The following is a 57967-nucleotide window of genomic DNA, read 5'->3' as shown; positions in this document are numbered from 1 at the left end:
TTACCTTGTAGTTCACTGAGCAGTGTGTTTCTCTTTAGAACTTCTTGAATGAGTGATAGACCTGGGTTCAAATCCCCCTCAGACTCAAGTGAACCTCTAACTCATTACACTGGCTTGCTGGCTAACTCAACATAAAACATTTAAACTATTGTGTTTGCATCTGTAAAATCATTGCAGGAAACTCATTTATATTTCTGAAATCCAAATAAAATACACTTTAGACAGTTCTGCTTTCAGGCATTTTTTCACTGAGTTTAGCGTTAGCTACCTTGCTAATGACAAGACAGACTGAGTGTATAACATTAGTACGCCTCCAAAATTAAGCTCCAACATCTACGTTGTGATTTGGTCTGGTAGATAACATTATACTGGTGATATAGAAACTGGCAGAAGATAATGACTTATTCACATCAGGTATATCAATTTTGTGTAAGTCAAAAATGGTTCACATTCACTGCTGCGCCTATATTGAGAAATACTTTTTAACTAGGCTACTGTAGCTACCCTGCAAAGCAACATTTCTAAATTGATGTTAGCTAGCCCTATAGATTCTCCATTTAAAAATATGTAATGCACTTTCATTTATTTCTTATTCATGGTAAAGGAAAAATGATTGAATCCATGCTTATGTGTTTCTTTCAGAATGTAGGCTATGTGTATTTGCATGCATTTATGTGTATACATGTTTGTCATAGCCTACATTTATGTATGAATTGCTATAATCACTAACCCATAACAAACACAATACAAAATCTGAAGAAAAACACAAAAAACGTTTTCGACGGGCAAAAATGCCAAGTTATTCTCACATGCAAAGCACTGTCTATAAGTCATTAATTCACATTGCCAAAATGTAGGCCTGCCATTAAAAATATTCATATAAAAATTACACCAAATTACAAGAAACAACATTGGCTATCTTACCTCACACAAATTAAACAAACTGTATTCCAAAGCAATGCTACTCATTGCTTCCTAAATTGTTACAAGTAAATTGGCCCTGTGTGTACAGCATACAGTACATTAATGGTGCGAACATATAACCCACCCTCCAATCCAGGAGGTGGCAGTAATGCAACTCAAGTTGGTTTCAAACCTCCATTAAACTGCAGAAGAAGAAGAAGATGTTTGTTGAATGCGAGTTTAGCCCTTAGTCAGATGAATTACTGACGCGATTCATTTCTTAAAATTTGATTTCATGGTCGTCATCGTGATTTGGCAGTGCCGGGTAATGGGACGAGTACAGAAACAATAGTTACTAGCTAAATATCAATTCCGAACGGAGGAATTAAGCTGTATAAAAAAGATTCGCTATTTAGCAGTTCTTGCGTGCTAGTGTATTGTAACTTGCACTGTGTTGTAGCAACACAAATAGGACAACTATCATACCTATTTCGAAGTTTTTGTTATTTAATATATATTTCGGTTACTGGCTGTCTGTAGTCAGCTGTAGCTAATCGGATTGAGTGCTAGGTATTACGCTGTATAGTTGCTAGCTGGTTGTGTGAATAACCTCGGGTAATTAGCCAAAAAGTTAGCCAAGTTAAAAAAACCGACAAGGTCTGTTTCCATCTAACTTTAGTCTAGTTGCTGACTGTCTGTCTGTGAAGAAAGAGGAAGCTGAGAAAGCTGAATAAGGAATGTGTCGTTGGTAAGTACTTGTCAAGTTACGACTGCCGACTAAAATCACGGCTTGCCTACCTATCAGACATGATATATTGAACATGTTTGTGTATGCTAATCTATTCGCTAGTTTGCAGTAGATCTCGCTAGATGCCCTCTGTAGTTATCTGTCTGTATTCCTCAAGAAAAGGGTCCTGTAGGCAATGTTTGCTGGCGAAGCCATGGTATACGTGACTGTCTTATTTCATATTAATTTACTGGATGCACGCAGGGGCACAAAGTTAACGATTCTCATTCGAGAGGAACTTCGATAAGGATATTGCCAAGATTACTAATAACTTTAACTGTAAGTGGCAAAATTGGAAATCATTGTTTGCCAATGCGTATACACAGCTAGGGAAATCCATGGAATTATGGGGTAAGGCCAGTGCAAGTGAACTTGTATATAACTACGCCAACAACGTTCACCATAGCCAGCTAACGTTAGCTGAAAGCACATACTTTTAAAAAACCTTTCGTGTGTTTTTGCTTTATTCAGACGGGTAGACAGCAGAGAGGGTCGTAGATTGAGAAGGGGCCACTGCTGAGCGTGTGATAGTGGTGGATCGCTCCCTGGGGGACTCGCATGTGACTCGAGTCGTCCACTGTGCACACACTGCGCATCACGTCTCTCCACTTCAGAATGTATGTAAGGAATTCTGACGCCATGACGTTTGTCCAAATGGCAAATTAGGTAATGTTAGCTTTGTGCCTTGATTCTTGTTCAAGAAAGTGTGGTTCAAGTGTATTTGCAGATATCTTGAATTGTCGTCCTTACTAGTCAGATTATAAAAGCAAATCTTGAGTTATCATTCTGACTAGTCACAATGTAATTATGACTTTTCAAAATGCATTTGTAGATATCTAAAATGTAATTACGGATAGTCTAGGGAAACTATAAAATATAAAAATGGTTTTCCACATAAAACGACATAACTGCTTCGTCATTGTATCACAGGGCCACCGGTTTGCTCACCATGTGACCTGCAGGAATTTGTATGTCAATGGTTGTCCTCCAGGGGTCCCTTTAGGCACTCCAATGCACAGTCAAGTGGCTAATTGGTAATACGTGTTTCTAATCGAGACATTTATATAAAAAATTTAAAAAAAAACAATTAGTTGATCTAATATGGGGAGAGTCAGGGTGGAAAGTGAACATGGATGGAACTTGAAATGCTACGAAGGCATGTGTTTGAGCTAGTAGACTTCACTCCGGGTCATGGTGAGTTGCCGGGTCTGCTGGCTTTCGTTGTTACTCAGAACTTGAAGCACAGCAATTGATCAATTAAAGCAGTTTATTACACAGTTCATGCCCTTGTACAACATTTAGTTCATAGAAGTCTGGCTCTTACCAGACCCCAAATGAAAACAGAATGTTTACTATGCTGACAGAGAGTCAGCAAGTGTGAATAAGAAATGGTGCTGAGTTACAAAACATTTGATTGGATCAACATTGTAGAAAACTTATGTTCTCTGTAATGCAGTGTAATCATGTTTGTATTGGTGGAAAGCTGCTGTCATGGGGAGCAAGTTGATGTCTCAGCTACAAAGGTTAACCCTGTGTGATAAGCTTACAGACATGCCGCAATCAGGATTCATTGTTGTACTGTTTAGTCAGAATTGCATCTTGTGGTTTTGTCTTGTATAAAGACAGAAGTGCAATGGTTTGGGGAGACATCCATTTAGTATGCTGTAGGGCAGTTCATAGACGTCTGCCTCTTATCAGACCCCAAAAAAGTGCAATGGTTCAGGGAGACTAGTCAATGCTATGTCCTACGCATATAAGCCATTTACGCAAATAGCCATTTCACCACTCACATTTTGACCATTGTGTATTGTCATTATTACTGAACAATAAACTGCATTAATTTTAACCTGGCATTCCTCTTTGTCTCTTACCACTGCACACCTAGCAGTTTTAAGGTCCTAACATACACAGAGAACTCAGGATATCTGCACCGTAGTGTCGTAGCCGGATACACAATTTTATGTAGGCTACACAAGCCAAAGACACTGGCGGGCAGTGTGGCTTTATACAAAGGAACGTGTGTAGTCTTACCCAGTGCTACTGGAACAGGATTAATTTGATGTTAACTTGATTATCTGACACCAAAATAGTGTTTTAACCTTTCCTTTGTGCTAACAGTTGTGCATAGACAGAGGTGTCTGCTCTTCACCACTAGTGTTTCTCTATATGGATCGCTATCTAACTTTGGCTTGTGTAGCCTACATAAAGAGTCAAAGAGGTATGCCTGGTTAAAATAATGTGGTTTATTGTTCAGTGTGTTCAGTAATCATGACAACATACAATGGTGCAAAATGTGAGTGGTGAAATGGCTATAAGCACAAATGGCTTATATGCACAGTTTTTGGCTGGACCGCAACAGTGGGGCCAGCCCTACAAACATGAATGTCTGTGTGTGACTGACTGACTGACTGACTGAGTGAGTGATAAAGTTACACCGCGCATGTCTGTGATGTCGGCCGGTTCGGTCCAGCCATATACTAGGTTTTAACCTGGTCTTGTTTGGGGTCTGATAAAAGGCAGACTTCAATGAACTGCCCTATGCCATACTAAATAAATGTCCAGTTAAATGAGTGTGTTTTAAACCAAGCTAGTGGTGGTCATTGGAAGTTTTTGAGTCACACAGGAAACAGACCACTTATTAAAGTGCAGTGCAGAAGAGGCTTAGAGGACAGAACAGACCCTTCGTTCAGCAGGACGCACCATTCTTAAAATTTCCACTCCTGTTTTGTAGACGTACAAGTACATTTCCTGGATTGTATTTCCAGAGTTTTGCGACTTTCAATGATGAATAATTATTACTTGTAGGATAAAAACAATATTTCTGAGTGATTTTTTTTTGGTTTCACGGTAGGTAAATAAGTTTTGTTTGCTTTTTTTTTATTATGAAAAAGCGGTTTTCATAAGACACTATTGAAATGCTTTTGGCAGAAGTGTATTGCCTGTATTATTAGAGTAAAAAAAAATGGGCTGGCATTCATTTGTATGAATAATGTTGATTTGCATTGGGGCATTAAGCAAAATGAAAACCTGAGCCTTTGTTTTGGGTGGAATCCCTTTTAGAGTGAAGATCTTTTAATCAACCTAAAGATACTTTGAAGTTTTGTATCGCACACTGAATTTAGCCTAGTTGTTATTCTATTTTGACAATCAAATTTGATTCACTGGTGGAGAAAAGATCTGAAAAATTACATTAGAATTTTTCTTGAACCTTTTGAATATTCTTGAGTTTTGATACGTGATGTGTGTGTGTGTGTGAGTGAGTTTTTATGCTATGATTGTAAGTGTGTGATATTTCATGACTTATTTCAAACTAGCCAACCAATTAACTTGAACTGGTTGGGCTGTTCACTCCTCTTTGTTGTCACGTATAATGGTAGATGCTGCTGTGTGCTTCTTTTATATCGAAATCCAGAGCTTGTAGGGTTCAGTACTTTTCTCTATTGTGTATGATCAGACTACGGGACTATGGATCTGAAAACCACAGTGAGCTCTGTGCTGGTGGGAGTGGAAGGCATGACTTGTGGATCATGTGCACAGAGTATAGAACAGAGGATCAGCGGGATGCCAGGAGTGTTCCACGTCCAGGTGAGTTTCAGTATGTTCTTTAGCAAATCGGTGTTCACACAGCATTGGGGAACTCTGTAACATTCAATTGACAATCTCTCTTAATAGAGCAACATCAATATCAATATTACCATTTTATAAGGACATGGTGAGGTATTAAATTCAGCAGAAATTGGTGTTTAAAGAAGTCGTTGAATGGTTGTGGGGTCACATCAAAGATTACATGATAGATTTTATACTGTTTTCCAGCTGAATGGGTCATAGAACAATGGTTGCTTTAATGCAGGATTCTGCTTTTTTATGTGAATAAAAGACCTAAAATGTCTTTTTAAAGATTACAACCACAACAAAACAAATACTCTCGTTAGACTACTTTGAGCCAGTCGTTGATGTCTGACATTTGTGTTGTTACACAGCCATTGGTAGCGTTGCACGATTAACAGAGAAAGCATTTCAATGAAATGTTGAAAAGCAGATCTTGCTCAGCATGAGTAAGTTAAAACAGGAATCGCTCCTTGATTAAAAAAAATATATATTTACCCGAGTGGCAAAAATTTGTTTTGATCAGAATGCCAGTACATAGCATAGATTTTATTTGTGTCTTATTTCATCCTACTAATCCTGCTGTTTCATCTGCCTTCTGTTATAGTTGTCATTATGAACAACATGCATTTATTGTGTTATCATTGTGAGTTGGCATGTTGGCAAAATCCGTTATTTTTATCAGAACGCAAGTGAATTAGTGTAAAAGCAGATTTTGAAATGTCCTGTGTTTGAAAGACGCTGCATTCCATGGGCTAGCGTACCCATGGCATAGGTAGATAAGTGTAAGGGTGTCAATTTCAGCAAACACCTTAAGACCTCTTTCAAGCAAATATTCAGCCTGGTGCATGGCAAGTTTTAAATTATATAGTGGAGTAAACAAGGTTTCCATGCCACAGTTGTCAAATAAAACAGGCAATGAGACATGGCAGAGGATTTTCAGATTTATGGGAAAGAACCTCAGGGCTTTCCAATTAAGGCTGATAATTTTATTTACTCCAGCCTTCCCCTCCTGTGTTTCTATAACATTTGAGGGAAAACAGTAGGTTGTATTGCTGCCAGATAGCCTGAAAGGGTTTTTAGTGTGGCCTGACCTATCCCCGATCAGTATGTTTGCCTGCAGGGGGAGCTGAATGAGAAGATAATGTAATAGTCTGTCTGATACACAGCTGCCCTTTTCAAAAGTCAAGCCTACAAATGTAATTGTTGACTGTCGGGTACATTTAACAGTAATGTGAACTGGAAAATATGGCACACGTGACCTCTAAGGCAAATGTTCAGAGTTGTTTGTTTACTTTTTGACAGTCTTTAATGCATTGTTTCCTGGGAACCCTGGAAACCCTGTTTTATTCCTTTAAGGTTCTATTAGCCTTTTTAAAAAGGCAAGAAGTGGCACAGTTTGTAGTGCGGCCGATTCTCATGCCATGCAAGTCCCCCAGTGCAGGTGGGGGTTCAAACACCTTTCATGACACCTTCTGAGCTGTGAACCCTATCAGCCACCTCTGCTTTCTTCCTGTTTGAATAAAGAAAAAATATGAAAGCAGAGAGGGCTGTCCGCTCTCCGTAAAAAAAAAAAAAGAATTAGTTTTTTTTAAAGTCTATCAGTGAACCGTATCAGTTGCCACCTCTGCTTTCTTCCTGTTTGAATAAAGCAAGAATATGAAAGCAGGGGAGGGCTGTCCACTCTCCGTAAAAAAAAAAAAAAAAAAAAATTAGTTTTTTTTTAGTCTCTATCTAATCAACCAGGATTTTCTACTTGATTTGAGTTTTTGTTGTCTCTGTTATTTGGAGTATACGTTGAGCAGCTATTCAAACTTTTAAAATTCTTACACAAGTTATTCCCTCTTAATTTTAGAGATTTAACCCTGTGAAGTGTGTGGTATTTTCACCGATTTTCAAATGCTTCCAGTTTCAATTTTATTAAGTCCGGAGTCTACTGACCTGGGGCTGTATTCACCAAACATCTTAAGGCTGAAAGTGGCCCCTAACTGACTGATTTAGGAGAGTCTTTTGAAAAATAATGGTCGTGTCAATTCTAACTTTAGGACTACTACGTTTTTGGACTATGAGTAATTCCACAAAGCATTTTAGTGCTAAAAACAGGTCAATCCGTGAAAAGTTAGGGTTAGTCAGCAGGACTCCTAAGTCACTAAGAACGTTCCTAAAAATGGCTGCTGCCGGTAATCTGCCTCGTATTAGTGTCAGTGTTGTAGAAACATTTAATAACATCAAGGTATTGTCTCAGCTGAGGTATTATGAATACAGTAGAGTGGACAGAAATGGTAATGGCACATTTATCTGGAAGCGTATATGTTCCCACACTTCTTTCTTGTCTTATGAAGTGATCCTGACTCTAAATTTCCCTTTAATAATGTCCTTCCTTTCATGACCCAATTGGGCAAGAAGTAAAAGCTGTTCTTGCATCCTGTTTGGTTTTCATTTTTGTTGCTGGGCAATATGGCATCACACTTGTTGCTTTTAGTCATGGTTATTCTAGCCTAATAATTTAAAGGCTATTTAAATGCATATTTGCTCATTATTTTGTGAGTGGGCGAGATATGCAAGAGGCAGACACTTGTATATGTGCTCGACCAGTTACTATTCAATTCTTGGTTTCATGTTAATTAAGTGACATTTAGCCTATATTTTTATTTAAAAAATCTTTATTTGAATATGGCAACATAATTGGTACCTCCTACCACAGTATTTCTGTGATGAATTCGCTGATGCAGACCTGTCACCTATCAACCAGTCACTGTGGGAATAGTACTGTAAGTAAGCTTGTTTGTGTAACGCAATGTCCATAGCAACAAGGTAAACCCTGCCCTTTCTCTTGACTTAAGTCTTCCCATTCCTTAGCAAAGGTTGGTCCCAGTGGCTTTGTGAAAAGGTTTTAAGAGGAAACTCTTAGCAAGAAACTTAGTGCTACTTAGGGGAACTTTTAGGAGTTAGATAAAATGTTTTGTGAATACAGCCCCAGATCATCTAAGAAAGTTTCACCTATTTATAATTGGTGCACCACTGGCCTTCAGGAAGAATCAAATTGTTTAAAATATTTTTCATAATTGCCCATAATATTCATGTGTGTTGGGAACATAACAAATATGGAACTCTAGACAAAAATATTGGAAGTAAACCAAAATATTCCTTACCCTTGATGATTAACCTCCTGAATACGTGTATCCAGAATAAATCAACCTATTTCTATCAACTTAACGTTCTCGCTGCGCTGTCCAATTTGCACTGTTCACAATACCCAATTTTGGTATCTCCTAGTGTGAATGATAAGCCAGCTGGCTCACAAATTTCTTAAAATTTGTAAATGTGGCAAGACAGCCTCCTAAGCTGTTTATTACAAAAGCTATTCTACCAGCTGTTGATAAGGTAGGCCTGTATTGTTAAATTGGAAAAGTTAACTGGTTCTCCACTTAGACTACATGGCCAAAAGTATGTGGACACCCAAACATCACACCTGCATGAGCTTCTTAGACATCTCATTCCAAAACCATGGGCATTAATATGGAGTTGGTCCCCCCCTTTACAGTTGGCACTATGCGTTCTGGTTTTTTCTGCCAGATAGTGAAGCATGATTCCACTATGCCAGAGTCTAATGGCGGTGTGCTTTACACCACTCCAGCTGGTGTTTGGCATTGTGTATGGTGATCTTCGGCTTGTGTGCGGCTTTTTGACCATGGAAACCAATTTCATGAATCTCCCGACAAACAGTTCTTGTGCTGACTTTGTTCCAGCAGCAGTCTGGAACACGGTAGTGAGTGTTGCAACCAAGGACAGATGATTTTTACATGCTGTGCGCTTCAGCATTCAATGGTCCTGTTCTGTGAGCTTGTGTGGCCTACTGCTCGACGGCTGAGCCGTTGTTGCTCCTAGATGTTTCCACTTACACAGCACTTACAATTAACTGGGGCAGCTCTAGCAGGGCAGTAATTTGATGGACTGACCTGTTAGAAAGGTGGGATTCTACAACAGTGTAATGTTGGAAGTACAACCCATTGTACTGCCAATGTTTGTCCATGGAGATTGTATGGCTGTATGCTTGATTTTATGCACCTGTTAGCAATGGGTGTGTCGGAAGTGGCTAAACTCATTAATTCAAAGGAGTATCAACGTACTTTTGGCCATGTAATGTATGTTTTTGATTTAATCTAGCTAAGTAACATTTAATTTAAATTTGATAAATTATGCCTACACACATCACGGCATATAGGCTACTAAGACTAAAATTATGTCAGAAAGCTCCAGAAAGCTAACTGTCTCTTTTAATGCTAACCATAATCTTCATGCCAAGAAAAGTGGTTCTGCTGCAGATGTGAACTGCTGCTGGGATGCCTGAGCTAATGTTAGCTCAGCGAGGCAGTTTCAATCTGCCCACTCGTGTTACTTCAGCACTATAGAAGGAGTAGAGGGGCATCATTGCAGAGGAGGGTACACAACGTATTGAAAGCAGGGGTTCCAGTAATTTTGACATTTACCTTTTGGGGGGGGGAGGAAATGACTTGTTGCAAGCAACATCTTCCTCTAAACAATTGAATTGGTATAAAAGATGATGATTTTGCCTGTGATTTGAGTACAGAATATAGTTAAATACCTGTGTTGTTTATTTTGGACAGCCTTTTTTGCATTATCTTTATCAAGCTTGCCAATACTTCTAGACTTGACTGTATACTCAAGTGTTAAAGGTTGGGAATTTATGAGCAATGGCTATATGAATTGATGCTGTATTTATTACCTTATACCATTAAATTGTTGGAACTGTTGTAACATCGTTAGCTAACTGAAACTTTACTAATAGAATCCCCCAATACTTCAGGTGAGCTTGAACCAGGTGTCGTATTGCAGGTGTCCCTGGAGAAGAAGCAGGCTGCCGTGGTATTTGATGCCAGTTTGCAGAGCCCAGATTCCCTTGCGGAAGCCATCGTGGACGTGGGCTTCGATTTCAACCAAGCCAATTCAACCGCAGCCACAGCTCTGCCCACAGAAACCAAGCTCATCGCCATGACAGATCTTCCTGCATTCCAGCCACAGGAACTCCACAGACTATCTGAGTTAAAGGGGGTCGTAGAGGTCCGGACAGCCCCAGATCAGAAAGGCTGCTCCATCACGTTCATTCCTTCTGTCTTAAACGCCGAGCAACTGAACGAGGCTCTGCACAACCTGGCTGTGGACACAACGCCCAGGTCCGTGGACCGGCCATTACAGGAACTGGTGAAAATGCATATCGAGGGAATGGTTTGTCATTCCTGCACCACAACCATCGAAGGGAAGATTGGGAAACTGCAAGGAATACATAAAATCAGAGGTGATTTCCTTCATTTCTTAAGTTAAACAAATTCACCCCAGAGTGGATACATATTTGGCTTCATTGGTTTGTATTCAAAGCTGAATTATTACCATCTGCTTCAACATTAGCATTGCTATGTAAATGTTTAAAATGCTATTTTAAAGTGAATTTGTTGGCTTCTCAGTAAGCTTTGTAATGTCGATTACATTGAATGCCGGTATAAAGGCCTTTGCATTGAGCTTGCTTACTTGTGTGTACACATTTTCATATGTGTGAATGTCTGATCCTATGTTACTCTTAATAGAACTCTATGGCAGAAGCAGCAATGTATTTACCAGGTTTCATGAGTTTTTAATAGACTATTTATAGATTTTTTTAATGTAACAATTTACATATATTTATGATGGCTCTCAGAAGGCCTGACTAAGTATCATAATAACAGGCAAGACTTAGCTATTTAATTCATTAAAAGTATGGGAGAATAAATCCAGTTATTATTCATTGTGCACCTGTGGTGTTTGGTCTCATCATAAAAATCAGTACACCTACAATAGGATTCCAGCCCTGTGTACTTGCACCCCTGATAATATTAATCTTCATTTCCATTGGTGCAGCACAAGTGACCTTACTCAAGGGTAGTATTTGAGTTAACCTCAGCAATGTTGATAATGTAGTTAATAATTTATTCTTTGAATTAAACTTTGATTACTAGAAAAAAGCCTAGCCTAGTTGAAATCAAGTGTGCAGTGATGTACCTTAGTTTGAGGTGGTTAAGTATTAGAAACAACTAGGCAAAAAAAGAAACAAACACAATAGGCCAGGCTATGAATAAATAAATATATATTCTTTGGTTATTTTTTTAATGTGTACATTCCCTCTTACTTTGAACCAATTTTTGACCCCACATTTTACTACTCTTTTAGACCAGTCTTTGGAAGTACTGTCTCTTTGTTGCAATGTCCTCTGTAAATTTAGGATAGAAATATACATTATCATTATGTGATTCTTTGTAATTAAAAAATAGTCTGTTTTTTTTTTGTTAAAAAATGTTTTTTAAAAAAGTTCATAAACATGATATAATTTAACAAACTATTCTTTATGCTACTGCACAGTGCACATCAGCTAAAGATTTTTGCTAGGTAGCATAAGCAGCATAGCATAAGGTAAGTAAAATATTTTCAGTGAGGATAATTTCAGGATTATTTAACACAAATTATTGTAATTTATCATCACTGAAAATGTGCTGCATATTAATATGTGCTACGGGTTAGAATGGCTCGCTCTACTAGTGGTAAAATAAACTACTGCGATATACATTTATTTGTACTACTGCGATATACATTTATTTGTATATTTGTATATTATTTGTATATATTATACATATATATGCTCAGCAGTGAGTATATATATGTATTAACAGTAGTTCATTTTACCGCTAGTAAAGCTAGACTTTGAATCCCCGTGTGGTCAGTTCTCTGGGTTGGTGAGGCTGAAGCTGTGCTCTTTACCTAAAAGTAAAGTACTTTCAAGGTACAAGTATGTTTGGCACGAACCAAACAACCCATCACCCTGAGGTGCGTTCAAATTCAATGAACAGAGGCAAACGTTCGTGGCGAACATGTTTTCTTTGAACGGTTAAATTCGAACAGCTTTTTAAGAACGTTCCAAATTGTTTGCATTAAACATAAACAGACATGGCCACGAGAGCATTTGTACTCATTAACGTTAGCTACATTAGGTGGAAATAGCTAATGTAATGTTAGCTAAACGTTATGCTACATAAAAATACTAACATTAACTGTTAGCAAGCTCACACTTACCAGCATCTTCAATCGAAATCCCCATCTGGGAACACTCCCTCAGTCTAGCATGCATTTTTGTTCACCGCAAACTACCTTTTCAGAATGTTCGTTTATGTTTGCAAACGTTTGCGGCGAACACAAAGCTAACGGAAAAAAGTTTGAAATAGTTTGCAAACGTTCGCCTTGTTCGCTGAATTTGAACGCACCTCAGGTAAGGCCAACCATATTATCAAGCATGGTGGGTTGTTGTTGCCATCATAGGCAAGAAAACACAGGAAAATCCTTAAGGAGAACAAAAATAGGTCCTCCTCCATATTACTGACCCCCAGTGGGAAAATTATGTTCCCCAAGTTAACATTATTCATGGGAATTAAATTTTCTTTCTTTCTGGCTTTGTAGTTTCTTAGTTTTTTCCCCCTTTCATTTTGCAGTTTCCTTGGAGTCCCAGGAAGCTACAGTGTTGTATCAAACTCACCTCATCACAGTGGATGACATCATCCTCCAGATTGGCCAAGCAGGCTTCAAGGCCAGCATCAAATCCAAACCTCGCCCACTGCAACTCTCCAGCAGTGAGCTGGATCGCCTGATGAGCACCTCTGGCCAGAGTGCCCTGTTGCCAGCCAAGACGGTCCCACAGGAGGCCACTGAAGACATAACCACAACTTTGCTAAATGGAAGTGGAATAGATGGTCACAGCAGTGTGCATTGCATGCAGGGCAGCTCCGCTCCCACACCTGAGGTGCAGGCCACAGAGAGAGAGCGCTCTTCTCCACATTCCAACCCCAGACCTGTCAATGTGAGCCCAATTCAGCAGGGAATGGAGACTTTAACACCTGGACAGTTTGTTGTCAAGAACAACAGCGGAAGCCCAACTTTGCTATCAGTACCACCTGCAACCTCGTCACCAGTCTCTCCTTTGTGCCAGCCTTTGGGGGCAGCAGTGGAAATCCGTATTGAAGGAATGACTTGCAACTCCTGTGTACAGTCCATTGAGGGAATGATTTCTGAACACAAGGGGGTAAAGTCTGCCCAGGTTTCCTTAGCCAACCACAGTGGAACCTTTGAATATGACCCTCTGATGACCTCTGAGGAGGAGCTGAGGGAAGCCATTGAAGATATGGGCTTTGATGCCTTTCTTCCTGGTAAGTTTTACCATTTCATACCTAGTTGTCTGAATGTTATTGAAGCAAGTGATGTGGCCTCCAAGGTGTGGATTTCAGTGCAGCGATTCACCCCACAATCCAGAATTGAATCTTGGCCTCAGTAATGCTGTCTGGTATGATGCATCATTGGCCATAGTTTCACCCAGGGAATGGACGGCTCAGATAGGCAGTGTAATATCCACCTATTCTCACTGAGTCAGCGTATAACACTATGTTAAATAGAGCTGCGCCATTTCATTTCGCACACAGCAGGTTCCATTTAGCACTTTAAATATAAATGACTGTTGACTGTCCTATGAACTGAAATGAGCAACGTGACATAGACCTACTATGAAATTAGTTGGAAAGGACTAATGGTGGAACAGTTAGAGTACATAATTTCCCCCTTGACATCAAAAACATTTATCTCATATTTGACTATTTTGATTGAAATGATCTCCTCTTTGTCAATTGCAGAAACCAATTCCCTAGTACCAGCCTCAAAGTGGCAATCATGTCCCAGCAAGCCGATTTCACCCTCCCCTACGGGTCCAGTGCCTGTGAAAGAGGTGGAAGGGCCTTTATTGGGGAGCAGAGAGGGAGGGGCACAGACCCTTTCCAAATGTTTCATCAAGATTGGGGGAATGACCTGTGCCTCATGTGTGGCAAACATAGAGAGGAACCTCAAAAATGAGGATGGTAAGGCCAGCATGCTTAACATTAATATCAGTTATGGGTGTGATAATGGCAGTAACCAGCATAAAGCAAGCAGTCACCTTGTTTTATTACATTTTGTGATCATGTTTGTATGGTTGAGTATATTAGCCAAGTATGCTCATACTAAAAATGTCACATTGTACTGCTGCGAATGGTTTATTGCCTTGAGAAAACTATCGTACTGCAACAGGAGTTTAACTATTGAGCTGATACTGATTCTTAACTGATTTTAGGGGGTGTAATCAGAAAGCAAAATGGTTATGTATTTAATTGGTGTGTTTTTTGTATTTTATGCAGGGGTTTATTCAGTCCTAGTTGCTCTTATGGCCGGCAAGGCAGAGATTCGCTTCAATCCTGGAGTCACTGACCCCTCCAACATAGCGGATTCCATTGCAGAGCTGGGCTTCAGTGCTTCCGTCATGGAGAATGTGGACAACTCAAATGGAAACCTGGAGCTTGTGGTGAAGTACTCATATCTTCTTTCAGTTTTGTGATTGTGGGGAAAAAACCAGAAGAACTTGTTTTAATTGCAGTGTTTTGTTTTTCCTGAAGGTCAGGGGAATGACATGTGCCTCATGTGTCCACAAAATTGAGTCGAATCTAATGAAAACCAAAGGTATTCTTTATGCTTCTGTTGCTTTGGCAACCAACAAAGCCCATATCAGTTATGACCCAGAAGTGACTGGACCACGTGACATCATCAAATTGGTTGAGGTGAGTTTTTGCTATTGAAAAGTTGCAGGGTCAGTTATGTAGGAGAGTGTGAAAGGCCTATTTGTGATAATTGATTGGAAAAACGTATCACTGATTGACAGAACTTGGGCTTTGAGGCATCGCTTGTTAAGAAAGACCGCTCTGCCAGTCATCTGGACCACAGCAAAGAAATACGACAGTAAGTACCCAGCGCAACTTAAACCGCTTTCACTCTGTTAATGAATGAATACTTTCATTAGTGTACCAAACAATGCATTAAAGCCTTATGTTATTGGACATACGTTGATACCATTGTTCTTGTTTTATTTATGCTATTCCCTTGGGAACTTGTTCACCTCAAAATCGTAGTAATTTCAGATGGATCCCAACACCAGCCATAGGGAGCACTAGGTTTATTTCCAGTGTTTAAATGAATTAAGTCTTCCTGTTTTACCGGTTTGATAGTGCATGTTTTGAAACCTTATAGTCATTGTCTTTGTACAGGCTTTCTGAATTAACGCGGTACTCACACTTTTTCCTAGCCCGCTGCAGGGGGTTTAGTGGGGAGGTTGCACAGGGCCTCACTCCTGTGCTGGCCTTGCACAAAACTGTTCTGTGGGGTCTTGTGCCAGACAGGGTTTTTTTTGCTTTAAAGGTAGACCCTGAAGTCACACACATGCAAATGGTGTATGCTGTAGCATTAAGATTTGCCTTTTCTGGAACTAAGAGGCCTAGCCCAAACCATGAAAAACAGCCCCCGATCAAGGGGTGTCCAGATACTTTTGCTCATGTAGTGTAGCTGATGAATGAAACTTATTGCCTCAGTGGGAGTTCACTCACAACGAGCACAACGTAAAACTGGATAGATGCTGCCATTCTATCCCAAAGCGTAAACCTGCTGTGTTCATGACAGGGGTTCCTGTTGGTGCAGCCTCTCATTTTTTTATTTTTAAATTTTTTTAATTGGCATTGGCCTGCTCATTTTGCTCCCACATCATATCCCAGGGTCTGTCTGTAATTCATTTTTAAATTCTCCGATATTAAATCTTTATATTTATTATGAGTAAATTCATATAGGCTTAGTAAATCTGGTATACTGATAGACTATGCGATGACATTGTGGTGTTTGCATGTTAAATCCTTTTCTCATTGGAAAGCTATTCTGCTGTGTTTATATCATTAGTCTTTTTTTATTAGCGATGACTCTAGATGTGCGTCAGTTGCTCTTGGTTCTGAGATGGACCATTCCTTGTTCCTCACAGGTGGAGATGGTCCTTCTTGGTCAGCCTCTTTTTCTGCGTCCCTGTGATGGGGATGATGATGTACATGATCGTTGTGGACCACTACGTCTACACGGAACACCAGCACAACGCCAGCTCAGAAGACGTTCAACATCATCACTCTTCCATGTTTCTGGAGAGACAGCTCCTCCCTGGGCTGTCTGTCATGAACCTAATTTTGTTTCTTTTCTGCCTACTGTGCAGGTACCACAGGCCCTTCATGCTTGTCTGAGTTAGGAACCACAGGGAAGGGGTGGAGTTTTGAGTAATTTTAACTTACAGAAATGTCCCTGCTGTCTCCTTGTACACTCTAAGACCTATATAACATATAACATTCAATAAAAGATGTGAATCATGTTCTTATCCTAGCTTTCCTGTTCAATTAAAATTAGGATTGAATGAGCTATTGTAATCTGTGATAAAATTTCTTGAAGTCTGTATCGCATTCTGATTCTTTCTTCAAATTGTTTTTTTCCCCTTCTCTTTTTACCTTTGTAGTTCATTGGAGGGCGTTACTTCTACATCCAGGCGTACAAAGCTGTGAAACACAAGACCGCTAACATGGATGTTCTCATTGTGCTGGCCACGTCCATAGCCTTCACTTACTCCCTGCTCATCCTGCTGGTGGCCATGATAGAGAAGGCGAAAACCAATCCTGTCACCTTTTTTGACACGCCCCCAATGCTGTTCGTCTTCATCTCATTGGGAAGGTGGCTTGAACAGATAGCAAAGGTATTCTTTCTTTCTCTTGACAAAGGCCTTGATATTTTCATAAAGTGGGCACTTGATTAGATATACAACTACTAGTTATTGCAAATAGCCTGCTCTTCCAAACAGCCACTAAGCCACTTTGACTGTGGTATGATTGTTGGTGCCAGTGTGGTTCCTGCATCTCAGACAGCTGCCCTCCTGGGATTTTCATGCAGTATAGTCTGTAGAGTTTACAGAGAAAAGTGCGATAAACAAAAAACATTCTTTGAGCAGCAGGTCTATGGGCAAAACCACCTTGTTAACTCCTTGAACCCGGATGACGCCAGTTGGCATCATAAAACACTCCCTCCGTTGAAACTCTTATTTCTGAACGCTGGATTGTTTTCTTTTATGCGTCTCTCGAACACGTCAGATTGACCAGATTTGCATTTGAAAACCATGACTACATTTTGGTTGTTTCGTCACCAACAGTACCAACATTACTGCTGAAAACACAAAGCACGGAGCATGGAGTACTAATACTTCAGAAACATGTTTCAGAAATAATAATCTGAATACGCTACATGTCAAACCCTGAAGCAGATAGCCTACTGCAGCAAAAGACCATGCCAGGTTCCACTCCTATTATCTAAGAACAAGCTGGTTCCAGGACCATGACAGAACTTCAGTTTACTCCAATGGCCTGCACAGTCCCCAGATCTCAATCCAATAGAGCACCTTTGGGATGAAGTGAAATGGGAGGTTCAAAGCATGAAAATGTGGCCGAAAAATCTGCAGGAACTGCACAATGCTATCGTTTCTGCATGGACCAAAATCCCTAAGGATTTTACAGCACCGTGTTGAATCCATGCCACAAAGAATTCCGGCTGTTCTGGAGGCAAAAGTGGTACCTACCCATTCCTAGATAGGTGTACTTAATAAAGTGGTCACTGAGTGTAAATAAGGCACCTTGCCACAAGCAAAAATAAGTTTTAAGGATTACTGCATTTGATTCTATTTTTCTTCTTTGTGTTAGTGAGCTGGTAATGCAAGTCCCTAACAGTGTGGATTCCCATGCCAGCGTGAAGTAGAATGATTGTAAACGTTCTAACCTGGTCTGTCTCTCTGATTATTTCTGAAGAGTAAAACCTCTGAAGCCTTGTCCAAGCTGATGTCCTTACAGGCGACAGAGGCGACTGTCGTCACCCTGGATGAGAATATGACTGTTCTGCGGTATTTGGTTTTTGCATTTTAATTTATGTGTTACTTAATGCAGTATTATTTTGACTTTCACCCAGCTTAGAATACTCATTTATATTCGTGAGACTGCCTTGCACTACAAAAATGATGCTATTTGCGAGAAACTTTATGAGAATGATGAAATTGGTAATTGGTTCTTGTTTTTCCCTGTCAGTGAGGAGCAGGTGGAGGTTGACCTGGTACAGAGAGGAGATGTAGTTAGAGTCTATCCCGGGGGGAAGTTCCCTGTGGATGGGCGTGTCATTGAAGGACATTCCATGGCAGATGAGTCTCTAATCACAGGTGGGGCTGATTTTGTGTGCGTGCATGTGTGCGCGCGCACACGTGCATGTGTGTGTATGTTCCTTGATCTTTGAAAGGTGGTATGTGCTCATATATGCTGCTGGTCTTACTTGCTCTCTTTGTGGGTTGAGTGTTGGTTCTCTCTTTGTGATGTGTGTGGTTCTTAGCCTGAGACCAAAACAATAAAATCTCCCTGTTTTGTGTGTCAGGGGAGGCCATGCCTGTGACCAAGAAACCCGGGAGTATTGTAATCGCTGGTTCCATAAATCAGAATGGCGCTCTGCTGATCACTGCCACACATGTTGGTGCTGACACTACCCTGTCTCAGATTGTCAGACTGGTGGAGGAGGCGCAGACATCAAAGGTGATTATGAAGTTCCATGGGCTTACTGATTTATTGGTCAGCCATCACACGCAGTGAATCCTGTTCTCTATAATTAGACTGATTGTCTTATTTCATAATAACTTTTTGTTAATTAAAAAAAATTAATTGCATGGCTTATGACCTGGTCTGTAGGTTTATCCACATCTAGACAATATGACGCGGGCATAAGATTGAGTCTCTTTTTTTTTGCCCTCCTCCAGGCTCCTATCCAGCAGTTTGCTGACAAGATTAGTGGATATTTTGTTCCCTTCATTGTCGGAGTCTCTGTCCTGACCCTAATTGCTTGGATTGCTATTGGATGTGTAGACTTTTCTCTGGTTGAGAAATATTTCCCGGTGAGTAAACAAAAAAAAAAAATTCATTAATTTCTGTTTATATCAATTGTTATTGCAGAGTCTATGATGTCTATAAGTGGTTATATTTATAACTATAACTATATATATTTGATTTCAACAATTAGGTCCTGCTCATATTGTCTATGCATTGTCTTACTATGGTGTGCTTGCTGGTTTCTCCTACAGGGCTACAATAAGAGTATCTCTCAGACGGAAGTGATAATCAGGTTCGCCTTCCAGGCCTCTATCACTGTGCTGTGCATTGCCTGCCCCTGCTCCCTGGGTTTGGCCACGCCCACCGCTGTCATGGTGGGCACCGGAGTTGGGGCACAGAACGGCATCCTCATAAAAGGTGGCCAGCCATTGGAAATGGCACACAAGGTTAGAAGTTCTGTCAGTTCTGTAGGGAAAGGAAGATTTCGTGAGATTAAAAATAAATATTTTGTTTTTATATCGTGCCGGTACTTTTTTCCCTGAGAGTCTCGGGCACATAGGAAATGGTTCTGGAGGGAACTCCAGCAACTGAACCTCCATGACTCATTATTTCAACTAAATAATTAAACTCTATTATCACATTTATATCAGTGATGTATATTCCAAATTCAAAATGACATTTGCTACAAGGGCTAAGCTACAGCCCCCTTAAGCAACAGTCTGTAAATGCACCTCTTCCAGGTGAATCACATTTTTTGCCGGAACCCATCCTTTAGCAATTCCGGTGCATTGCTTTCACTGACCAGGAATGATTGGTCTTCCCCTGCAGATTCAAACCGTAGTGTTTGACAAAACCGGGACCATCACATATGGCACGCCCAAAGTGATTCAGGTGAAGATGGTGGTTGAGGGAAACCACGTGCCCAGAACTCGACTGCTGGCCATCGTGGGGGCAGCGGAGAACAACAGCGAGCACCCGCTGGGAGTGGCTGTCGCTAAGTACTGTAAACAGGTCGGTGCAAGTCCGTCTCCCCCGGATGGGGCCTTTCCAATTCCACCGCTCCGGAAAGTTCTCCGACCTCGTCCCCTTTTATCTCTCCGTTTCCAGGAGCTGGGCACTGAGCTGCTGGGCACCTGCACGGACTTCCAGACTGTGCCTGGGTGTGGTATTCACTGCCAGGTCAGCAGCACGGAGCCGCGGCTGCAGCAGAATGATGGAGATAATGAGGACAAGAACATCTTGGTGCAGATCAGCGACAGCGTACACCCCCTCAGCACAGAACCAGAGTCATTCAGTAAGTTGGGATGCATTCCCCATTGATCAAAGAAATGTTGTTAATCAGTATATTTAAAATCTCAACTTGGAAATTGAGCATGATGTCATTGTCATGGGGCGAGGAGCACACAGCTCAAAGTACACGGTGCAGTTGGAAAATGCGCTGGATTAGCCTGAATGTACTATCAGTGGGTGTGTTGCAACTTGATCATAGCCAGTCAAATGGCCCCTTTAAGCTGTTCACTTTGTGCCAAGGATATTTCAACAAATGGTTGCCTCAGAGTATAATTATTATGGGCCAGTTTTAATTTCCCATTAAACCGGTAGTTAAATAACTTAAACACACTATTCTGTAATTAAAAAATAATGACAAGCATCGTGACATTTTATTAGACAAAATAAAACCAGGGAAGGTCATAACGATACCAATGATTGCTGTTCACAGCAATAAAATCAACTGTTGCTCAAACAAAAGAAAAAATTATAATTCACAAGTCCATCATAATTCACAACAATGGCATGGCGTACTTAAACTGAACTGACCGATGCCCTTTAGAGGGGAGGAGCCTTTGGGTGGTTGGTGGGCAGTTGCTGCTTGCAGGTGACTTTCTCCTTGGTCATTATTTTGTCTCCAATGGCATAGAACCTGTAATATTTCCAAATGGCACTGCTCAGGTGCAGTGGGGGAGTTACTTTTTTTTCTTTGGTTCCTCCGTTTGGAATGTGAAGCCTACAGGCTACGGGGAGAGCATGACCCACACATGAACTTTATTTTTAGGCCCTCCAGACAAAACAATAACATGACTTGTTGTTTATTGGTCTCTTTTATATTATTATATTACCCTATGATGTTAAATTATCTTGGGAGGAGATAACTCACCACAAGCCAAGTGTTGGCTGGAAAGTTGAGCCCAATATGTCAAATACTATGATAATAATACCACTGTCAGGTTGTAAATGGTCTTCTTGCGTACTTCACTTTACACTCTTAGAAGCCTAGAACATACAATGGTGAAATAAATGCTATATTACATTACATTCATTTAGCAGATTCTATTATCCAGAGGAATCTATCAGTTGTCAGAAGTGCAGACAGATCTGATTGGATGTCCTCTGGCTCAAATGTGCCTTCTGGGTGTCCAGCTCAGGTGCAGCTTCCCTCGTACGCAGTCCTTATTGGGAACAGGGAGTGGATGAGGAGGAACGGGCTTACGGTGCAGCAGAATGTGGATGAGGCTATGATTGAACACGAGCGGAAAGGCCGCACTGCAGTCCTGGTAGCCATCGATGGTAAGGATACGCACAAGAAACACACTGAAGAAGTGCCTCAGGTTTATAGAGGGGCTAAATTAAGGGTAGGGCTAAATAAACAGTTAACTGCTGTGTCCTTCTGTAGGTCTACTCTGTGCAATGATTGCCATTGCTGACACTGTGAAGCCCGAGGCAGAGTTGGCCATCCACACACTCAAATCCATGGGGCTAGAGGTGGTGTTGATGACAGGAGACAACAGCAAAACAGCACGGGCCATTGCTGCTCAGGTAGGGTGCCACTGCTTGTTTTGGTACGTAAAAATCTCTTTTCAATATGGAGAACAAATATGTATTCAAACAAATGAATTCTATTATGAGCAATGTAAACAATATGCAAGGATGTGGTATAGTAATCCAGTGTGTCTACCCGTGTGTGCCTTATATCATTTTAAAATTATGGCCAATATAGTTGGTGAATATCATATAAATTCCAAATTGTTTGTCACATATATGCGTACATGTACATGCACAATACAGCTGTTGCTGTATTAGCTCCTTTTGAGGTGTAAATCACAAACTTACAAGTGCCTCCATTCCTGCCGCCATAAAGCCAGCTTGTCAGAAGAAAGTTCTCTCAATATTTATAATATCCAAATATCCTTCATCAATTGAAGATATACACTAAACCAGAAATAACCCCAAAAAAGTTAACTTTCCCTTTAACAATCACTTGTTGCGTTACAAACATGGGCACCTAGTGAACTTTCTCTCTGCAAATTTAAATGGTCTTTCCATGGTAGAACCTGTGTCATGTGGATTTGCTCTTATTCCAGGTGGGCATTAAGACGGTGTTTGCAGAGGTGCTGCCCTCTCACAAGGTGGCCAAAGTGGAGCAGCTGCAACGGACAGGCAGGCGGGTGGCCATGGTGGGAGACGGTGTCAATGACTCCCCAGCCCTGGCCATGGCGGATGTGGGGATTGCCATTGGTACAGGGACTGATGTGGCTATTGAGGCAGCAGACATAGTGCTGATCAGGGTAAGGACTAAAGAGCACATTACATATGACACTACATTACATATGTACACATGACACTACATTACATATACACACTCGTAACCACATCTGTGGTCAGTTCATTGCGTCCTAATCCATAAAGGACCAGTCTGCTACTATATCTTCCCTATGATTACTATCGCTATGTAATTGTCACAAATGAGCAATGTTGTTCACTGTCTTTATATTTTCATATTTATGTACTCTGCCATCTAACGTTAGGCTATTATGAAGCTACAGTAGCTATGCACTAATATTAGCATTACGTCATTTAGCTAACGTTAGTCAATCAGATGAATGTAACCTAAGCTGTACCCGTGTATGGAGACATAGCGATATTAGGCTAACGTTACAGCGAAAGTAGATTAACTGTAGAGATCGTTCTATGCAAATGTGTATTTTTAATGTATAATGGACAAAAAGCGATAGTAATCATAGTTAGCTAGCGAACAACGTTTCACTTACTTCTGAAACGGGCAAGAACTTTCCTCTTCCACATGTGTAGGCAATAATAGTCCGCCGGCAATAATAGTCGGCCTGTTTCATTGTCAACATCTGTTGTTGCTCACTTCCGTTATGTTGTGGCTTTGCATTTGTGTTGTGATTTTTGCATTTGTGTTTTCTGTTAATGTGCTTGTGTTTTTCGAATTTGCAAAGAGTTTTGGATATGCAGTTCGTTCGACACGTCTCGGCCACTGTATGAACGGCATGTACTCACACACACATGCTTCAGAGACACATATTCATGCTTATCTGCACTCACAAAAACATGGCAAAGCTATAATTAAGATTGGACACTAATTTTGGGGAGAAATGGAGGGGGAAAGGGGAATACAACTGGAGGGGTAAAAATATTTTTATCCATTTTTTAATTCAGGTGAGGCTTGATGAATCACCAGTGTATTTACACATTTTTATTGAGTGATGTTTGTGAAGATCTACAAAATAACTTGCAGAAGGCCATCAGTAGTGTATTAGCTGGGATGCTAACTAGCAGGCAGACAAATGATTAATGTCCATTGCCTATCAGAAAGACTGTCACCTACTAGCTAGTTGGACATACCACTTAGCCAGGGCTTCCATCCTGAGGTACCAGGGCATCTATGTTATCTTGTGAGCCAATTAACTTGTGTACTGCTCAAATAAAGCAAGTTGCACCCTTCTTCTAAGCTTGTGCTGCCAGCCGCCTCTTCTCACACAGAATTCCACCTGCTGACTTGTGCAGTCATTGTTTTACACTCTGCAGGGCATCTAGCCACAGGCACACTTGCGTAGTCCAAATTTCATGCAGCCCCATTGGGTACATTCTCACGCAGTGGAACTCGGTGTTCTAGCAGGATGAGTCACTTTGCAGGCCAATAACTGTCCTGTTCATTTTTATGTTCTGTTGACTCATGTGGATGGATTATCCTTTACTGATGATGATGATGATAATAAATCAGAAGTTTTTGCTTATATTTATTATTTCTTGTTAACCATAATTTCATTACCACTGTTGTACTGAACCTGACCCATAAAATGGCAGGTAATACCATAAGTCGAGATAACAGTAGGTGTGGTCCATAGAATATATCACTCGGAATAAACTGCATTTAAAACTTATGTCATGTTTATTTTGTTCAAGAGGCACTGACCCATTTCATTTTTAAAGGTTTTCCTCCTTGCTTACAGAATGATCTTTTAGACGTGGTGGGAAGTATTGATTTGTCCAAGAAGACTGTGAAAAGGATTCGGATTAACTTTGTTTTTGCACTCATATATAATCTCATTGGAATTCCAATTGCGGCTGGTAGGTATCAAGACATAGCTATTTCATTCACCTGAACTTGACGTGAACGTGATTTTCTGTTTATTCTAAAAACTATAATATATTGTGACATATCTCAATGGATGTTCATAATTTGATATGGATGTAATAATATTGATATATGATAATAATTTGATATTTGAACATGAAATGTAACATGCATGGCACATTGGTCTGAGTTTTTATATAATGTAATCTTTTATAAAAAGTATCCCTATACTTAAAGTAATAATCTCGAAGATTTTCATTAAAATAAATGTCTTTTAAGTCACTATCAATCACTGCATTGGTGATTGAGCCTATTTTTATATTAATTTATACTATTATTATTATCATAATTCATGATTAAAAACTTGGTGTCTGTGGCGACATTCCCGGGAAAAAATCACAAGCGGCGCACAGTTAGTGATGCGTTTTTCATCACCCATCAGTGGTTGGTCCGCCAGAGAGGGTAGGCGGAACTAACGCAACAGGCTCGCTCTTCTACTCACTTGTGTGTGAGTGGCGTACTGTTTTTTCCGGTGTCTGCATGCGTTACAATAACAGAGAAAGGGGGGTTGGGGGAGTTATGGAACCCTAAAAAGTTTTTGTGTAACATGAGAGATCATATTATTTGTTGATGTAGATTTTGTATTACATTTAATGACAATGTAACTTCACTAAATTACATAGCTATTTGCACAGCTAACGCTAGCTACCGGACCATGTCAAGAAAGACAACATTAGTTTAGACAACGTTGCACACCGTATCCATCTCTCATATGAGGTAACGTTGCGTTAGCTAGCTAGCTAATGTAATTAACACAATCTAATGTCGGCTAACAATTAGAAAAAAATGCTAGCTAACGCTACCGACCGGTACCGACCTCGCAAACCGTCTCTCGAATGCAATGCTACCTTGTTGCAACGTTGCAGTGTAGTTAACTTAAGGCCAGCTCAGATCAATGATTCGCAACGAGACTGGGTGCAACTTGAAAAATTCCAAGACGTCTGATTGTAAACGTTCTAAAACTGCACTTGGTGATTTGACAAGGACGGTCTTTTAAAACCTCAGGGCAGGCAATGGCTCTGCTACTAGCCAGTTCACACCGCTGCAATTTTCTCTGCAACATTCTAAAACCGTTTCGCCTCGTTGCGAATCATTGATCTGAACTGGCCTTAACGTTACCGTTATTTGCATTGCCATCGAGTTCATCAATATATTAGCTATAATGATCGGAATAAAGCCGGGGTATGTGGAGCAGAGCCGGGTCTGATTTCTGAAGACGTCATGCAGGAGAAAACGAAATAAAAGAATACGGCAGTATGGATTAGCATTGTTATTATTTTATTACGCTTCCTCATATGTTCCTTCAGCCTTTATGCCCTTTTTGATGAAATCTCCTTTGTTTTTGTTTTATTCTTCTTGTTCTGATTGCTAATTTAACACCCAGCTCAGCTTTATTCTCGAACAGTTTAGCTAGCAAAACCAGAAACACCAGGGGTAACATTTTGCAAGGCAGTTGTTTCAAAAATACCACGAAAAAGACTGCTTATTGTGCACGAGATACATAATTGCACGAGCCACAGCGAATCCCGCAAATCCTTCTCTGCAGTGTAAAGATGTTCATACCGGGCAAATGGTGGCTAAAGAACGTTTGCAGAAATTGATCATCACTAATTCTACCCCAGGTTTGCTACGGCATTTTAACCCGGCTCAGCAGTGTAAGGACATCTTGAGTTAGCCTCATGTTAGACAACGAATGAGTATGTACATAACGTTACTTTTATAACAACCGTTTTTTATTCAGTAAATAGTAAGTGTTATAGTTGGCGTGCCAACTGACTGACGTCACACAGGCGACACTGGTTGGATCCGGTTGGATCTATGGGAAGTGAGGTCCAAAAACACACCTGCAATTACCGCTTCTCGCCATTGGCACCGCCATAGAGAACAAAACTGAAATCTTCGAGATTGTCACTTTAAGTATCTTTGTGTTGGCTTTTGTGATTGTGTGAATTTGATAAAATATAATCAATATGGCATGTTTTAAAAGGTTTACATTATCTTTAAATGTAAATCAGGAGTGTTCCTTCCTGTGGGCCTGATTCTTCAGCCTTGGATGGGCTCTGCAGCAATGGCAGCTTCTTCTGTCTCTGTGGTGCTTTCTTCTCTCCTGCTTAAATGGTGAGTGTACAGTAACTCAAACATCAAAAAGGGAAGTAGTAAAGCTCTTCAAAATATCAGAAAATACTGTTTGTTATTCATTTGAGAGGGAGGGTAGAAGACATGGGCAGTTACAAAATTTTAAACAACCACAAAAATGACCAGTGCCTCAATTTTCAAATGTGCAAAATGGTGATACATATTACACAGATACTGTTAAAATATTAAAGAAAATATAAATTAAGTGAAGATGCAGTAGAGTGGACTATTGGAGATTTGTCATTAAATGCTACCTTAATTTGTGAACCCCATTCACTTTTGAACAGAATTTAATTGGCATTTGAATTTTCAAATTCAAGAAGCCCAACAAATTACTAGCACGCCAAATTCTTTCTAGGAGACCAAAAATAGACTAGGCAGTGCAGTGGATCGCACTGTTGCCTCAGAGCAATAAAAGTAGCTGATCCACAAACAAATGCAGCTGATCCACAAATAAATGTAACTGGTTTACGAATAAATGTAGCCGATCCACAAATAAATGTAGCCAATCCACAAATGTAGCTGGTTCAAATTTGTTCATCACATGTCGCTTGCATTTATTTGTAAAAAAAAAAATCTGAGTGGCATAATTAACAAAAAATCCACAAATTGTTTTTTTTTCATGGAGTCTAGTCCAGCCAGTCAGATTTTAAGACATCCTTTCGTTAACAGCCACATTACTCTGACCTATCACAGCACGTATATAGTTCAGGATTGTGTTGTGGAGAGATCACACAACTGCTCGGTTGAGAAGATTGCTGTAATGGCTTTCTCTTTGATCAACGCATGAAGCCTTAAAACCTTGAACCAAAGTGAAACCATCTTATATTTGTACAGTCCCATTCATTTTTGAGAAGGGCTGATGAAAACAACTGTAACTTGTGGTTAACATGGCCGTCTGTAAAGACTTGCCACACACCTTATAATTAACTAATTAGCTTGCTTACTGTAGGCCCTGCACAAACATGCATTTTAAAACGTCTATTGACAGGGTTAATGTCATTATAGTGCTGAAGGCAATGATAGTTAGTGAACTTTGCAAACACTAACATTAGCTATCTCTAGCTACTGCTTCATTAGCCCTTGTGGAATATATAAAACCATTTGCAATGTCCATTCATTTCAGCGAATATTGTTCCTCTCTCATTGCAGCTACACCAAACCCAGTGCGGAGAAGCTGGAGTCTCAGTTGAAGCATCGTGGGCAGTTGAGAACGAGCAGCTTGTCTGAAATAAGCATACACATTGGCATTGACGAGTGCCATCAGCCCTCGCCCAAACTTAGTCTTCTTGACCGCATTGTCAATTATAGCCGGGCTTCGATAAGCTCACTCCGTTCAGACAAACATTCGCTCAACAGCTTGGCCCTCGGTGAGCCTGACAAACACTCTCTGCTGGTTGGGGAGGCTCTCTGTGAAGAGACCGTATAAGGCCGGTGTATCATCTCTAGACCTTTATTCCACAGCTGCCTTCGCATTGACAATTCGAGCAGAAGCTGGATTTTTAAAATGAAGTTGTATTTATTTATTATTTTTTCGCTCCCAATGTGTGTGTTCACACCGCAGTGTTTTTAATGATTGATACCGTCTACATACGGTAAATTTATTACTCTACAAATATATAAGCATGTTTGCACCTTTAAGTGTATCTTTGAAAGAAATGACCCAGGTTGTACACAGAAATGTCAGTACTAAAAAGCAGGAAAGGAGGTTTGTCAATACTTGCTTTCATTTAGCATAATTGGGCAATTAAAATGCAGTGTGCACACAGTGAAATAGCAGAAGAGTATACAAAAGTTTTTGGTTTCAGGTTATACCACCGTCGCTCTGTAACAGATTTTTGGAAATACTTTTGTGTAGCCTCCATGAGAATCACAGAATATCGTTTAGGATTGAGCAGCAAGTGCCTGTGATTAGGACTACACTCTTTCAAAATTTGGTAATTGGTAAACTGAAGGCCAGGCAAGGAAATCCAGTGTGTACTTCTGGTGCAGGGTCAAGTTCCTCTGTTGCAAAAAGACTGGTGTAAAATGTGTTGCTTTATCAACTCTTTTTTTGATGCATCCAGTCAGACTCGTTTCAGACCTTAAGAAAATACATATACAATACAAATACATAATACAATACACATTCCCATACACTTTTATCCAAAACTACAGCATTCCACTAGCTGTCCAACTTTGCACTGCAAAAAATATACTTGACCCCAACAATCTGGCTTCAGATCTGGCCACTCCACTGAAACTTCTGTTACTCCATGAAAGTGGCTGCTTTGTCATTTGTCCCGATTGTGCTAGATCTACCCGCTGCTTTTACAGACAGATGAATATTTTTTACATTGAAGTCATTTACAAGACATGCAGTGCAACCTGCAGTTTATATTCTTCACATACAGTCCATTTATGCCATGTTCAACAGCACTGTACATTGGCAGTGCCCCACCTGGGAATCAAAGCTTTGAAGTTGCATGGTCACTTCACTATACATTATGCTACTCGGGCACTTGATTAACAGGGCCTTTTATTACCTCAAGCAGAAATGGGAATCTCGGGCACTGCCTTCACCTGAATCTCATCCTGCCTCTCAGGGAGTTCTTCCCATGTACCCTGGCTAGACTCCCACTCAATATCACGCTGCCTTTCGACAGGAGTTCCCAGGAATCAGTGCTTATGTCCCTCCTGTGCTAATTCTACACAGAAACTCATGTGTATGGCATCTCTTCAAAATGGCGATACTTATTTCATTCTCTTTTCCCCTTCTGACCATTAAATATAATTACACAACACGGCACCTCCATGACTTATCTGGAAGACGTGTTGCCAAGATTGACTTCTCAAGGTCTCCCTAGTCTTCACCCATCCAAGACCATACTATTACCAATGATGACAACTATGACATCTCAGACTGTCAAAAAACATGCATGACACTAGAACACAACATTCAGTCATTCAGTGTATCATCGGCTTAGACCTCTAGATTCTCCCTCTACGAAATCTGAGCTACTTGCCCATTTCTTACTACCTACTGAACCCAGCTGCTTGTCCAGATTACTTCTTCCCAATATTAACTATTGTGGCTCTACACGCTGGTCACCATTCATGTTTGGTTTATATTCTACCATTTTATAGCTTGTATTTTATCTATGGAACTAAGTTAGGAGTTTCTCTGCATTGTACATTATCTATTACATAAATACCATTTAATTCTTTATTTTAAGTCAATGTATTGTTTTAATGTTGCACTGGTTTTCCAAGCTCTTTTCAAGCATGCACAGCTGTATTTCCATAGTGTGTCTCAACCCCTAAATATAACTTGTAATGACTTTGGACAATTTTATAACTATCATACTAATGTTTTCGAGGCATACATAGTTATACAATTTGAAAAGGAAAAAGTTCTTTATATTTAAAACCAGAATCTATTTGTAAGTCCATTTTAATTTAATATTACTACTGCAAATCAAAGATGAATACTGTGATTGGGGTAAATATCTGAAATGCACACCTCTGCTCTATTTCCAATCCTTAACTCACATGCACTACAGTAATCGACCAGGTTCACTGATCATCTCACACTCAGCACTGTGAACAATGCAAACAAAAAATATACCTTAAGTCTTTTAAATTGTCTTTCTTTTAGTACAAATGTATTTAGTACCTGAATAAGTATATTTTAAATAACAATAAACCTTCATTCTTCAGCACTTTTCCTATCGAGTTTGGTATCTGAAAGTGTATAAAGAAAAAATAAATAAATACATGTTTAATACATGTCAAATGTTTCATCTTCAAAAGCATCTTATCTGCTTAAGTAGGACAATCCAAAATTTCAGCAAAAGTAAAACTAATCCTTCCTGCTTCTTAGGGTTATTAAGAAGGTCAGCATCTGTAGACCTACAGGAATGTTGGAGCTTGTATTTTACTATAAGGTCAGTGTATGAGTGTATTGTGGTGCTAAGCCATCTAATGCTTTAAAACAAGAAAAAGAAACCATGAAGACAATTCAGGTATAGGTGCAATGTGTACTTTTTTGTTCTCGTTGAAGCACATGCTGCCGTGTTGCTGCTGATCAATGTTTTTGGGGTGACCAAAAATAAGACCCATGGCAGTACATACGTAGCAAGAATATGTATTGGAATTTCTGTATCTGCCTCTCAGAAATTGCCACACTTGGGCAATGTTTGCAAATGTTTCTAAGCTTTTTGTTACTTGTGATATTGAAGCTCTGATTAGCATTTAACACCTAGGTTTTTATAATTCAGTTTTTAAGTTTTAAAGGGCAGTTAGCATGTGTTTTTAGGTTATTTTTCATCTTGGGGCCTTTGTTCCAGTGACTGTGACCTCTGTCTTAAGTTAGTATGAGGAAAATAACCCACATTTGTATTTTGGGCTACTTGGCAAGTGTTTTTTCAAAATGAAAACCAACTATTTTGTATGTAAATATGACACCCTAAGACTACGCTGGCATTTATGTTCAAACTCAATGTGCTGTGTATTATGGAATATTTCTGCTTTGCCTGTATAGACATTTTATGTTTATTTGCTCTCCTGTTCACTCTTCTACTATAGCACTTTGCACATCTTAATGTTTTTGTACACCTGAGTATGCAAAAATGGCTTTTGCTAAGCCATATGATTATTAAACTATATGAGTTACAGCTCGTAGATGTAAGAACAAGATGAGGAATTGGGAAAACTAGTTGTTGATAATTTCAAGGAAACTATCTTTCCTAGTTGTGTGCTTATAAAATAGAATAGAGAATTTGTACTCTTATAAATGTTTAATATGAGTTTTTTTTTTGTTGCCAAAAATGACAAGACCATAGAACAAAATCATAGTTGTGTATTATCAGTAACAATTATTTGGCCATAAAGGTAAGTGATTTGCTTGTGCATTTAGTTAAACGAAAATTTCAGAGGAAACGATGCAGAAATCTGTTACATCCCAATTAAGTCTCTTCAGTTTTGGTTTCATTGTAGCTTCATACGCCGTGTTTAATATGATGCTGCAATAGCAGGTTATATATATGTTGAATGTATTTTTGACATCAGAAATATGTGTGTCATAATGCTGTATTTCTTTTTTTTAAAGCATTTTCTGCCATTAAATAAAAAATAAATTTGAGCCATAGTCCTTGTATTTTAACAAATATTAACATATATTTTAAAACATTAGTTTTAGTACATAACACTAAAACTCTTTAATTATGCATTCAGCGTGTGATATATACCTTATGGTCTGGTATCCAACCCTGTGGGTGCCAGTGCTGGCCATGACCATTAGCCCCAGAGGGCGGCACATAATTGACTGTAGCAGGGACAGAGGCCTTCAGCCATTAAGATTGTCTGTGTCTCATAATTTCCTAGTGACTCCTCTTGTGGATCAGCCAGCTTCCTGTCTGCCTGTACCAACAACTGTGCATTGAGTGTATTCCTCCAGTGCAGTGACTGGAGGAACAGGCAATGTACTGTGGAGTGAAAATAAGTGTGACTGGCAGCATAGCCTTAGGAAAAGTGCAGTTAGGTCCAGTCTAAAGCAGTGAAGAATTCTTTATCAGCATAGTTACTGTAGCACCCCCATGATTTGGACATTCATAGTGACCCTGCCAGTGCCAATAGTGGCCAGCCAGCAGCTCTGACTAAATTACATTACAGGCATTTACCAGATGCTCTTATCCAGAGAGACTTGCACACCTTTTTTACATAGCATTTATATTGCATCCATTTATACAGCTGGATATATACCAAAGCAATGCAGGTTAAGTACCTTGCTCAAGGGTACAACGGCAGTGTCCTACCTGGGATTCGAACCTGTGACCTTTTAGGTTACATGACCCGCTCCTTACCTCTTATACTACACTGCCGCCCACTAAGTACCCTGTGATGCCAGGAGATGCCATAGTATTGGGACAGAGAGCTGCTTCTCTGTCAGACTTTTCTGTCTGTCAAATATTACTGTCAGATTCAGTATATTTATCAGGGCTGTAGTACTCGAGTCCGGTCTCGATCTAGAGACCAATTTTTGATAGTCTTGGACTCGTAGTTAATATGACTCAGTCTTGAATCGGTCTCACAAGACTCGTTCCGAGACAAAAAGCTGTGTTCGAAATTGCATAGTTAACGTTACATAACAATATTGTTTTTAGTTGTGAAGCAACTCTACATACACTTCTGTGTGTGTGTCTGTAGAAAAAGTTTGACACCGCATTTCCGTGAAAACGAAACTTGAAAAAAAAAAAAAGCACACTGCTGTGTGTTGTGTGCGCCAAGCATCTATCACCGAAACAGTGAGAGTGTAAGCTTTCTAACTATGTATAACATGTCTAATTTTGCTTTTGTAATTTGCGTTTTATAGGTCAGCGTAACCAAAAAGTTTCTTATCATCGCATTCACTTACGCATTCACTCTGTGGTAGCAGTAAAAGACGCTGCACCTAACGAAACGTCAACGATTTTTCATAATTTCTTTGAAAATACAATTATTATTGAGGACTTCTGGGTATAGCTAAGCCATATGTTTGCTGATAGAACTATCTGACAACGTTTTCTGGAGCAAAACAGAAGCGGATTGAACTGTATCATTGATTTACTGTCTCTGTCTCCATCTACTGAACAGAGAAAATTTCATCATTGCTATGTAAGTATTACTGCTCAAAATATTTCGGTTATATACGTTATTTTTGAAATTGAGTGTCTTTTAAATAGGTTAGTGGTATTATATAATGTGGATATTTCACACTGTAATGTAAGCGTTAGTGAGTAGTGTAGTGAGTAAGTGTTTGTGACGCATGCAACAGTGATGAGGAGTGTTGGAACATTGCCAGAACGTGGTGGACAATTGAAAATTTTCATATCGTCCCATCCCCATACAAGAAAACATACGAGAGTACAGAGTATAGAAATACATTCAAGAGTTAATTATTACACATTTAGGTACTGTACAGCATTGTGTGACAATATTTTTGCATTATTTTAAAATCTGATGTCAATGTTTCATCTTAAACCTTCATAAGGGGCTCATTTATATGCTTTACAATGGAGAAAAAGCATTCTATTCCTTTTTGGAGAGATTTTGGATATGTGTCTGAACCTAGCTATTTGGCTGGTGTGTGCCACCTTGTGGTTTCCGGAAGATGTTTAAGTTAGAATCTTCCTGAATACACAAGGTGGCACATGCCAGCCAATAGGTAACTTGACTCAGAGAGAGAACATTTACCACGTGCCGATTTTTTACTTTTATTCATACACTTGAGCAACCCTTAAGTTTGGAATTGGCCTTAGCAAGACCCAATAAAATCATGTGTGTGACAGGAGATCCTATGGATTTGTCATTTTTGAAAGTCAGTGTACTGGCTAGTACAAAAAATTTGAATTACAACCAGAGGGACCGCCAAAGTGCTGAGTTATCCTATGCAGCTTTAGTATGACATCTATATTTTCACATTGGGCACCACTTATGTAGGCAAACCTGGGGGGGGGGGGGGATCAGATCAGATGTGCTTCATGTTCTTAAAGAGAGTCATTTCTATTTGGACGGCACAGACTGACAGAGCGTATCTGCAACGGCTAGTTAAAATTCTGGGATTGTGACTGGTTAGAAAGAAAACCAGCATACGCAGGGGGGCCACAGGACCTGAAACAGCACGATCTCCCTTTATCTTCAGTGTAGAGTCTGGAACAGCCAGATGTGATCTGTCTGATGACCTCAGAGGGTGACTGGTTTTGTAAGGAGACAAAAGCTCAGTTATGTACTTACGTTTCGAACCACGCAAAGCTTTAAAAGTAACGAATAAAATTTTTAAATCAACCCTGAATGCAATCGGTAACCAGTGCAAGGCTAAAAATGGGGTAATACATGATCTTTGATTTGTCCTTGGTAACAGCCTAGCCGTAAAATTTGACTGGACAGAATTTGACACTTGACAGGAAGTCCTGCTGTGAACACAACAGGCTGCATTTTGGGATAGATTTAGCTTTTGTTTAATCAAAACAAAATAATAAAATAAGGCTAGTTTTATGTATATTGTATACATCTTGTGGAAGAAAACAGATTTTATTCAGGGGTATATCAGCACAATGTCATTAGCTGAAGGTAAGCAACTATTTTCTGGTAAGCTTTACATCCACATGATTTTAGCATTTTAGCAAAAATCTTCTACATCTAGCCGGCTAGCTAAGACTATTTTCATTTCTATTTTGAACTAGCCTAGCTACCTAGTAAGGTGGTTTAATTTATTAAATTATCAATGATAACTAGCTGAATGAATGAAATTAAACTTATTGCCCAGGAAGCAATTTATCTTGCACAGAATGAAAAAAGATACAACATGCAATGCAAATTTCTAAATGTAACATGCTGTGCTCATGACAGGGTTTCCTGTCAGTGCAGCCTCTCATCAGTTTTTAAACTATCTCTGGCTTTGCCCCGCTCATTATGTCACCTCCTAGAGTCTACCTTTAACTTTGCTTTGACTTCATTATATTTTTTACATTTTTTCCCCACCACAGATTCCATTTTTTTTACTGTTAAAATCAAGAGGGCCTCGTGTCCCCCTGTGAAACGTCGGCGCCCCCCTGGTCGGGCCTCCCAGGTTGGGAACCACTGTTTTAAGACATCGATTTTAGCTTTCATTTGAGAAATCCAGTTCAGGTTAAGTAGGCGGTATACTTAGTAAGAAGTAGAACTTTTTGAGCAAAAAGGCGCAATGAGAACAACTGAAGAACAAAAAGACGTGGTGTTGTGTGTTCTCACGGTGCAGTGTGCGACGGCCGCTAGGGAGAACTTTTAGAAAATGTCTTTCTTGTTCTCCAACCTCCCCCTCTCAGCTATTGGTCCAAATATGACATGGTTGGTTATGTCACAGTTGAGAGTTCAGAGGGCAGACTTCACATGCTAATGTACGGAGAGTCAATGCCAATCTCTCTTCTGTAGAGATGGGATTTCTGTGAGTTCCCGCATGTTTGATGAATGGTACTACTCGTTTTAGCAAGTCATCAAAATGTCTAGCACTCATTCGGAAATAAGAGAAGTGGACCCCCTCGTCTAAACTCCGCATTTGCCGAATGTACAGACAAAACTCTCCATTCTCCATCCTACTCTGATTTAGAGGGCGAATGTACCATCTTCTTCTTTTTTTAACTGCGACCACAGCAATAGCTCTGTCGGCCGGTCGGTTGGTTGGGTGGTTGGTTGGTCGGTTAGTCCTTAAAAAAAGTGTCCCACCCCGTAGTGGCCACAGTTTTCGCCCCAGGAGGCTGGAATTTGGCATGGCAGAGCTGAGTAACTTTCAAGGCCGATTGACCAAGAGGGGGCGTGGCAATGGGCGTGGCCTATCACAAAAAGGCGCATAACTCCCGAATGGATTCACAGATTTTCACAAGATTTTGTGGAAGGTTTGGTCATGAGTCAAAGAAGCGGTCATGTGTTTGTGTGAGGGTGTGTGCGTGTCTGCGGTCGCAGCTATTGTGGATTCACGCTTGTTTTCTTCTTTTGTGTAGCTATATAAACTAAAGCCACTTTAAACTTTTTGTTTTGTGTTGTGATCTCACATAGCCGTTCTTTTTATACATCCATGGCGTAGCCGCGAGACGGAGGTCTGGGCGAGATTCCAGCCCCGGTTAATAGCTGCCTCGTAATTATTCTGCACCCCCCAGTGGCGTAGAGTGACATTAAACAGTGTGGTGTTCTCACTGAGTATACCGACAATGGTGTTCGTGGACGTGTTCACTGGTGGTTCTCAATCCTGAAGTTCTTTCTTCTTACTGAGTATACGGCCAGCTTTACTGATCCTGCAGAATTATCAAACGGTGTTTTTTTTATGTTCATGTACGAATGGAGTGAGTCCTTAGTCTCGGTCAGCATAGAACAGCCCCCAGCGCTGATCTCCTGTCGTGCAGCGCTGCAGTTTCTCGTTCCAGCCAGTCACTATAGCATTGTAGTCTTCTTCAGAAAATTCCTGGTAGAAAAATTTAAATAATTAAATAAATACATTTCAACTATACAACGTATGCAATCCTTGAATAATCTGTTAAAATGCCACAAAAAAACAATTCATTGTAACTGCTGTATGAGGTCTGGAATCATGGAATTCCCCTAGCAATGATGAAGGGACAAATGCTCCATTGGCTTCAACGGGGAAAACATAGATTTAAATAAAACAATTGACCTCTGGTTTGTCAGTGGCATTACATTTTGTAATGGTCATGGGATGGCCATTGGCAAGATCAAATGAATGTTGACAGTGTATGAAAGGAACAGTATTTAGTGTGTAAATCAAATATTAAAATATCATTTAGTTATCTACAGCATTCTGTCCAAATTTTATTGAGTTGGCACACTATCATTGAAAATGTCAAGTAACAGTAATTAACAATACTTTATCTTTTGGAAGCACATGGCCATATTTGTGACTACCATGAAATACCAACTTTCAGAAAAGTAGTCTACCAAATTTAGAATCTTAGCTACAGCCTACACAGAAACAAAGTTATAGAAAACAAATTGTCCACATACTTAAATACTTAATTTAGGCTAAATTTAGCATAATATTAGCGAGAGTTCCTGCACGATTAACAGGAAATTAGCCAGATGGTTAAATAGCCTCACTAATGTTAACTGCTTTGACCATGGCACTGGTAGGCACTAGTCTGTATTACCCAAATATGATTGCTTCAGATTGCTTCTTTTTCCAATCTGACTCAGTAACCTCACTTGGTCTCACAAAAATGTCAATTTCTATCATTTTTTAAATTTATATTACAACTGCCAACTCTTCTTATTCCATACCACCTGCATAAATGTATTCCCCAGTCACAGGGAGGGAAATATGACTCATGATTGGAATATTGTTTGAATTATGATTGGTTAACTGGCAAAAATATGAATTGGGTATTGAATCAGAAATTTGATAGATTGAGCAAAACAGTGTGGCTTTTAATAAACCATGGCTGTACAGCAGTTTACTGCTAATTTTGACTAAATAGTGTATAGTAAAACCTTAATAAAAGATACAGAATATACTTTATCCTTGACCAGAAGATCATATTCTCATTACTGACAACTCAAATTCCCTCTCAGTGCAGAAATGGTATATTTTCCATATGAAAACCTGTGGCTATCATGCTGCTTATTTCCAATGACAATTTACTGAATGACAAAAACAGCCTACAAGATTGGAGTTTAATATTGCATTACTACAAAACTGAAGTACTACTGATTCCGTGGACAAATATTTTATGCTTTCACTGAATTTCTGTATCTGACTCAGATATTATGGGATGCATTTAAGGGCTTCATGATAAATAATTCAGTTACATTTACATTAGCCTTAATAAGATACAAGAAAAGAACACGGTGTCCAAAGTTTTTTAAATGTTCTTCGCATAACTAGCATCACACGTGTACATTCATATATGTAATACATTTTTTTTGCCCTGTGTGTCCTACAATTGGCAACTATGAACAGATTTATTTGAACTGTTATTTGTTGAAGGAGACGTTGAAATAAAAAATTTTTTAAAAGGTTTTAAGGACTGCGAGTCAGTGACCATTATGGAATTTCTGTGAGGAACCCTGAAAAGTGTCAAACTTATTTACCTTTATGTACTCCTCTCGTATCGCCTCTGCCTTCTCCAGTTCTATCCGGATCCCCTGTATAAACTGTGAGGTCCTGTCCTCTGCGCGGACACGAGAGAACCCAGCTTGTTCCAGGAACTGGAAAAAACAAAAGCATGTACTGCACACAGCCGTTTATACACTACAGCCCTGCATTGCTCAGTACTCTTGGAAATATATTTGTCACTATTTTCAAAGCACATGTGCATGGAGTACCTTCCCATATTGTGATGGGGTGAACAGGATGTACCCCCTTTGTTTGACATATTCTTGGAATTCTGGTGACCATGGCATCTCCCCACAGCAGTAGTCACTGATCAGTACTTTCCCACCAGGCTTCAACCATGACTGCAAACAAAACACACACAAACTCAATGAGAGGCTAAAACACAACACACACACAGTCAATGAGAGGCTGAAACACACGCTAACTCAATGAGAGGCTGAAACACACACACTAACTCAATGAGAGGCTAAAACACACACAAACCCAATGAGAGGCTAAAACACACACACAGTCAATGAGGGACTAAAATACAATTCATACAAATGTAATGACTGAACTCATGTCAATTTGGGAGATTAAAGCACAACTTATCACTAAATTATAAAGTCTAAAACACATTACGCATTCATTTGATGAGAGATACAAAAACAACATTAACTATTCTTGCCAAGCAGGCACAGTTTCTATGTGCGATGAAGCATATTTTGATTAGTTAGGGAAGTTTCTGATGGCCTGCTGCCTTTACAGTGGATTAGAGACAAGAAGTCATTGAAGGCAAGAACATAAACTTTAAGTAACTCCAAAGAAACTTGTGCAGTGACAATACATTTCCTGGAATCAAAATAATATCAAGTAATCACAGAAAGAGAACCATCCCTTTATTGTTATGTGTCAAATAATGAACGTACCTTATGGGAACCAAATTTAGTGCATTATTTTTATTTTTTAAAGAAAAATGGGAAATCATCCTGTACTTTACTCATGAGGCATTATGGATTATAGATGTGAAATACTCACATAGAAGCTTTTGAAGAGCTTAAGCTTGTCAGCAATGTGTAGTATAGTGTCCCTACTGTATATCACATCAAAAGACCCTTCTTTGAAGACCCTCCTGGTGGCATCTCCCACTTCAAACTGAACCTGGATAAAATACAAATTGCAAATTAAAAACTGTTATAATATGTGAACATCACCCAGGTTTGCACTGAATCTAATTCACCCTAGAATACATTAATGGACCACACATCAATAGAGCAAAAGCAATGTGTTTTTCTTGCCGTTTACATCACTATCACCTACAGTAGTTAGTCACTATACACTGCCTTCCAAATGTATCGGAATAGTGGTGTGAAATTTGTTATTTTTTCTTTATACTTAAGTTGTTTGGATGTGAAATCAATATGTTCAACAGATGAGACAAAAATACTGACAATCAACTTTTATTTCATGTTTCCCCCCATTTTCAGCTGTGCAAAATAACTCAATGATGACTTACAAGAGTTAACTTTTGCTCAGGTGTTTCCTTTTACATGGCTTGTTCACACATAAGAACAGTGAGTGTCTGGTCTTGGCTTTAGCCTTTGTTTTCATCTGTGGCATTTGGAGTCAGGAGACACACATAATCATGAAGACCAGAGAACTAACTATGGCTGAAAAACAACTCATCTGTAAGCTGATTGGACAGGAGAATGTATTAAGAAGACAAGTTTCCTCCCCAAAACAAGGATCAACTGAAAGCAGCTGCAGTGAAGGCCTGGAAAAGTATTTCCAAAGAATATACCACCAGAAGTTTGGTGATGTCAATGGGTTGTAGACTTGACGCAGTTATTGCATTTAAGGGTTACACAACTAATATACTGGTCATGTAGCCCTTAAATGCAGTAACATTAGACATTATTGCTTTGATTTACTTTTAACTTCATCCATTGACTTTATTTTACAAAAACGGGGATCTCAACAACAAAAAAACACTGTTTCTGTAAAATGTACAACAAACATGTGAATACCATGAAGTAATAGCTTATTGTCTCATATTAATCTCAAATCCAAATGCCTTAAGTATATATCAAAAATAACAAATTTCACTCTACTATTCTTATACTTTTGGAAGGCACAGCCCCAATCTCTCAGTTGGTAACTTATCACACACTTGGTGTGGTTCATTAGCAGTTGAAATCCAATTTATCCAACCCAAGTAAATTAAAAATAATTTGCAGGTGTGACACTTTTTTAAAGCACATATTTATGGAAGAGAGTTCAATGGAAAGGATACATCACTTGGAAACATATTCATTTTTGAGCGTCTACGTATGCATATGAATATTTATTATTATTATTCAGGGGCCGCTGGGTGGTACATCCTGTTAAGGCACTATTCTAGTGCATGGATGGATCTGATGTTCTGGCATCAAACCTAGACCATGCCAGTACTGACTATGGCCAGCAGCCCCACAGGGTGGCGCACACTTCGCTCTGGTGCTGTCCAGGGAAGGGTTTCAGCAGGCCCAGATGGTAGAATAGCATCTCATTGCAAACCAGTGACCCCCTCTGGGTGATAGGGAACCCACAAGTTATGCGGCACATGAAATACCATTCTCTGACTTTGCATGAACCACACTTGCCAACTTTGATGTGAAAAGAAGCTGGGACTGATATTATGTACTTTGAAAGTTTGAAAGTGCTCCAGAGTGAGCGTCACTCCAAATTGAGGTGAAAAATGGGGATCTATCTTTTGTATAAATGGAATACCGATATACCAAATATTGATCAGCACATTGTTAAGAAAAGTTAAACCTAATTTTGTGGTGTTCTCTTTTTCTATACATTTGGTTGTGTAATGTAATTCAATAGAGGTGACATAACACTGCCACCACCTGCACACCCCTCCTCCTCCGCCCCATTTTAGTTCTCAGTTTGAAAGAACATTTCATATACCATGCCAGTCTGATAAGACAAGGCTATAAATCTTCTTTCTTGACTTGTACAGTAGTAAGTAGGCTTCATGAAAGTTGTATTCTGAATTCAATTTGACTGAAGTGTCTTTAGTTTTCTGATATTTGGGAAAACGTGGTTGAATGCAAGAGATATGTTCATTATTTTCTATGAATATGTTTCGCCTAAGTCGGCAAAAACAAAACAAATGGAGCACTTGTGGGTAAAAAATGTAAGCTAAATGCCTAATTTATTTTAATAAAACATTTGCAATTTGTAACATTGTGTTGACATTTGCCTCATTATGATTATGAGTATTAGTATTATATCATTATTATAGGCTATTCAACAAGTTTATAAGCTAGTCTACAATATTTTTATTTGAAATTTGAATATATATATATATATATATCTATCTATCTATATATATATATAGGATATTTCCAAATTATTGATGCTTGAAAGAGGCAGCGATGCTGAGCCTATTAGACATGGAAACTTACTGAAGGTAGGTTCTCCTTCATGGCTCTCTCAGTTGCAATCTCCACCATATTTGAAGACAAATCCATGCCAAGTACTTTCACACCAAATGCCTGTAAAATAAACACATGAAAACTGCTTCAAATGGTACAGCCAACTAACACATTCCCAAAGCCAATTAAAAGACTAACGGTAGGAATGGTGTTTTCTACTATTATTTTTCAAATTAAAGTTTATGAAAATGCATTTTCTCTTCAACTTCCTGTTCAGCTTACTGAAACTATAGTCTAGCTCTAATGCATTTCTTTCTTTCATGCCTGCAACCATGTGAAAGCCATTCATTGCAGTACAAGGAAATAAGGCAGCAGGGGAAGAGGAAAAATAATGGATTATTCTCTGTTAAATGTAGCAAAATATTGAAGCCGTCATTGTGATGTAAATGGATTAATGCACTCAGGACTCCTGTGTGCACATGCCCTGATACCCCATATTGCATCAAGGCAAAAACACCCATTCAAATGCCCATCTAATTGCTGCTGTGAAGGGTAGGGAAACTCTACAGGAAATTGCATGTGCTATTTTTTTCCACAGATATGCAGATGCAAATAGATGGACATGAAAAAAGGTTGATAAAAAATGGAGCTTGCAAATGTTAAATTTAGGACATCACTAAATCCAAATACCAAAGCTATCCACATTGCCAAAGCATGTGCTGTGTTGAACTTTGTGCTCACCCTTGCCATGTAGAAGTCTCCACCCCCGATTCCACAGCCCACATCCAAAACGATTTGTCCAGGAGACAAATTCAGAAGGTCTACAAACTCCTTCATTCACCCACATCAAGGCCGCATTAAAAAGACAAGATGTATATATTTATGTTTTTTAACCTGTGTGCTAAAAGAGTGTCATAAATAAATAAAAAACTTTAGAATAAAACAATAAAACAGATGTTATCATATTATCAAAACAAAGCCTTCAACATTAGCATGTGAATAGACATTTCAAAGCATTCATTTAGTACTGTATCACAAAAGTATTCATAGTTCTAATAGCTGGCAAGGACAAAGTTGTATATCGCATGTCACAGAACAGGACAAATCCTGAGCAACAGAGATGAGAAACAAAAACACATTAAACCACCCAAATGGTAAAAGGTGTTGCATTTTCAGTTATGATAAAAATGTAAAATATAGATGCAATCAACAATTGTGGGGACAAAGCACATGAAAAAGGTTTAGTGCTTTCATTTTCCAGAAGTGTTTCTACTTCAAATTCAGTTTCACAAAAATTAAATCTTTATTGCTTTATTGGACAACATTCAGAAACAATTTGTATCCATAATTTAGCCATGATCCTTTATGAATATAAGAACATAAAGTTCAGAGCCAGGTTCAAAACTAGACTTCAGTCAGTGCTGCATGCACCTTATACTGCAGCCAATGGCATGTATCCAAATGGGTTAAATTGGATATTCACATCATGAAAGCAAATGAAAGTCTATTGTTCTCATACATGTATATAAAAGATGAAAAAACTTATGTGCATTAACTTGTGTTTTCACCATTTATTAATGAACCATTTTACCACAAAGAGAACTTAAACGCTCTTAAACTCTTGCTGTGAGAGCCTGCCCTTTAGTTGTGGATGAGCTTGCCTTGGTGGTGCTAGGTCCTCCTGTGCTGACATATCCATTTCCAAAGATCTTCTCATATCTGAGGATACCTCGCCGGGAGTACTGTTGGTTGTCCAGGAAATCTTGGAATGTGTTAAAGCCCTTGTGGCACTCACTGCGTGGGACCTTCTGCATCAGCCAACACACCTGGTTCTGATTATTCTTCATCTGGAAAAGTGGAAGAAGCACCGTAGAAATTACTTTCTAATTTGCCAAGCATTAAGATGCACTGATTGGCATAAGTCATTTACCTAATATTAAGGGTTCTTCTAGTTCCATCAAACTTAAATTTAATTAGGCCAGAGAGGCCTGAATCCAGTGTAACACTGCTTAAACTGGAATTCAAATTAAAAATAAGTGATTTAATGGACTTACATCTATATTTTCAATTTATAAATGTAATTTTAAGAGTAAATGCTAATGCGCTAATGCTGTCTAATCGATCCACCTGACTTTTACACTGACAATGCTACAATGATAATTTTTACAAGATTCCTTGCTGTACAATTGCATTCGTTCTCCAATTAATGGCCAGGGCCCCAAAATACAATTTGTTGTCAATGACAGACATGCCACTCCTTCAGTTGTAACCAATTCTCAGTTGGACAGTTGGCACTGATAGGCCAATTAATTAGCAGAATACTCAGCTATTCACCTTGATGTAGGTCTGCACTGATTTACTCATGACTACTTCGAAACCGAAAGCTTGCTCCCCTCCTTCCCCCATCTCCTTCTGCAGGACAGACGTCATTAGATGGTTGTATTCAGCTGGCGAACGGTAATGAGTGGGATTGAAATCTCTCTTGCTGTCTCCTGTGGAGAGAGATTGAATCATTTGTCACAAACTCTTCAAAACTCTTTCATATTTTATAATTGAATACTTTGGTAGTTACTAATACTATGCACAGAAAATTAAGAACTTTGTCAAGATCAACTGAAATTAACAGTACTCAATTAAGCACTGCTTAATAGTTATTAGAATTAAAGATCAAGAAAGCTAATATCCAATTTGCAAAATAGCAGTAAAAACATAAAATACTGAACCTGATTGGTGAAAGCAGGACTCCCGGAAGAAGAGGTAACCCCCTGGCTGAAGCCAAAGCAGCATGTTCTTTACAAGGGAAATCAGCTCCTCATTGTTCAGGTACATCATCAGCCAGTTTGAGAAGATAAGGCCAAAACTGTTGCAGACATATCAGAGCACAATATTACCAGAGCACAAATATAGCTAAGATAAGAAATCGTATTTTGCAGGCAACACCATGCAATGCTCCCTGTAATGTGTACATTTGTTTTTCGTTTGATTGAATTACAAGCATAGCAAAATGTTGTACTAGTTGCAGATGAAAAAGCATAAACGTAAAAAGTCTGCAGCTCATACTGCACTGGTTCATATTCTCACAGACTCAACATACTAGGCCAGGACTTTCCAGGAGTGCGGCAAATTGAGTACCTAGCCAATACGTACAGCTGGAAATCTACTATGTTACAAAGGGACCTGAAAATTTCAATGGAGTGCGTCATTAGGCTGTCCTTGACTGTATAACAAGTTATACAAATGCTTAAAATTTATATACTATTTGGGTACATGGTGATATTGTGAACTGTTATGAGTACAAAGACATTACTGTTGCACCATGGCTGCTTGTAGTGAATAGATATGGGGCAGAAAATGGTCATAAAAACAACTTGGTAGAATACAAATACATGGCACTCAGGAAAATGAAAAGAATAAAGACGAGGGAGGAATTCATACACTAATAGTGACAATACTACAAATAATTCTACAATAGTAAAATAAAGAATCTCAATATACTGGTTCCACCATTATTTTTTTGGTATATATTACACAAATGTGACTAATATATAATAAATATTATACACATATTATATTTCATTAATCAACAGTGGTACCAATATGAATAACAAAGGGCTGTATACTATATTAACATATAGCCTACTACACTTACACATAATTTGTGTCGGCAAAATGTCACTTGTTCGCCTGCTGTTAAGTCTGCTCTTAACTCTTTAATCCTGCCAAACTCTTAACCCGTCTACAGACTAAATTTAGACAGCCATCTGAACTAGCAGGTTTTTGAAGACACCCACTGGAGACTAAATATTACCCACAGAGATGATGACATACGTTTAACAATCAATCATCAGTTGTCAGTGGCAGTGAGCATTTGGAATTCCCAAGGTGTTACTCGAAGGCTGCCTATCCCTGTTCCTGGAAATCTACCATCCTTTAGGTTTTCAGTCCAACCCTAACAAATCACACCTTATTCAACTTTATCTTTTACTAATTTTCTCCTTTTGAAATTAATTTATTCAATTATTAGGGAACCGTAAATGCATTTATTTCGATGTCATATTTTGGATCATGGAGTTCTTTTTAGCTCACCTACAGACAACAGTATAGAACATCCATACATACAGTATGCATTAGACAATCAGTATTTAAGGTGGATTAATGAGATACTGTGATGTAGAATTTGGTGTATGGTTATCACAAATGGTCACCTGTTCTTGGAGAAATTCAACTGGGTGACATCTGAATGGATGAAGTCTACATTTCTGTGGTGACCATTGTTCTGCTTGTTTTTTTCCACAAATTTCTCCATGAAGTCCACGGCTGTCACATGGTCAGCATACTGGGCAAAGTGATGAGTGTACCGCCTGCAGTTAAAAGCCGATGACAATGATGGTTCATTTAGTGGCAATCAAATGCTGGAGGGCCACAGTGTCTGCTGGTGTTTGGTGTGCTCTTGCTTCATTTAAGCATTTAGGCTTCATTTAGGCATTGATTGCTACACTCCACATACTGTACCTTGTTTTCTAGGCCTAAAATAGCTGCTGACTAAAAGGAAACTAGAAAATAACATGCAGACACTCTGGCCCTCCAGGACTGGAGTTCAAGACCTTGGGGTTAGAGGAATCATGGCAGTAATATAGGTCTCATTCATATCCTATCAGACATAAACAGCCTCAGCTGATTTAACTTCTGGTTCATAAAACTCAAATGACTGCACAATTCATCATTGAATTCATCAATAATTAATCAATGATAGAAAAAACTGAATGTGCCCAGACTGGCTTTCAACAGTTTCGGATAATGCACAATAAATTGATTAGCATAAAATAAGAAGGCAGGAATGCAAATTGCAATAGTATCTAATTCACACTAAATTAATACTAACACAACAAGCATGACCTGCTGAAATGATGCGATACTTCATGTATCAATACTAGTTGATTACAAACATCTGTCATGATGACTAGTTTGTGCACAAACAAAAGTGACAGTATTCACTCCAACTTTATGATACAGAGATATAGCCAGGTAGAGAGAAGGACAGACAGGCAAATGGAAACATGGCTGACCCAATGCCAGCCCCCAGCTCCAGCAAACGGGTGCCCTGCAGGTTTGGCAGCAGGCCCATTATCTCAGGAAGCTCATGCTGCGTCAGTAGCAGTGCACTGGAGTCCAGCATCATCTCTTCTATCGAGGCCTCCTGCGAATGATCTTGCCAGAACTCCATCATATCGCGCCTTGAAAGCCCTACATAAAAAAGCATATACATTCATTTTAGTGGATTCTCTTAACTACAGTGCAACATACAGCTAATATGGCATGCTGTTACAGTATAAATCACAGCAGAAACAAAAATAGCAATACATGTACAGAGAAGTCAGAACTGCAAAAAACAGACATAAAGACTTGTGTCTACATAAAAAGAATACCTTGTCATTAAATAAAACAAAAGAATACCTTGATAATAAAACCACCCTTCTTGCATCCAGGGCTAAAGAGCGCTGAATTTATGTATATTACATTGATTTATCAGTTTTTCCATATTTTTATGTCCAACTGTCATTTATTTTCAAAATGGATAAGTCATTTATGAAGACAATTCCCTTTTAACTGTTAGGTTAAATTTTGACTCTTCTAGCCAAATTCCGTAGATGTACACAATTTGGGGCTACACATTTCCACAGGCTGTAAACAGCTGCTGGGAAGGCAAATTTCCATGAGAGAAGGGGGGTCTTAAAAGGCAGCTGGAAAGACAATAAGACGATATAAATCGTGGGACCATCTCACAACATTTTTAACCCACCACCACTTGTGGCCTGGAGGTACAAATTGGGCAAGGCATGGTCTCTTTTCATGCCATAAAAATTTTGTGTACCACACTCTCTGCCTCACGTCATGCTCTTGTGCACACATGTACTTGTGTTTTTGTCTTGCTTGTGTCATTGTTTTGTTTGTAGTTTTGTTTGTTCTAATTTTCTCTTTTGTTCCTTCTCATTTAATAAACAAAGCCAAACTTAAAGTAAAAGAAAAGCGAGCAAACCACCATGCCAACCCTGAGGCCTCTGACAGAGTTGGCCAAGCAGGACATTACGGCTCGCCGTCTTCCTACCTCACTCCATGGAGACTGTGACCGGTACGCTCGCAGGAGATCTGGTAAGAGGGGGGGGGGGGGGAGACTCGTCCTATGGAGGAGTGTTATGTTGTTTTCTTTGGGTTTTCTTTTTGTTTTGTACATCCACCACAGAAATTGCACAACATACACCAGGTCAAAGCCCTATTTTATGCAATTAGGTTGCTAGTAGTAAATTGTGTAAACCACGTTAATTCTAGGTAGAAAGTCAACCAGAAGGGTGTGGCCAGGTTCACTCGGGACCTGAAAATTGGGTTTGTAATAACTGCAGTCTTGGGTCCGGGATATATTCACTCAGAGACAGTTATCTCCCAAGGTGACTGGGTGATTCTTAGAGGTAATGCGGTGTATTGTTGTTGCGGTGTGAAATTAGTTAAGCGAGGCGGTGGTTGTAGTCTTGCTGCTGGGATAACTGACTCATTTCATTACAGCAGTTCATTTATTCTGTGAGGTGTTGGTTGTTGCAGAGCACGTGTAAAGTTGTGTGCATTTACTGAGCATGGCAGCACTCTGGGCATATTTCTTTATTTTTCTTTGTTTTTGTGTTTGTGTGTTAATAACATTAGCTGGTCGCTTGTGTGGTATAGCAATATGAGCTCTACGTTTTACCTGACTTGAGTTTTTCAGAAGTGGAAGGATTTTACAGATTGACTGGTGTCAACTTAAAAAAGCAGAGTTACATATGGTCACTACACACCTAACATACCCTGGTCAGCAGTGATGAATAAAAGAGTTAGTGGAGTTACTGAAAGAAACGATTTAGGTGGAGAGTCAGTACATAATGCTACGCAATTGCAGCTAAAGAAATTAGAAATGGGAAGAGTGAGGTTGTTCCAGATAACAAAGCAGGAAGAGAGATGGGCTAAGATTGCATCAAAACAAGAGAGATGGGTTAAGATAGCATTGGAGGAGAAAAGCATTGCAGCGGAACAGGAAAAGGTGCCCTTAGAACATGAGCTGGAGCTTAAAAAGCTGGAGGTGCAATCTGAACAGTGGCACTCAAGTACAGAGGTATTTGATGCAACATTTCCTGCAAAGAATATACAAGTAATTTTCTTTATTGTCTTCATAGCTTGATTACTTTGGTTTTTCCCAGATGTTTTGTCTAATTGCTATTTTTTGGACTGTTTGCATATTCTGAAATTGAATAAATAATTGTTCACATAAAATTGTCTTCATTGCAATAAATTTGGCCACACTATTTTGTACCAAAAATAAAAAATTCCTTTTCTGAAAAGCTGAGGCTTAACTCAGTATTTACAATCAAATACATACAGCTTGGGCATGCCCATTTTGGTGGACAGTAGGCTTGTCAAGGCAGTTAGTTGCTCATGTTTTGCAGGTATCAAGGTGCCAGTAGTCACACACATGCAGCAGGTAATACACCAGAATAAATGCAGTGCAAGACCACAGACAGTAATGCTCAGCCCTGGGAGCAATTAACTAATGGACAACAGGAAAATCCACAGATAGACAAAATCGGTAGTGAAAAATTGTGTAGATACTAATAATAGTTTAAAGTATCTTGCTAGAAGTGTAGCTGGTTAACAGACTAGAAAGTCCAGTCATTACTAAGCTAAATATATTGTTCAATCTAAAAATGTGAATCAGGTGAATTTCTCTAAACTAATTTTCTGTAAATAAAAAAGCTGTGTGCACAGGGTGAGACAAGATTACAAGATTTCAAGAACTGCTTGCCACTGGGGAAGTAATAATGACTCTTCAGTGCAAGTTATCGCTGGCCAGATTTTTCTTATTTCCAGAAGGTGATGACTTGGAAATGCAATAGCCAATATTTTAATAACATATTTTAATTAATTATCTCATGCTACTTTATAAATATTAATTCTATGTAAATTCTAAATATTCACAAATATCTTGGCTGTGCTATTAAAGGCCTTACATTTGTTTTTCTGAATGTGTACATGCAGTTGTTAATAATACTATACTACTACTACTACTACTATTATAAACTTTAAACTTTTTATTGAGTATCTTTCATACAAGGTGAGAAGCAGCTCAAAGCGCTTCATTACAGGGCTACATTTTAGTGTACTGACTGACCTGTCCAAACATTTGAAAGGCATGTTAAGCATTTCAAACATTCATTCAGTAACATCTTGCCACTGAATCCGCATTACTGGAGGTTTGCTGTCTTGACATCGTGGGTTATACATCTTGACATACAATGTCCTCCAAATGTATGGGAATGGTAGAGTGAAAATTGTTATTTGTTATATAATTCAGACATTTAGATTTGAGATGAATATGTTACAGAATTCCTGACAATCAGATTTTATTTCATGGTATTTACATATATATGTTTTACCATTTTACAGAAACAGCAGTTTTTATGTTGAGCCCCAAAATTTTCAGCTGCACAAAGTTAAGTTAACGAATGACTGGAAGGTATTACTGTAAGGTTTTTAGCTGTGACCAGAAGCTCTATAGCTCTGTCTGTCGGTCGGTCGGTTGGTTGGTCCACAAACAGTGTCCCACCCCGTAGCGGCCACAGTTTTCGGCCCAGGAGGCTGAAATTTGGTATGGACGTTGGTCATAACCGGAAGGTACAGCTGAGTACTTTCAGGCCGATTTACCAAGAGGGGGCGTGGCGATGCGTGTGGCCTATCACAAAAAGGTGTATAACTCCTGAATGGATTCACAGATTTGCACAAGGTTTTGTGGAAAGGTTGGTCATGAGCCAAAGAAGAGGTCACGTGTTTGTGTGAGGGTGTGTGAGGGGGTGTGGTGATGGGCGTGGCCTATCACAAAAAGGCGCATAACTCCCAAATGGATTCACAGATTTGGACAAGATTTTGTGGCAAGGTTGGTCATGAGCCAAAGAAGAGGTCACGTGTTTGTGTGAGGGTGTGTGAGGGGGTGTGGTGATGGGCGTGGCCTATCACAAAAAGGCGCATAACTCCCAAATGGATTCACAGATTTGCACAAGATTTTGTGGCAAGGTTGGTCATGAGCCAAAGAAGAGGTCACGTGTTTGTGTGAGGGTGTGTGAGGGGGTGTGGTGATGGGTGTGGCCTATCACAAAAAGGCGCATAACTCCCGAATGGATTCACAGATTTGCACAAGATTTTGTGGCACGGTTGGTCATGAGCCAAAGAAGAGGTCACGTATTTGTGTGAGGGTGTGTGAAGGGGTGTGGTGATGGGCGTGGCCTATCACAAAAAGGTGCGTAACTCCCAAATGGATTCACAGATTTGCACAAGATTTTGTGGCAAGGTTGGTCATGAGCCAAAGAAGAGGTCACGTGTTTGTGTGAGGGTGTGTGGTGATGGGCGTGGCCTATCACAAAAAGGCGCATAACTCCCAAATGGATTCACAGATTTGCACAAGATTTTGTGGCAAGGTTGGTCATGAGCCAGAGAAGAGGTCACGTGTTTGTGTGAGGGTGTGTGAGGGGGTGTGGTGATGGGTGTGGCCTATCACAAAAAGGTGCATAACTCCCGAATGGATTCACAGATTTGCACAAGATTTCGTGGAAAGGTTGGTCATGAACCAAAGAAGAGGGCACGTGTTTGTGTGAGGGTGTGTGCGTGGATGCATGTACACATGGATGCATGCACGTGTGTGGTCACAGCTATTGCGGATTCGTGCTTGTTTTTTCTGTTGCACACAGAGTGAGTGTCTTGTCTTGGTTTTAGCCTTTGTTTCCATCTGTGGAGATTGCATCTGGAGTCAGAGGCATATACCCACACTTTGAATTGTCATTGAATGCGATGGAGCACCATCCCCCTTGTTAACCGAAATAGGAAAAGCCGTCTCCCTAGTTAAGATAGGCAATTCAGTACATCAAAATGCATGTGTTAATGCCATGTTTCCCATTAATCAACTAAACTATGGTGTAGGTTAGTAGTTGAATAATTTTTACAAGATAGCCAATACTGAATGTTACAGTACTCAGATAAAATCGGGAGACAACAATCCTGGATCAGGACATCTCTAACAGAAACACCCTGCTAAAAACGAACAGTGATCACCCAAAAAATCTTCATACCAGTTATATAAATATCATACCAGTTTACCAGTTTCTCAGGAATCCAAGGCTGGCCAAATGATGGAGAGATTTAGAGGGGCTATAGTGTAGCAAGCCAAGACAGAGAGTATGAGTTTGCAAGCCATGCAAGCAGAGCATTACATTACATTACAGGCATTTAGCAGACACTCTTATCCAGAGTGACTTACACAACTTTAACTTTAGAGCAGACCTGTTGATGAAGAAAGCTAAATCTACTGTGCTTACTCAACAAATCAACTCATTTTCTAAAAAGAAAACCCACCCCCTTCATGGTTAAATAAAAAAATGCTATCTGTAATATTGACAAGCGATACAAAGTGACACCTGCCTTGTGGATGTTGCCTCAGCCCCACCGTTTTTTAGGCAACCCTGCAACATCAGACAGAGGTCTGCATAGTTTAACTCTCACACCTACACCCACACCCATTACCTGGGCACCTGCTGCCCCTCCCAAAGGATTTTACCGCTGCCCCCATTGCATACACTGTTCCAAAGCAACATAACGTTTTTCCACCATCCACCATCTGTTATTAACTGTACATGTAATATTACGGCACATATAATCTAAGCATGGCTCAAGTTTGGTAAAAATTAGCCAATTACACACTTGTATCATAATTATGTCTCCAGGTGAATCAAAGTATAGCTGTAGAAGTTGAACTGCACATCCATTTCTTAAAGCCCTTTCCTAACCAGGCTAAACTGTCAGGCTAGTCTATCAATGTTCTATTAAATCACAAAATGGACATACTTACACCCATTCCTAACTTACTGGAAACATAACTTCCTATTGTGTTGTTGTGCATGTGACAGATAACAGTGTGACATAATTTAGCTCTGTCTCACCGCTTACTTTGTCTCCATTTCAGTAACATTTTGCTGGCATACCCCTCATTAGAACTGTCCTCATTATTTAATGTCCACAACGTATATAACCAAAATATTTTGAACAGCAATACTTACGTATCAAGGATTAAATAATATTCGCGTTCATAGGCATCCTCCTCCTACAAAGAATCCTCATTCTCACCCTCCTCATTTTGACTTACTCCAGAAAACAGTATTGGCTAGGCAAGCATATGCCTTATGCTCAGAAGTTCTCAAGAATAATACAATTTTCCAACAAATGATGGAAACAAGAATTATGTCTCGCTGGGTTCCTGTCTTTTACTGCTATTGAAAAGGATGAATGCGTAATGCAACGACGATGAGACAAAATGATGAGGCGCACTGAGCTGTAAACCGCTATTGCAAAAGTCACATTAGACATGTCACACTTCTTTGGAAAGCTTATATGGTCACCTACTGGGTAAATAACTGTAAAACCAGAATGTACAAAAGGTGTGGTTTTACGCATAACTATCTCAGAAGGTACCCAGGCATCACATTATGAGTGTATTTTTCACAAACGGATTGTCCAAGACAATATTTGATCACTCAATCTAGAAAGGGTCATCTCTGTGCATAAAACCAAGGTTGTATATTTATTCCATATTTAGTCACAAATATTGATAGTGGAAGGACTTGATATAATTACACAAGAATTAATTTAGTTTATTTCACTATTCAGCATTTTTCACTGCTGTACTGGCATACCGTTGGGCTATTGGCTTTATCTTGTTGCTATGATGGAATACAAAATTTTGGTGGTGAAAGAATATTTTTATAAAGTCCCAGACAGATGCTATTGTCCAGTGTGCAACACTAGAAGGGTAGACTTGCAGATGAGACTGCAGGGAGGGGATGCTTGTTAAATAGATGACCAACATGATAATGATGGCACTTAGAAACACTGTATTTAACACAGTCGTCCAGTGTTGTCCATGAATAAAGCCAGAATACAGAGTTTCCAACAATCTTAGCAATCTCATGATGCCGGTGACCTGGCCACTAGGGGGCTTGCATGAAGGGGCTAAGTATCTAGAGAAAATAACAAATGTCACTTTCCCATACTTTTGGAGGGCACTGTATATAAATACATCAAATCAAAGTCATAAAATAAATTTTAATTGATAATTTATAATCAATTTTACGAAGGGCTCTCACAAAGATGCTTTACAGAGCAATAGAAGATGTATACACACTGTGTATGTGTGTGTGTGTGCGCAGGCATATAGATTCATGGGTCTTTGTGTCTGAGTGGGTGGATGCTTGTGTTTGTATGTTTCTGTATGTACACATTTTGTCTGAGTAGAGTGTGTTTGTAAGTCGTGGATCGGAAGGTGCGGGGGTTTATGTGTATGTGTACTGTCAAATAAACGCATATAAACACATACAAATGTAGTGTTTATGTAAATTGGTGTCTTGTAAACACAATGTATGTAGTTCTCGGAATGCATCCAAATAAATTATAATTATAAATTATAAATAATAATAATAATAATAATAATAAGTAACAGCACAATGCATTTGATGAAATCAGTGGAATTATAGGCCAAATTACTACTGGAGTGCGGATGCATCTCTAACTGAAAACTATTGGCGGCATGTTGACTTTCAATGCATTGTTAAGAGAAAATAATGTACCAGCAACTCAACAAACCCTACCTGGCATAATGAATCGTGAAATTCTGAGGCTTCATTGAAACAAAATCTTCATAAAAGTGTAATGCACAAGGGGAATGAAGTTATTCGATGGAATGACTAAATGTCTCATTTAAAAGAGCTTTCAATGGTATTCCAAGTCCATGCCACAAAGTATGAAAATGCCATGTGCACTATTTCAGAAATTGCTGCAGATACTTTAAAGGGAAGCTCCTAAGAAGAGCATACATTGTAATCGAAATGGTTTCAGCCTATAAATTAAAATGTACCAATGGTGTGGTCTACAGGTGCCTAAAGAGGACAAACCTACATGTTTTACAAGGTGGAATGGTGTGTGAGTGACTTTGAAAATGTAATAAACCTGTGAAGGGTGATATAACGGATAGGACAGGGTGATACCGTATAATGCAGGGCACTGTGGATGCAGAATGCGTCTCGGATCATTCAAAAGAAAAACAATGCCTAGTTTTACTTGACAAGAATGTCAATGTGTATACTAGCAGAGAGTATCATCGATGAAAAACCCTGATATCCATGTGACGACATCAAAACATCCACACACAAAAGAGCGATTAAACTGAAGCCTGTGCAATATACGTGGTCTTGTACAACCTACTGAGAACAGGGGAACGGAGGAAACCAATGCTTAATAGGCTACGTTATACCCTAGTTATTCCTGTTAAAGAATTTGGATGATAGACATTTGACTTGACCAATTAACTTATTGCTAACTTCATATTTGTGCCTTTATCGTAAAATAATATCTTTATGTACAACATTTTAAAAATCAACGCGCGAAAACATAACATATGATCGGAGCGAATACTGACGTGGTCTAAATCTTAGGTGATGCAACATCACTACAGTAACGTTACATCACACTGTACAGTTCAGTCCAGACATGCTATGCAACAAATCAGGCATTACCGAGGCCGGACGAACCACGAATGCGTCAGACCGATGAAGTTGGATACATATCGTTTAAGTCAGACCTTTCTTCATCGTGCTCAATGCAAAACTGAAAAAGGACCAAATCGTCCACATCCACGAACAAAACACGTGCTACCAAAAAAAGGCTACTTACCTTCTTCCATTATTTGAAATGGTCAGAAATTAATTCTGCACTGCTTGTAATTATATATAACAGTTAAGCCTACTAGCTGTTATACTACTGTTTGTCCACTTATGAAACTTTGCTTCAAATTTAACTATAGATGGGCTGTAACCAGCCAACTGTTCAGCAGGTTCTGTCAAATAGGCTACAGTAGCAAGCTAGCCAAGCCTGTTGCTGCGTCCAAATATGAGACAAATGGGTGATAAACAAATACACGTAAGAACACCCGTTATCTTATTTACTATTCAAGCTGGTCAATGTGAAATTTTGATTAGTACACCGTGGATAGTTACCTACTGTATTTGTAGACCTTCAAGATAGGCGTAGGTGGGCGGGTATGGTCTGAACACTAGCGACCAGGAGACGCCCCTTGGGCCATCCATTTGTGATTGGACACAGGGAGTTGAAAGAGAAATGTCATTCACTATTTTAATGCACTGAGTAAATAGGTTCAGGTGATTGGCGGAAACGATTCAGCCATCATATTTTTGAACATGATGATTGGTGCTACGCGGTGCACAGCTTCGGTATTCGCAGACATAATAACCTAAAATACTGGAATATTCTCTGCACTATTGGGAAAATCTGTTTAGTGCTGTAGATGGAAGATGAAAGAATACCTATCAGAACTCAACATTTAACTGAAGCTACAATAGACTGACTAGTTAGATGCGGACATGGACCCAGTAGGTCGCCGTATTTTTAAGCTCGAAATAATTGCCACGTGAACTTCTTCCCCACATCCTGAGTAGGCTACGGGGAATGTTTAACACCCCGTGGCATAGGAAGGCTACCCAAATTGTAAACTCAACGCTCGAAAGTGACCGCATCAGTTAAAATAAATGGACTGGCAAATGATGTTTCGAATGTATCCTTAGCTTGGCTCTTTTAAAAAGAATGCACACACAGGCATTTGCATGTATTCATAGTCTATGTCCCGAATTAATATATAGGCTAAATATACACTGTATGCAAATATCAGAGTCATAATCAATCATCTCTGATATACAAAATCAATATGTCTGAAAATGCGTGTGTATATAAAATATAAAAATATGAAAATAACATTCTGAAAGGGGAGTTTTAAAAACATCTGCAACTCCTGAAGGTACGACAGAATAAGGTCACTACATGACTCTATAAGTCTTATTATATGGCGCAATGGCTACACTGAGAAACTTGGTAAATTTCCCTTCCACATACGGCAAATTGAAATATTATTTAGATGAGGAAGCTGTAAGAAAATGAAGTGCGTGCGTGCGTTAAAAGCCTTAGTATGATCTGCTGTTTGTTGTCTGGTCTGACAGTATATTGAATTTGCAGGGCATTTAGCATTTAGCTGCCGTTAGCAGCTATATAAAATATATAAACAACATAACAACCCAAAGGAACAATTAACAGAAGACTCCTAAATGCCATTCATACACAAAAACTTTCTATTTTAAGGTGAATCTTACGCCAGTTTAATATGATCATTGAAATCCCAATTTTATTACCCTTTGGCTGCCTCATCAGACCATGCTACGTTTTCCTCCTATTACTCATAGGTCAAAGTTTTGTGTCCTTTCAGGTCCAAATAGCGCATCTGTACTGAAACTCAAGGTGGCTTTTTGGGAATTAAATTGATTATATAAGCAGACTTGAAGTGCTCATATTGTAATTTCAACTGCATTTCAAACTCAGGCTCATCAGAAAATATATGGTGTAGCTGCTCAAGTCCTTTTAAGCACACTTTACTTAAGATGAAAAGATGGAAGCTTTTGGCATGGAGAAGGCTGGTCTTTCTGAAAAGACAGGGAACAGCTTATGCATTCTTTATAAAAAGAATGAGGTATTCAAGAAGCAACAACACAATGCTACATGGTGGATAGATTTAACCAATGTGTCTATAACAATTGATGTGCATGACAAATGAAACTGAGCAAAAGATCAAAAATGACAAAACAATCCTCAATTGATATTTTCCATTGGACCATACAGTCAAAGTATAGAATGTCGAAGTCTGGAGTCATGATGGCTCCCGTGACAATCCTTTCAATTAATATAATTTATGATGTTCAAAAAGTCATCATTTTTGTTGGTACCAAATTTGTCAAATACAGGCTAAATTTAGTAGGAAGATTGAAACAATCTTGCGGTTAACCTGCAGAAATATTCTAAATAAATTTGTCCCCATGTGAGGGATATACAGTAAGGTTATACAAAGGCAATCTTGGATAAGATCTGGAAGAACAAATATATTAGGCTAGTGAAGCAAACGAGCAGCTCCTTTCAGAAGATGAAGCATGCATTTCTGTATTTAAAAGGTCAAACTTTTAAATACAGAAATGCAACATGAGGATGTGGCCCCATGTGGCCCATCTTCTGTAACTTTATCTCTATCATCTGTGAATCTGAATTTTAAAGTGGTCACAACCATTGAATGTTTTTTAAATTTTT

General features: G+C 39.2%; 2 protein-coding genes across 2 annotated transcripts; one reads left to right on the top strand and one right to left on the bottom strand.

Annotated features, from left to right (window-relative positions):
- Positions 1–1110: 1110 nt before the first annotated feature.
- atp7a (ATPase copper transporting alpha) lies at positions 1111–31811 on the top strand. The gene is given in 24 exon segments (XM_064327622.1): positions 1111–1651; positions 2162–2884; positions 5145–5275; positions 10154–10613; positions 12829–13539; positions 14017–14238; positions 14554–14717; positions 14809–14970; positions 15072–15148; positions 16212–16421; positions 16715–16961; positions 18061–18152; positions 18334–18461; positions 18671–18825; positions 19047–19181; positions 19368–19562; positions 19945–20127; positions 20224–20410; positions 21535–21681; positions 21788–21930; positions 22476–22679; positions 24369–24486; positions 26569–26671; positions 27842–31811. Coding segments are annotated over 23 exon segments (4512 nt in total). The 5' UTR covers positions 1111–1651; positions 2162–2823; the 3' UTR covers positions 28119–31811.
- Positions 31812–34719: 2908 nt separating this feature from the next.
- pmt (phosphoethanolamine methyltransferase) lies at positions 34720–55813 on the bottom strand. The gene is made up of 12 exons (XM_064327621.1): positions 55499–55813; positions 46777–46954; positions 45916–46071; positions 44434–44570; positions 44045–44202; positions 43372–43557; positions 42452–42541; positions 41741–41830; positions 39324–39446; positions 38516–38647; positions 38282–38398; positions 34720–36641 (listed from the first exon to the last, which is right to left on the bottom strand). Exons 1-12 carry the CDS (start codon positions 55506–55508, stop codon positions 36531–36533), a joined length of 1488 nt encoding a protein of 495 aa, XP_064183691.1. The 5' UTR covers positions 55509–55813; the 3' UTR covers positions 34720–36530.
- Between the last annotated feature and the right edge of the window lie 2154 nt (positions 55814–57967).

This window comes from Anguilla rostrata, chromosome 3 (assembly GCF_018555375.3).
Source record: "Anguilla rostrata isolate EN2019 chromosome 3, ASM1855537v3, whole genome shotgun sequence".
In the NCBI taxonomy this organism is placed as follows: Eukaryota; Metazoa; Chordata; class Actinopteri; order Anguilliformes; family Anguillidae; genus Anguilla; species Anguilla rostrata.
This window is presented reverse-complemented; position numbering and strand designations above follow the sequence as displayed.

Coding starts and splice junctions, on each gene's coding strand:
- pmt (XM_064327621.1), bottom strand. Junction 44,571..45,915: donor TTGAATTTCTCCAAGAACAG/GTGACCATTTGT, acceptor TGTCTGCAACAG/TTTTGGCCTTATCTTCTCAA. Junction 41,831..42,451: donor GAGACTTCTACATGGCAAGG/GTGAGCACAAAG, acceptor TTTATTTTACAG/GCATTTGGTGTGAAAGTACT.